This window comes from Azolla caroliniana, unplaced genomic scaffold, assembly GCF_043228905.1.
Source record: "Azolla caroliniana isolate FFs.n. ecotype wild unplaced genomic scaffold, voAzoCaro1.0.p SCAF_12, whole genome shotgun sequence".
Taxonomy (NCBI): domain Eukaryota; kingdom Viridiplantae; phylum Streptophyta; class Polypodiopsida; order Salviniales; family Salviniaceae; genus Azolla; species Azolla caroliniana.
This window is the reverse complement of record NW_028230447.1, coordinates 11,323,234-11,395,322: the sequence shown is the minus strand read 5'-3', so window position 1 is coordinate 11,395,322 and position 72,089 is coordinate 11,323,234. Positions and strand designations below refer to the sequence as shown.

The 72,089-nt window shown below is 39.6% G+C and overlaps 2 protein-coding genes across 2 annotated transcripts; one reads left to right on the top strand and one right to left on the bottom strand.

Moving 5' to 3' along the window:
• Positions 1–16,339: 16,339 nt before the first annotated feature.
• LOC147857133 (uncharacterized) lies at positions 16,340–44,210 on the bottom strand. Its single transcript, XM_087328949.1, has 16 exons — positions 43,890–44,210; positions 40,263–40,341; positions 40,117–40,152; positions 33,507–33,640; positions 33,367–33,411; positions 33,224–33,275; positions 30,213–30,397; positions 28,674–28,832; positions 27,979–28,053; positions 25,895–26,105; positions 25,768–25,815; positions 22,871–23,025; positions 20,262–20,421; positions 19,977–20,176; positions 18,692–18,799; positions 16,340–18,574 (listed from the first exon to the last, which is right to left on the bottom strand). The coding sequence occupies exons 1-16, from the start codon at positions 44,202–44,204 to the stop codon at positions 18,419–18,421; spliced, it is 2,118 nt and encodes a 705-aa protein (XP_087185075.1). The 5' UTR covers positions 44,205–44,210; the 3' UTR covers positions 16,340–18,418.
• On the top strand, positions 23,793–25,427 carry LOC147857134 (uncharacterized). The gene is given in 2 exon segments (XM_087328531.1): positions 23,793–24,864; positions 25,357–25,427. Coding segments are annotated over 2 exon segments (1,143 nt in total).
• Positions 44,211–72,089: the final 27,879 nt, after the last annotated feature.

The following is a 72,089-nucleotide window of genomic DNA, read 5'->3' as shown; positions in this document are numbered from 1 at the left end:
GCAACGAACTCGGTGGCTCAAATGGTGAATGCCATGAACAAGGTCTTGAAGGATTGCATCCCGGATATCACGATGCCATTCTTAGATGATATTCTGATAAAAGGATGTTCGGATGAAGAGAAGGATGAATCAAAAGATAAGGATGGATGTAGAAAGTTCGTCGTGGATCATATGAAAGATTGCAAGAAGGTGCTCCAAAGGCTCGAAGATGCGAATTTGACATTTTCGGGAGAAAAATCTGCATTCGGGCAACCGGAGATCCTGGTGGTAGGTCACTTGTGTGGAGCATATGGTCGGAAGCCTTCGCCATCCAAGGTGAATGCAATCCAAGACATGAAAGAAGAATGTGTAACCCAAACGGAGGTTCGAAGGTTCCTTGGAGCATGCACGTTTTATCATATTTGGATTCCACACTACGCCCACATTGCTGAGCCATTATATGGTCTACTAAAGAAGAAGCGGATGTTCGAATGGACAAGCGAGCATACAATCGCCATCCGAAGGCTGAAGAAATTATTGATGGAGGCACCTGCATTACGGAAAGCGGACTATTCATACGGCAAGCCGATTTTCATGACTGTGGATACTAGTCCAATGGGAATTGGATGTGTTATCAACCAAGAAGATGAAGATTGCAACCGATATGCAATTCGGTTTGGCGCAAAAGTGTTAAGTGACAGGCAAAGAAGGTATGCCCAAGTGAAGAGGGAGCTATGGGGAATCATCTCGGCAATCAAATATGATCGTGATTACCTTATTGGAGCAGAAGTCATAATTGAGACAGATTTCCTACCAATTTTGGGTATGATATCTAGTTGTAACACACCGGATATTGCCATGTTGCGTTGGATTGCATATATCAAATCACTCAACCCGGAGATCCATCATGTAGCTGGGAAGCGTAATGTCGTTGCAGACATGCTATCACGAGTGAGATACGACAGAGAAGAAGATCGACATTCTAATGAAGATGATGTTGGCTTGGATTTCTTTGCAAGTTCCTACGCTCGGGTGTTGACTACTTTCATAGAAGAGGACTACGAAGGCAAATTCGTGGAGATCGGGAAATACTTGAGTTCTCTCCAAAAAGATGAATCATGGTCGACGGAAGACTTCCATCGAATTCGGAAGAAGGCATACAAGTATTTCCTTAAGGATGGAGCTCTTTGGAGGCATGCAAAAAAGAAGAATGGGACTCCGATGAGAGTTGTCTGCAAGCTAGAAGACCAACAAAAACTAATGTCTGAATTTCATGATAGTGTTTTTGCAGGCCATCGAGGAATATGGGCTACGTTTGCCTAGCTTAAGGAGAAATATTGGTGGCCGAACATCTACAAAGATGTAGCAGCTTATGTGGAAATATGTAAGGAATGTCAGATGTTTTCGAATATTCGCCATCGAGATGGACTTCATCCGACTTACCCATTGGCTATGCATTACAAGTGGATGGTGGACATCGTGATGATGCCAATGGGGCGATGGCAGATGAAGTATCTTGTGCTCGCGAGAGAGGATCTTACCAATCAAGTTGAAGGGCGAGCATTAAGAACTAAGGAGACATCATCGGTATGCCGATTCCTTCTTGAAGATGTTATTTGCAGATATGGATGCGTCGGCAAGATAGTGGCTGATTGAGGCGAGTTGGACGCCAATGAAGCTAGAGAATTCTTCTCGAGGATGGGAATAAAATTATCTCTTACCATGGCGTATAATCCGGAAGCAAATGGGAAGGTGGAACGTGGACATGGACCGATTGTGAAGGCTCTAGTAAAAGCTTGCCACGGGAAAATAGGAGAATGGTCGCGTCTATTGCCATTTGCACTATGGGCTGACAGGACTACTCATAGCACAGTGACGGGATACATGCCGACAGAGCTCATATTCAGACAAAAGCCAATAATGCCTGTAGAACAAAGTATTATGTCATGGTTTCCATTGCCATGGCAAGATGAGATAAGTAGAGAAGATCTTCTAGCATTGAGGATTCGACAATTAGAGCGAATTTTGGAATATATGGAGGAGGCTAAAGCGCGGCTAAAGAATGCAAGGCTAAAGAACAAGAACAACTTCGATAAACGACATCGACTTCGGCCGAGGAAAATCGTTGAAGGAGATTGGGTGCTAGTCTATGACAGTAGCCTAGATAACCAACATAGTACGACTCAAAAATTCTCACAATGATGGTTTGGGCCATATGTGGTGAAGAAAGTGGAAGATAATGCAACATATCATTTAGTAGAACTGGATGGTACACCACTTGCATTGCCAATTGCCGGTAAAAGAATCAAGATCATCAAGAGAAGAGATAGAATAGAAATTGGATTCGAAGCTTTTGACAATTCAGTCTTAAGCATCGATGAAAAAGTATAGTAAACAAAATTGAATCCTCACCAAAATTGGCACATACCGGTGGATGTGCAGGTTTGGTGGGGGCGAATGTCGTGTGAATCTTCACACACTATGTAAAAAATAATGAAATAATTATTATAGATTAGATTAGTAGCTTACTATAGAAAGATGGATATGCTCAAGAGCTTCAAAATGTATTTTACTATATACAAAATGGAGAAATACATATCAAGTTATATGAAAATAAAATTTAAGAAGATAGGGAAATTAGAACTATCCCACATAGATAGGAAAGTTATGGCCCTGGCTATATAAGCACCTTGAGCTCCCTCATTTTTCATTTGTGCTAAGAGCACTTTGGCCACTTTGTCTTGATGGATGTGTTGTCAGAACTCTCACTCCCTCTCTGTGTGTCTCTCTAGCTCTGAGTTGTTTCTCGATCCAATATTCCTCTTCCATAGCTCGAAAGCCTCTTCTACAACCCATGCTTCTTGTTAGGATCAAGACCAGCTACAACCGGTTCCATGTATGTGTTCGGGTGCAAAGAAACGAGCACAGTAATGCACAGACAGAAATGAGGCGCAAAAAACTAGAAACAAAGACATAGTGTTTAACATGGAAAACCCAAATCAAGAAAAACCATGTGGAGTCCCCGAACTCCGAATTAGATCACTATGATAAGGAGTACAATAAGATACTCAGACGCAATGACCTCGAGATCTTCTTCATCTCACAGACGGCGGCTGAGTTCCAACTCACACTCACTCTCACAATTACAGAGGTAACTATACTCACTATAAGTTGTTCAACTATAATGATTCTCCCTTACCAACATAAAGTTTGCCCTAGTTGTATTTATACATATACAACTTTTTGGCTATTTACATACATAGCCCACAAGGGGCACATTCAGACTATTTACATATATGGTCTCCTGATTTCGGTTTCGGTTTTCTATCTCGGCCTTGGCTTATTGGCCTCGACCAAAATACTTATTTACTCCATCCGACTCGGTCCGTTCTCTTCCCATACGGAGGGACCTGTTTCCCAACACTTCCCCACTGAGAACTCCATTGATCCTTTGTTGGGCTATCCCCCTACTTTTGCAAGTCGCTACTCTCACTCCAAGTTGTCTCTTTTATCCTCCCACTCTTCCTTCTTTCCTTACTATGAAGTCAATTTCTGTTCGTAAGAAAAGACCATGGCAAATACATCAAATGCTAAGGTGTATAATAATAAAGCACAATATGAAAGGTCAAGAGTTAAAAGACGAATGAGATTGAAGGGATATGAAGTTAGAGGCGTTTTCCAAAAGTAGAAAAAACAAGAAAATAGAATAAAGGAAAAAACGCGTGCAAAGGCAGAGAAAGCAAGGTAGAGAAAAAAGCTCATAACTTCTTCATCTCATGTCCAAATTTCAAAAGAAAAGATTCATAAGAAAGCTAACAAAAAAAGAGAGCTTTCTTGTATAATAAATTTAGATGACAAACCATAAATAATGATATGAAAAACACATCCATCACACAAACTCGCGGGATATAAGAAAAAAGCAAGAATAACGCAACTAAAAACCTATAAATATGAGGGTATTCTTAGCAATAGAGGAAGGAAGAATAGAATATCGACAAGAGAAGGAAGAATAAAGAATAGAATATCTACAAGAGAAGGAGGGAGTAAGAAGAGAATATCTACAAGAAGAAGTGAGGAAGAATAAGAAGGCTAGAAGAAGTGAGAAGAAGCTTAGTTGAAGAAAGTGTGAAGAAGAAAAGACTATTTTGGTTAATAGTATATTTAAGTAGTTATTTGGGGTTGATACTTTTGGAGTCTAAGAGGATTGTATTGTTTTCTTAATAATATATTGAAGTATTCTTTTCTCTTCCTCTTCTCTTCTCTATCATTTTTCTCTCTCTCCTCATCATTTTGGCGCTCCAAGGAGGGTCAATTCTTTCCGTATTAGAGGGAAGGCATGTTTTGTTTGTAGCCAATATGGCTTTTCAATTTGCTTTTGCAAGTGATGGGGTTCAAGATGCGGGACCATTCTTGGCTGCCTTCGAACATCATGCAATATCAATAGGGAAGATGAAGGATTTTGAGAAACTTCCTCTATTGGTGGCTACTTTTTATGGACGAGCAAAGGATTGGTATGAATCCTTGCTACTAACCAACAATTGAATTATCAACTATTGGTAAAACACTTTAAAGCTAAGTATATTTGATGCTGAAATGCGATGGAAGTGCAAGAGGAACTCTTTCGTTTACGAATGTCATCAACAATTGAGTATATGGATTATGAGAGGGAATTTATTGACCTCTGGACTACGTGGATTCGACTATGTGGTGGAACGGAGGATGAATGGTTTAAGATGGACCGTTTCAAAGCAAGATTAAGTCCACACTTTGCGTTGGAAGCAAATCTAAAGGATCCTACAAATTTCCAAGCGCTTATCCAAACTTGCCAAGCCTATAATATACAAATCCAACTTCTACAACCGAGAGTGGATTCAAATGGTTGGAATATTTAAATCTCTTATTCTTCAACAATCACCAATTGTGTATGGAGATAGAGTATTCCCTAATGTTTTTACGACATATCAACCTAATGTTCTGGTGATGCAAGAAGCTACTCAACCTAAGGTGGAAGGAAGTTTTTCGGAGCAAGTTAATCAACTTCTTGATGAAATTACTCCACAAATCCAAAACATGCAAGCAAATTTTAATCAAACTCGAGATGCTCTAAGGAGAAGGAGAGTGATCATGTGTTGTGGTGTTGAGGGACATATATCTACACGATGTCCTTCATGAAGACAAGGTGACTGGGATCGAGGCATGGATCAATTTCAGAACAATCAAAACAACACTAGTAACAACTTTCACCAACTCAACAACCATATTGGAGGGGAAAGTACTTTAGCGCAAATTCCAACAAGTCCCCCGAAGGTAAATCTGCTTGATTTTGTGTACATGATATAGTTGAAGATTGTGATGTTGCATGCAGTAAAACAACTACTACATCACATAAAAATAAAGAGTTGGAAGGAGAGGCTAGTAACTCTCAACAAAAGGAGAATTCTAAGGAGACTAACTTGGAGGATGGGCCTAGAAAGAAGTATCTGCAAAGAAAGATTAAAATTGATGATATGCCAATGGGAAAAGGTGCGAACTGTTCGATCTCAAGCCAAAGATAATCTCTACTAGACCTCACATCACTTGGCCACAACCTCTTCAACTTTCTCCATCACTAAAAAAGGAGTGGGGACACATATCGAGTATACAACAAAGTATAAAAATATTACATGGGGTGAATATTGTGCAAGTGGAAGATCGAAAGGATATTCGACCCACTATTTTGGTAACCATAAGAAGTCTTTTAATTAAGGATTCCTTAGTAGATAGTGGTATTAGAATTGATCCTACATCTAATGTCGTAGTGAGTAAGATTGGAAAACCTATTTATCAAAAGTCCTCTATCAAGGTAGACATAGTCGATGGATGTTTGACCTCTCATTTTGGAGTTATAGACGATGTTGAGTGTTTTGGTATATCTATTTCCATGGATTTACATCTGATACTCCTTAAAGGGTCATCTTGTTCCTTAGTGCTAGTAAGACCTTGGATGCAAGAATTATATGTAATACAGGATTGGAGTAGGATGAACTTATCACCATCGAAGAGATTTAACATCTTCTATGAGAAGGAAACATCTATCGACAATGGAAAGCAAGAGGAGAAAATCATAACAAGTGATGAATCTTCATGGGATAGAGAAAAGAAATTGTTCCACGTGGTGTCTACGGGTGAAGGAGAAGTCATTGAAGAATGTATTATCACCTTAAAGGGAAAAAAGAGGAAGATTTCAAACAATGTCCACGGAGGAGAGGATCTAAGGTTTATTTCTCCTCTTTCTAAGTTTCCAAATTTTTTCATAAATGACTATTCACAGATAAGAGGAGAAGGCATCAAGCACCACATCAAGTTGAAGGAAAGCATATCGATTTGCCCAAAAGCTTCGACGATTGGAGATTGTGCAAAAGGAAGACATTATAACGGAGTTCAAAGCATTGTCTCAAGAAAGTTTCATTTATCATATGGAGGATTTGAAGTGTGTCTCACCTGTTGTTGTGGTGCCAAAGAAGAATGACATTGACTTCAAACCCTTGAATGACTCAACCAAACGAGATCAACTTTCAGTTCATTTTCGAGATGAGATTCTAGATGAAATAGTCATATATACAAGACAAGGTAATGTGGAGAATGTGGTGTGCCAAGAAGGAATTCATGTTGATGCAGCAAAGATCGAAGTAATTCAAAAGGTGACAACTCCAACAAATTTCAAAATATTGAAGGTATTTTTGCAAAAAGTTCGCTCGCTTGAAAGGTTTATTCATATGTTGACGTGTCGTGCCTACTTCTATCGAGAACTATGTATCACGTGGCCCTACTTGTGTTTGGAGAGTTGACAAAAACGTAATAATTGTGGTAACCTCTTTCTTGTGTTGACAAGGAGAAAGATGGTAATGGAGATTGTCAATGTGTGTGTGTGTGTGTGTGTGTGTGTGTGTGTGTGTGTGTGTCTAGGAGTGAGATTTTTTTCCTACCGCTTAACGGGGTTTTTTCTCACACCATAATTTGTTACATTTTTAGTATTTATATTCCTTCGTTGTCTATAGCCTACCATAAGGTGAAGGAGTTTTTTCATTTTCTTTTCAAGCTCACCATAAATGGTTCACACAACAAGCAAGGAGGGCTAAATGTAAAGTCAATTTTTTCTCATAAGAAAACACCATGGTAAATACATCGGATGCTAAGGTGTATAAGAAGAAAGCACAATGTGAAAAGTTCAAAAATTAAAAGAAGAATGAAATTGAAGGAATATGAAGTTAGGGGCGTTTTCCAAAAGTAGAAAAACCAAGAGAAAAGAGAAAAGAAGAAAACCCAAGAAAAAGGTAGAAAAAGCAAGGTAAAGAAAAAAGCTCATAACTTCTTCATCTCTTATCCAAATTTCAAAAGAAAAGATTAATAAGAAAGCTAACAAAGAGAGCTTTCTTTTGTGATAAATTTGGAAACATAAAGCAGAAATAATGATATGAAAAAAGGCATCGCATAAACTTGAGCATATGTAGAAAGAAAAGAAAAGAAAAAAGCAAGAATAACGCAACTAAAAACCTATAAATATAAGGGTATTCTTAGCAATTGGGAGAGAAAAAGGGGAAGAATAGAATATATACAAGAAGAAGTGAGGAAGAATAAGAAGATTAGTCGAAGAAAGAGAGAAGAAGGAAAGACTATTTTGGCTAATAGTATATTGAAGTAGTTATTTGGGGTTTTTACTTTTGGAGTCTAAGAGGATTGTATTGTTTTCCTAATAGTATATTGAAGTATTCTTTTCTGTTCCTCTTCTCCTCTCTATCTTTTTTCTCTCTCATCATCATTTTGGCGATAAGGAGAGAGAGAAAAATGAAAGAGAAGAGAAGAGGAAGAGAAAAGAATACTTCAATATATTATTAAGAAAATAATACAATCCTCTTAGACTCCAAAAGTATCAACCCCAAATAACTACTTAAATATACTATTAACTAAAATAGTCTTTTCTTCTTCACACTTTCTTCGACTAAGCTTCTTCTCACTTCTTCTAGCCTTCTTATTCTTCCTCACTTCTTCTTGTAGATATTCTCTTCTTACTCCCTCCTTCTCTTGTAGATATTCTATTCTTCCTTCCTCTATTGCGAAGAATACCCTCATATTTATAGGTTTTTAGTTGCGTTATTCTTGGTTTTTTCTTATATCCTCGAGTTTGTGTGATGTGTTTTTCATATCATTATTTTTGGTTTGTCATCTAAATTTATCATACAAGAAAGCTCTCTTTGTCAGCTTTCTTACGAATCTTTTCTTTTAAAATTTGGACATGCGATGAAGAAGTTATGAGCTTTTTTCTCTACCTTGCTTTCTCTGCCTTTGTACGCGTTTTTTCCTTTATTCTATTTTCTTGTTTTTTCTACTTTTGGAAAACGCCTCTAACTTCATATCCCTTCAATCTCATTCGTCTTTTAACCCTTGAACCTTTCATATTGTGCTTTATTCTTATACACCTTAGCATCTGATGTATCTGCCATGGTCTTTTCTCACGAGTAAAAATTGACTTCACATTTAGTCCCCCTCCTTGCTTGTGTGAACCATTTATGGTGAGCCTAAAAACGAAAATGAGAAAACTCCTTCGTCTTATGGTAGGCTATAGACAAAGGAGTATAAAAAACTAAAAATGTTACAAATTATTGTGTGAGAAAAAACCCCCTGTTAAGCGGTAGGAAAAAAATATCACACTCCTAGACACACACCCTCATTGACAATCTCCATTACCATCTTTCTCCTTGTCAACACAAAGAAAGAGGTTACCATAATTATTATGTTTTTGTCAACTCTCCAAACACAAGTAGGGCCATGTGATACATAGTTCTCGATAGAAGTAGGCACGTCAACATATGAACAAACCTTTCAAGTGAGCGAACTTTTTGCACAAATACCTTCAATATTTTGAAACTTGTTGGAGTTGTCACCTTTTGAATTACTTCAATCTTTGTTGCATCAACATGAATTCCTTCTTGGCACACCACATTCTCCACATTACCTTGTCTTGTATATATGACTATTTCACCTAGAATCTCATCTCGAAAATGAACTGAAAGTTGATCTCGTTTGGTTGAGTCATTCAAGGGTTTGAAGTCAATGTCATTCTTCTTTGGAACCACAACAACGGGTGAGACACACTTCAAATCCTCCATATGATAAATGAAACTTTCTTGAGACAATGCTTTGGACTCCATTATAATGTCTTCCTTTTGCACAATCTCCAATCGTCGAAGCTTTTGGACAAATCGGTATGCTTTCCTTCAACTTGATGTGGTGCTTGATGCCTTCTCCTCTTATCTGTGAATAGTCATTTATGAAAAAATTTGGAAACTTAGAAAGAGGAGAAATAAACCTTAGATCCTCTCCTCCGTGGACATTGTTTGAAATCTTCCTCTTTTTTCCCTTTAAGGTGATAATACATTCTTCAATGACTTCTCCTTCACCCGTAGACACCACGTGGAACAATTTCTTTTCCTTGTCCCATGAAGATCCATCACTTGTTATGGTTTTCTCTTCTATAACATCTCAGCTTTATATCGTTCCTTGAAGCAAGTCCGTTCACCACAATATGCTAATACTTGCATGCTAACTCATACTAGTATTTATATAGAGGACCTAGTATAAAGTTTTGCCTAGGAGAAACATATATGTACCAAGACCTAGGTTGAGTTTGAGTCGATGTTCATGACAATTTTTGCACATTTGGCGGCTCATCATTATGGGGAATGGTTGGCAAAAAACATTTCTAACACATTTTCTATATTGGAGATACATTTACTAGAAGTATTTGTTGTTGTATAACATGCACATTTTATTATCCAAATAGTAATTCTTTTGGAATAAGACCCTACAAACTTCCTCAATCTTTATGGGTTGTTTGTTCATGTGATTTCCTTGAAAGATAAAATGTTGTGTACTACCCTTTTTACTAGATCCTACAATCTATACCCCATTTCACCCTCATCACTATACGCTAGAAAAATATGTTTATAGGACTTTGGCTGAAGTTTGTTGCATTCTTCTATAATATTAATGTTTACAAAATTCTCCCAACCAAACGCTTTTCAGGTGAGCATATGAATCTGGCTTCCCTAATTACACTTCCTAAGGGATTCCTCACCTAAAAGACTTGTTCAGTGATTGATTAATCCAGTGAACCAATTTAATAATAACCTCTACCCAAAAACCATTGGGTAATGCAAAATGAGAAAACAAATTACAAACCATGCTCTATATAATCTTATTCATACCATTTGCAACTCCATTTTGTAAGAATCCTTAGCAAGAACTCTAGATCCCTTACAAATCTTTTATTTCCAATCATCAAAGGTGGTGTGAAATTCATCTCCATGTAGTTTTCATGTGCTAATCAAGCTCTTCTTGAGTTGAGGTAAATGTCATACATTCGGAAGTGTGAAGACAAACCATACTCAAACTGCAATTGCACAGTGAGTGCAAACACTTGCAATGTCACATTCATAGTTGTGCGCAAGATGGACAACATCATTTCAACCCCCTATTTATTGAAAAAAACACTCATGATTAGGGATGATGTGTAAAGAAGCACTTGAGTCGAGAATGCAAGTGTGCATGTCACCATTTGTATTTGCATGTAAAGCATGTTCATTAAAGTATTTAGAGATGAGGAGAATATCATTCTCACTATTTGTTGTCAACAAACCATCTTAGGTTTTATCAGCTCTTCAATTTCAATACTACTCATCGTAGGTTGACTCTTTCATCTCTTGTTTGATATGATCTATGTTCTTGCCCTTTCCTTTCTCTTTCTTCCAATTGTAGCACTCACATTTAAAGTGACCCTTCTTGTAACAAAGATGACATTTTACTTCTTTAGCACATGATTTACAACAGCCTTTACTATTAGATTTTCCTCTTTGTTGTGACATGCCCCTTGTATGTAAAGCACTAGAGGACTTACTAAATGCATTGTTCTATAAATTCATCTCTTCCATGAATAGAGAAATATAAATATCAACATATAAAAGCATCGCATTTGAATTGCTCATGATAGTCCTAAAGATATCCCAACTCTCTACCAAAGTGCAAAGCCAAAATGCAGTCTTAAACACATCATCAATGACAAATTTTGAAGGCAAGCAACTATTTGAAAATAGAACTAAATTCAAGTAAGTTGACATGGTGTGCCCTCTTTCATGCACAAATCCATAACTTTTTTTGCCAATGAAATTACTTGGTGCACTCTTACATACAATTCCTATAGTCTAGTCTAGATTACGTTGTTAGAGTCCAAACCTTAAACATTAAGCAACAAGGCATTTGAGATTGATAGCTCAATGGTCCAACATGCAAGCTCGTTCAACACCTTCAAGTCATCCTAATCGATATCTATGGACGTTACCCCTCTAACCTTGATTGACTTTGCTTGATTCTTCTACAACATGATATTGTAGCACTACTTTTTCCACAACAAAGTAGTGCCTCCCTTAAGCTTCTTAATGTTCATGAGATAATTGTTATCACTAATGCCACCCATAATTTTTAGCCAAAGGAAAAGGACCAAAAAAGGTAATAAATATAGGCCCAAACCTTGCAAACTGATGTGAGTGTGCAAGGGGCTTGTTTTGCAAAGAACCTACATAGTAGAAGAGCGACATTGCCTCTCTTGCCTATGCTAACTTGTAGCAAGTTGTAGCCCCTATCCTATCTCCTACCTGCACTAATTTCTAATGAGTTGTGCTAAATTGTTGCATACTCTGAAAATGTGATATACCATGCATATCATTGCTTGCATTGAAAACATGTGACCTATTGTGTTGATTGTCACCTACTCTGTGACCTATCATAGTAATTGTCATTGCATACATCGAAAATGTGAACTACCATGCTTAATATTGCCTACTCTAACACCAATTTGAAGGGCGTTTTGAGCAAATCAAGGCACCATTGGATTACACACGCACAAAAGACAAATTTAAACACAAATAGTTGTAGAGGCACTAATATAAGGCATGATTGCCCTTCATTCCCAACAATATAATATGTACAGCCATAGGTTGACCCATGCATGATATTCGACATTCGTAATATTGGTAACATAGATTGACATATTCGCATTCGTGGGGGTTTCCATACGAATTCATACGAATACGCATAAGAATGGATGAAAAAATATTCGTTAAAAAAAAAAGAAAAAAAAAATACAGTTCATACTTTTTAGTTTCTAATATATATAGGAATGTGCTATTTGCCCCCCCCTAAAAAAAAGAAAAACTTTTTGGCTATTTTGGCCCCCCTATTTTTGTTTTTTTCGGGGGGAGGTGTGTGTGGTGATGGTTTAGACAAAATAGGGGGGCCAAAATAGCCAAAAAGTTTTTTATTTATTTAGGGGGGGCAAATAGCCAAAATGGGGGAGGCAAATAGCGCATTCCTATATATATCATATAACAAAAAGACTTTCACATTAAATAGGCTATATTTAACTTCACATTAAAAAGGAAACTTAAACTAAATAATATTTTTATATAATAGATGAAAAACTTAAAATTTAAAAGTATTTATTTATTATTAATAAATATAATAAATAATAAATAAAAGGTTCATTAATTCCATACTTTTTACTCTCCCACAAAAATTGATATTTTTATCTATCATTAAAAGGGCACCTCATACTAATAATATTTTTATAATATATATAAAACTAAAATATATTTGTTTTACTTTTTAATAAAACAATAAATATATATATATATATATAATAAACGGTTCCCATAAATTTGCTATTTTTATCTCACATTAAAAAGGGTAACTCAAACTAATAATATTTTTATAATATATATAAAACTTAAATGAAAATATTTTATTTTTTAATAAATAAATAAAATATATGTAAAATAAATAGAATATGTAAAGAAAAGGTTCTCATAAAATTTTATACTATTATCTCACATTAAAAAGGGAACCTCCCACTAATAATACTGTCATAATATTGGAAAACTTAAGAGTATTTGTTTTATTTTTTAATAAATAAATAAATAAAAAGTTAATTAGTTCCCCACTTTTTACTATCTTGTCATTTAAAAGGGACCTTAGACTAGTAATATTTTTATATATAAGATGTAAAAATATTTTTTTTAAATAATAAATAAATAAACGAATGGTTCTATAATATTCTTGGGGTCATTTTGTATTCTCGAATTTTACGAATGTCGAATACTACGAATTTCACGCATGGATCAATCTATGATTGGTAATATTCGAGAATACAAAATGACCCCAAGAATATTATAGAACTATATGTTTATTTACTATTTATTATTTTAAAAAAAATAATTTACATCTATTATATAAAAATATTATTAGTGTGAGGTCCCCTATTTTAATGTCAAGACAGTAAATAGTGGGGAATTAATGAACCTTTTTTTTTTTTTATTAAAAATAAAACAAATACTTTTAAGTTTTTCATCTATTATAAGAATATTATTAGTGTGAGGTCCCCTTTATAATGTGAGATAAAAATAGGAAATTTGATGGAACCTTTTATTTATTTACATATTTTTATTTATTTATTATTTTATTAAAAAATAAAACAATACATTTAAGTTTTATATCTATTATAAAAATATTATTAGTGTGAGGTCCCCTTTTTAATGTGAAATAAAAATATGAAATTTGATGCGAACCTTTTATTTATTTTATTTATTTACATTTTGTTTTTTATTAAAAAATAAAACAAATACATTTAAGTTTTATATCTATTATAAAAATATTATTAGTGCGAGGTGCCCTTTTTAATGTGAGATACAAATATGAAATTTGATGGGAACATTTTATTTATTTTTTGTTTTATAAATAATAAAACAAATACATTTAAGTTTTATATCTAGGAATGGGCTATTTGCCCCCCCCCCCCCCTCCAAAAAAAAAAAAAAACCTTTTTGGCCTCCTAAAAAAAAACTTTTAGCCCCCCTATTTTGGCTAAACTTACAACACTTCTTTCCCAATAACACTTACAACAATACCTTGTTGGAACAAATATTCTTGTCAAGTGATTTGGTTGTTGTTGTGAAGTACCAAATAGCTAAAATGAGTTATATTAATGGAAGTCAAATACAACCTTCTTGGTATTACAAAAATAAAAATAAAAATTTGATAGTTCTCACCTCAACCAAAATGTTTTTGTGATATATATCAACTATTACACTTTACAACCTCATAAAAAGGTTTATCAACTATTACATAAAAAGGAATCGTCGTCAATAACATTCTTAGTATTGTAGGAGCAAATAGCCAAAATGGGGGGGCAAATGCATATCGCAAGTGCGTGCATTGTGACCAGCTTGATCACATTTGGAACATTTGCGACCGGTAGAGTACTCAAATAGTGACTTCTCCCTTTGGTTGGCCTTTTTGTTCTTCGACCCTGCAGGGCGACCTCGCTTCCTAGTTACCACCACTGGATTGGAGAGAGACTGCAGTGGTGCTTGACTTGCTTCATCCAATCGTGTCATGAGAACAGCAACCTGGTCATCGTCAGTTTCATACAATCTTTGCTTGATTTTCCTCATCAAACGCTTTCTGGGAGACAAACATGGCTTAGCTATAGAGGCGTGTTGAACCGTTGAACACGCAATCAAGTGCCATTGACAGTGAATATCTTCAAGATGGAATCTTTCATTTCTTTGGATGCATCTCAAAATGTCATGACAACATGGGACACCAAAACTTGATCGAAACAACCTCGTACATTCATCACCATAATTGTTGTCAATAACTTTCTTGTACTGCTCCAATAACTTGTCTAATGCGTGTTTGGATATCTTCTTTACTAGCGGCCTCATGAACTCGAGTGCATGTCGATGTGCCTGTGTAGACTTGTCATACTCCGTTTCGGTGTTCAATTCTGTCAGTTGTGTGTCCAGTAGTAAACGGATTTTCTTGAATACAGTGAGCAGATCGTTATTAACAATGCCTAAAACCCTCTTGACAACATAATGGTTGCCTTCAATGCGAGAGGTGCTGGTCATTCCAAAGTGAGGGAAGCGACCAGTCCAATAACGTACAATCTTGTCTTTGTGAATCAACCATTCCTATATCTATTATAAAAATAGCCCATTCCTATATCTATTATAAAAATATTATTAATGTGAGGTCCCCTTTTAATGACATAAAAATATCAATTTTTGTGGGAGAGTAAAAAGTGGGGAATTAATGAATCTTTTATTTATAATTTATTAAAAATAAAACAAATACTTTTAAGTTTTCCATCTATTATATAAAAATATTATTTAGTGTAAGTCTCCTTATTAATGTGAAGTTAAATATCCCCTTTTCAATGTGAAAGTCTCTTTGTTATTCGTTTGGTAACCAATGAATGCAAAAAATGTCAATCTGTGTGTACAGCTATTATCTAGACTATGTGCATGCATTCCTTGATTGTTGCATTTTATTCATTGATTGTGAATTCAAGATTACACCAAGATGTCTAACAAGGTGTAATCAAATGCACCAACACATCTAATAAGTTGTCACACCAACTTCTCTTATCCAAAATAAATAAGCTATCCACAATTCACAACCCAAAGATGAGAGATGGACACAAATTGATTTTGTTGACATCCTTCAATTCATAGTTGCTCTATTGCTCTAACTGAATACCTAACAAACAATAATATTTTTTTGTATTTACACATGTACTAGAAATTTACTCATAAAGAATCATTTATGGTACAGATGAATTCAACAATACATTCACAAATTACAAGTGGAATTTATATTGCATATCCATTTTAATGTATTCTAAACATAAAATACAAGCTTTTGAACAAGAAGATGATAGAAATGTTCATCGCAAACGGAATATATATGAATCTTCCTATGAAGTCAAATTACATAAATGTTGATACTATTACTAAAAACCTAATAGAACTTTATATTCATGTAGTAAAACGTACACAAAAAATACAAAATCTGATAATGATGTCCATTAATCTTTTGGCCATACGGAGGGCCTTCCTCAAATCCTCTTAGTACAAAAATTTCTTATCGTCTAATACAAATCTATACGTTTACATAAACTGATTTCAAGTAAAACATTGAAGAATTAGGATGGCATGCCGATTAGTCAACAAAACATAATGTGACGATTAGTTTATATTTAAAAAATGTTTTTTACATCATCTGTAGTACACATGGATATATATATTTATGTTTTTTACATCATCTGTAGTTTGCACAACCTTGAGGATGCATTTACCTATGTCTTTCATTTCAGCAGGCTATGAAATGACACTGAAGTTCGCTTTCGATTGCTAGTTGGCCTTGAAATAAACCTCTTAAAAGCTTGAATATGCTGGTATCAGAATAGAATGGCATAAATGGACTGAAACATGGTCAAGCCCTTATTGATTGAGAAACAAAAGCATGTTTACATCCAACCAAAATGATTTCTGAAATAATGTAGAGCATTTAGCATTTTATTTGCTGTCAAATTTTAGAAAACCAACAGTAGGATGTCCTAAATGTTGCATGCATGTTAAGCTCATTTCGTATTCCCAATGCCTGTTGGGGGGGGAGCCCTATAGCTAAAAGGCTTAGCAGCCAAAGTAGTACACAACTAACCCGTGCAAGGCCAAGTAGGTGCTCTTTCTTGCACAGCATTGGTAGGAAGGTCTGTGCAAACCGAAACATTTGTATCTGGTCTACATCGCCACAAGGCTTGACTCTTAGATCAATTCAGATACATGTATTGCCGAGGTTTGAGTCATAATATGTGATATCATGATGACAAGTGGTTGTTCCTAAGTTAGTGGTAGTCTTTTTCATCATCCTGTCTACCTTTGGCACTATGCTCTAGGATATCCTGATCTATACATGTGTTCAATGCACTACCATGTTTCTTGAACCCATCTCGCCTGTCTCCATTTATCAATCAAGCTGGGTTCCCATGTATGTCCACAATGAGGTAGCGCAGGTGTGACCATTGTTAAAAAACCAAAGTTTGTTCCTAGGCATTTGAAATTGAATCTTCTTTCCATGCATCAAGACCTTGATCATAAGAAAAATCTCGTAATGTATCAAGATGGCGCAGGCGTCCTTGAAAGCCTGATATACGCATAATGTTTGAACTAGTACAATTTATCTCCTAACCATGAGACAAGGTAGACAGGGCAATATTGCTTCTTACTAATGGTGCTGATAGTCCTTCCTAAAAAGCCTTATGATGCTGACCATCCCTGTTGATCATGCAGGCAATCACTGATGTGTTTCCTATCGTACACATGGTGGAGGGTCAAGCCACCATACTTGCTTGGTACATGGTTCTTAGAACTGCACGGCAGGACATTGTCTCACAATGTCTCACGTTAAAAGCTGCACAACCTCTAGAGAGTTGGACTGTAGATACCTCTTCCAAGAAAAAAATGAGGTCCTACTAAAACGACCACCAAACATTGATTATTACAAATTGATGATCACCTTTCACCCATGCCATCGCTGTGTGTTAAAACACCATAAGCTTTAACGTAATAAAGATCAGACATTTCCTTCTTCGGGAAGTGCATAGTTCTAGACATCTTGTCTGATACTCATCTTTGGTGCTTGAACCTTCCCTGACACTGATTCATAGAGTGCAAAAATTTGCCACCATGTATCTCTGTTACCTTAATAGTTTGCAGTTTATGCATGAGTTTGTTAACTACTAAGCAGACCTCTACAAAGCACGAAAATATAATCTTTCCATAAGCTCTACCCTCCTCGGCAAGAACTGGTAGCATCAATACATAGTCTACGTAGGGAACCTCCTCCTGAGACCTAGTTTCCTAGATGCTGTCCCTCACTCAATTATAACTCTAAAATCAATCCATAATACTTGGTACCAAAGAGTATCCCGTGATAATTGTACTGATACTTATCTGGCATCAAAGACCCTGTATCTCAAAGATTCCAAATCTGAGGTCTCTCAATTGCATTAATGACCATCAAGCTAGCAAAACACAGAGCGAATTTGGCCATGTGGCATATGGAATCTTGGATCCCCAACAGTATTTCCAATGCCTTTGTATCCTTTCGTGGGTTTCTCTTTTGATGTTGTCTAAGAACTCTCATATTAAGTGTATGCAGCTTCTTATATTGCATTCATCAGTTGCAACTTGACCATGAGTGAGCATCTTTCTATTTCTTAACTACTCTATTTAAGGCAAATTTCTTCAGTCCTTTCTTTCACATTCTTAGCCCTGTCTGCCCATCCTAGAATTTTCAACCGTCATAATCGATTGACTTATTTCAATTGAAAAAGCGTACTCTCTCAAATTCTATCTTCTGAAGAGCATGTACTTCAGCTTTTTTTGTTCTCCCACTCCAAAGCCACGCTTTGCACATGCACATTTTTAAATGAGCTTCTCTCTTAGTGCGTTATTGTTCATTTGGTTTGAATCTCATTCCACAGCACTTTTTATGCCCTTCTTCATTATATCCTTCCTTTCCCATTGTCGACATATCCTTGGGGTTTGAATGTGCAACCCTTCTCAATGACCCCATAGAGCATTCCATTCAGGTAGAGAAAATGCTTTTCGGCTTCCACAGGGAGGATTAAAACAACATTAACACTGGAGTTTTTAGGCAGCTGAGATTCACATAGCAAAGATTGGGACATTAGTAATCCGTAATGCAGTAAAAATTATGTGAATATATTCTGAATTGAACGGATATATATGTTATATTATTTAGAGAAATAAATCACCCTCTGATTCTTGAAATTCCGCAGTGCCCCCTCTTTTCCATCCAAAGATTGTTTATCCTTGTCAGGTTCTTGCCTTAGCTTCTGTATGATCTCCTTAAGATTTGCATTCTGATCAATAACAGTTGGATAAATGTTTAAGTCACTACATAAAAAAATCAATTATGAGTTCCTTCACAAAAAGTACCAGTAGGAGGCCAGATTATTTCCATTTGTATACATGTACTACACGCAATTGTTTGAATGATTATATGCTTCACATCACAGCAGACAATATATATTTACTGGGTTTTTAGATATCCAGTTAAGCTATTGAATAGACACGTGAAGGTTCTCCCAAATAGAGATGTGAAGGAGTATTTTAGACAGCAAAGCAGTTATCCATTCACAAGCAACAGTGAGAATTGAGAGGCTTGAAATCAAAGGAAGAAACCTTAATGAAAGACAATTACCAACATTCCACAAATTTAAAGATATCTTAAGAAAACATCCTCTCAGGTTCAATAAAACTTCCCTGATGCACAATTTATTCTTAACTTGTTTCAAATACGTGGGACTCAATGAGGGCTATTCCTTTTGGTTAGTATTATTCAAACGATTATCCAACAAACATCCCTCTCAGGACATTGAGATGAAAACTGGAGCGTGTACAGATCGAGAAAAGCTGCTGTGAAAATCTCACTTCTTTACTATATAGCATTGGAAGTGCCAGAAGAGGATCACCTGCAGGGGAGAGAATCTCAAACCTCTCCATAATGAGCAAAAGAGTATGGACTAAGATCTCATCACCCTAGTCATTGACGAATGAAGGCCATTATCTCCTCCAATCACAGGTGTTCCCCTTGCATCAGAGACCTCTCCATCTTGTGAAGAGAAAAATTACAATATATCTGATTTGAGAATCTTACATCTATAGATAATGAGATTCTTCAGTCACGGCTTAGTCTATTTCAATTTACATTTTTGTTTCGTTTTTATATATTTTGGTTTGTTGTTTCTCAAAGATGAGACAATCTTTTAAGATATAATCTCCTGTTTTGTTTTTAGGCCATTTTGTCCTATTAAAAGACATTAATATACCCTTCCTGTTATAGAGTCTGACTTAAGAGCCATGTAAGCTCCATATACGAGGAATATTGATGCTTCCTCTCATGATATATTTCCAAAAATTCCAAATATGTATGCTAGCATACTAGTGGTAGAATGCCATGATGATTATCCATATGAGCTCATGAATGAAGATAAAGAATAAATAATATTATTTTAATTAATGATAGATTACCATTACCTCATTCTCCAACGATACAAGATACTGTTTGGATTCATCTCTTTCACGTGTCACATCAGAAACCTCTACAGAAATAGATTTCTTCTCCTTTGTGAGATTTTCTATTTCCAATTTTAATGTTTGGGTTAGATTCTTGAGTTGAGATATCTGGGATTGCAATGTTCTTAAATTCCTGACCGGCCCATTAGATTCAGCTTTTCCTGGAAAGATAGGTCATTACTTAGCTCTTTACCTAGAATCCTTCGGAGTTGTATCAAAATCAAAGAAAGCCAAAAAATGGCTTACCATTCGTTTTCTCTGGTGTTCTTGATTCTACAACCATAGAATCATCAGAAGTGTGCATTTTCTCATCATCGGGAGCATTTATATCTCTTGCTGCCCTCTTACGTGAGGCACAGAAAGTATCGTCTTTCCTTTGCTTTTGCAAATTACTTGCATTTAAACCCTTCAGATATCAAGCAGCATGGGAGATATTAAGTTTTTTTTATGTTAAAAAAGCCAAAAATAAGAGCAGGAAAACATTAGCATAACATTTATGGACTTGCTTACAAGCCAAGAATGCATTTCATTTTTTGAGAAAACAATGTTTCCTGACTCAGTATGTATGAGCTTACAATATGGAGTAAACTGTCCTTCTAAAAAGTAAAGTATGCTAGAGCCATCACAATGTCTGTCTAAAAATTTAAAGAAAAGAGACATCTGACCAAAACAGGAAAACAAATGATGTTTCTGATTCTGCAACTTGGGAAGCCATGGTTGAAGAGATATCTGATCCTGATCACCATGAGAGGCCATCATCTATCACTAATCCATTTAACTCTCTTAGTTCTTTCGCCATTCTTTGCATCTTATGATTTTCTAGAAGAGAAGTTGGGCATAAGACTAGACAATCAGCAGCAGATACAAGTTACATCACACTATTATTCATTCCTTCATCCTATATGTAGGTAGGCTCTGTGACAACGTTTCAAGACAATATTCAAGTTTCTCCTTCATTCATGTTGTATTCCTTTAAAACCAACCCACAATAACAATGAACTTTCTCTGAAATACGAAAGTTTGAGCGCACTCTAATTTCAAACAAGCATATAACCATTACCTTGTATACAGTGCCAAATCCTTGGTTAAAGAGGCAATGGTATCTCCCTCTTATTTCAAAAAGAGCAGTACAAGGGCAAACATAGTGTTACTCAGATTACATTCCTTGATAACAAGATTGGTGGACTCTTTCCTCAACAATGCCAGAGATCAACACAATATGATCAGCATATAGTAATTGATATATGGCGATACCCAATAGGCATACTCCCGAACTGCCAAAAACCTCTCTGTGTGATGTGACACCTCATCTATGTAAAGAATTAGCAGAAACTTTGTAGTTATAAAATAAAGAAAGAAAGATATGTTAACATCTTTTAAGAGGCCAAAATGTCCTATAAGACCAACCAAGCGATTACATCTGAAGTGTTGTCTCGTCTTTGAGAACAACAAACGAAAATAAAATAAATATTACTAAGTAAATATAAAATAAATAAGATAAAATGAGACCACAGAATTTATGTATGGCTATATCATCAGCATATAGTACTTTATGTATGGCTATACCCGCTAGCCATACTCCTGAACTGCCAAAAACTTCTCTATGTGATGATATACCTCATCTATGTAAAGAATTAGAGGAAAAATATGTAGTTATAAAAAGAAAGAAAGATGAATTAACGTCTTTAAAGAGGCCAAAATGGCCTATAAAACCAAACAGGAGATTACATCCTAAATGTTATCTCATCTTTGAGAAACGAATCAAAATAAAATAAATATTACAAAGTAAATAAGATAAAAAGAGACTAAAGAATCTAGTTTTCGGCACATGTAAGATTCTCAACTTAGATATATATAACTTTTGTCTTCGAAAGATCTCTAGCATAGGTCAATCCAGAATGGAGAGATTTCCGAAGCCAAGGAAGTACCTGTGATGGCAGGAGATAATGGCCTTTATCTGTCGATGACAAGGGTGCTAAGGTTGTGGTCCGTGGGGCCAGGGCCTAAGTGCACAACAAATTTTTACCGCCCGATCTATTGTAACCCCTTCATTATGTCTTGGTCAAGAACCCATTTGTGTGTCCCTTGACTGACTTGTAGCATTTCTAGGAGTGATGGAGCTAAAGAAAGTTGTGATTGTTCTTTGTGGATGAGCTTGTGTGGCTGTATTCTTCAACAACTTTTCCCTATGTCTCTTGAGTTCTAGCAAGAAAAGTCCTAGGCACCGTTGGTCCTCATATTCCATTACCTTGTGTAGTGGGTCAAAGCCTTTTTTAAAGACACAATGGTGTCTCCCTCTTAGTTCATAAAAGACACTGCAATGACAGTGTTCTTTGGATTCCACTTCTTGATAAAACAATTGGCAAGTTCTTTCTTCTAGAGCTATTCCTGCATATCTGCCTACCTACATCTATAACTGCCTACCTATATAGAAACCAACAAGAGTGAGTGATAGTGTTCTGATTTTGTTAGCCACAGCCATTGGGAGATTACGCTTCTCCTGACATGAATCTATACAGTACATAGGTTCCCCATTGCATATGTATGGGGACACCAAGAGTGCATCGTACAATGTTGAAGGCTCTCTGGAAATCCACAAATTAGCAAAATAAATCCTTAATAAGGATCAGAGGGTCAATATGTGATCCAAAGCTATAAACCCAAAAAGGGTGCTTGTTCAGCTGAACAGCAGTGATTCCTCTCTGCCTAAAAAATATCCATACAACGAGTCCTCCAAAACATTTAATAAAAACAGCGACCAGGTTCAAGAAATCAAGCAATTAAAACATTAAAATCAGCGTAAGAATGTGGGATTTGAAACTTATTTCATTCAATGTGTCAAATAAAGTACTAACCTCCAAAGCTCGGTCAAGGCGCATGTACATTGATTTAAGAGCATCCATCTTACGCATCAATGAATGCATTTCTCGTGCTGTCTTTCTCTCCCCTGCTAATGCCTGCTTCGTTGATTGAGCTACAATGTATTCCAATCTTCTCACCTGGTTAGTCGCTGCAAAGCAAAGGCATGAAAGTTACTGAGCTGATCAAGCGATATGTATTAATTGGGAAATACTGTGATTTTCTATCAGTAAAAGACCAAAAATAATTTCATAATATTATAACTTTCAGGCATTTTGTGTAGCTTACCTTCTATCTTTCTACGTATTTCTCTGTAATTTATTACATGGAAGTAAACTTGCCAAACATCTGAATCTCTACATTTAGACAGAAAAGCAGGAATAAACTCTGCTAGGTGTCTAAGTTAATCTGTTTTAGCTCATATACATGCTTGTTTGACAAAGTTTGCCTATGTGATTTGTCTCATGGCAACAACGGGAAAACTACACAGCGATGGCCTCAAAAAACTCTTGTCACACCTTGGTAACTGCCTCTACTTTAAATATTGACATGCAACAGCTTCCTCGTATAAAAGACTAAATTCATTCTGACCTCAGTTTATATTGCATAATGGACTATATTAGTTTGAAAACAAGAAAATAGAAGCTCTAAGAAATGAAATTGGAAGCCCCATAGGGCAATGTACTATAGAGTTTAAAAAGAAATTGCAAAATATTTAAAAGCTGAAATACAATCAAGTCCGCTCAAACTAGCCTCAATGAGCTACGGTCTGAAAATAGATCTAAAAACAGCCCAGAGACCAGTGGAAGAATGCAAAAGGAGGCAATGTAGAGAAGCAAAAAGGAGAATCCTAGGATAAGTTGGATGTAATGAATACATATTAATTGTTCGGCGTCTGAAAAGGAACCCCACAAGAAGATGCTGAACAAGGCAAATCATTGGAAAGATTTAGAGAGACCTTTAGTGTCAATGATTGCTCGCCTGATAAGGAGCAAAGCATCGGTGGCCCACGATAAAATCCGGGCAGAGATGGGAGCAGCACCTACAATAACCGAGGCATTGTTCCGATCAGTGACATTTATCAAATGTCTTTGGGAGCTACCTAAACGAAGATACCCAAGGTTGACACTTATGTCATCAAGACAACTAGCTGAAAATGGAGACATTCATTGTTGGTGTGCTAAAATGCAGCAATGGTTCGAGTCACATGGCATGAGTATAAATGCACTACCGCCATTCCAATATAGCTTGAACTGTCCCCACCTAAATATAACCAAAGTGGAAAAGAATAGAGTGATCCGAACTGATATTATTAACTTGGAAAACAAGATAACATGGATCAGCCCCAAAATACCACTTGGTACAAAGATGGCCCACTATAAGACACACTTCTTACATACATCGGAGGATGGATTCGTCATCAGGCCAACTTATATGGACATACATCTATCCTATGTGATGCGTAGTGTGATAGGGCAGCTAAGAACTTCATCACATCAGTTATAGATTGAGGTAGGAAAATATACATGACTACCTCTAGAAGAGAGAATTTGCCAATTGTGTCATCAAGGAGTGGAATCTGAAGAACAATATGTTTGTCATTGTAGTGTCTTTTATGAAATCAGAGGGAAATACCATTGCTTCTTTAAACAAGGCTTTGACCCACTACGCAATGTAATGGAATATGAGGACCAACGATGCCTAGGACTTTTCTTGCTAGAGCTCAAGAGACATCGGAAAAAGTTGTTGAAGAATACAGCCACACAAGCTCATCCACAAAGAACAATCACAACTTTCTTTAGCCCCATCACTCCTACTAATGCTACAAGTCAATCACGGGATACACAAATGGGCTCCAGACCAGGATATAACAAAGGGGTTACAATTAATCGAGCAATAGCAATTTGCCGTGCACATAGGCCCTGGCCCCATGAACCACAACGTCGACACCCTTGCCATCGACAAATAAAAGCCATTATCTCCCGCCATTGTAGGTGCTTCCTTCGCTTCAAAGACATTTCCATCCTGGATCGACCTATGATAGAGATCTTTCGAAGACAAAAGCTACAATATATGTAACTTGAGAATCTCACATGTGCCAAAAACCAAATTCCCTTGTTTCTTTTCTCTTCATCTTATTTACTTTTATATTTACTGTGTAATATTTATTTTATTTTGATTTGTTCTCAAAGACGAGACAACACTTATGATATAATCTCTTGTTTGGCCTTATAGGCCATTTTGGCCTCTTAGAAAACGTTAATATATCTTTCTTTCTCCTCACACAACAGCCCACTCCCTTAGTATTTTGGATTTGACCACGCCATGATATCTCTTTCATGTTATTCCATTATCCGATTTTATCGGTTCGGATCAGTCTACTCTTTTCCACTTTCCTCCCTTGAGAGACTGATTTGTGGTTGTTTGATACACTTGCAACATCAACTCTTCTCTAACAAGATTGTCTAGAATTTGGATGTAGGTTTACATACATCAGTTCCAAAGTCAGAAAAATATGCATGCAAATCTATGCCAATTGTTCCATCAGGATGAGGAATTTGTGGAACACTATTTGCCATTGTCCTAACACTTTATGAAATAAGGAGAATACTCCATTGCCTCTTAAGAAAGAGTTTGGCTAAGCAAACAATTACTCAAATATCTTCAAGTGTGGAAGTGCATCCTCTAACTAGATCAATTCTCCTAGTCTATATGCCAAAGGTCTAATACTTTTTGACAATTTTCTATGTTTTAAATACTAGCAAATTGTAGGAAATGTTGATTTCATAAATGACAGACATGTATAAAACCATAAAAACAATCATGAATCCAGTTTTTGGGCCAACTTAACTCCACACTTTATTTTATAGTCCCTTGACAAAATAATGCTTACAAGTATGATCATTCCATGACGCAGTCTGATCCCTAACTCCTATCTTTGCTGTCATGGTCAATAAAACACAGGTTAATGGAATCTTTACTCCTTTACCATAAGCCAGCATTGATGTTAAGTTTCTTACTCCTTAAAGTTGCAACTTCAAGTCGAAGTTTTTTAACTTCTTCTGCAGAGGCAACACCATTTCCTACAATATCTTCATTTATAGTAGCTACATTCTTTATCAATTTGGCCCGTTGAGCAAACTTCAAAGTAGACAGTGTTTCCTCCACATTTAACATAGAGGGACTAATATTTGCTATAAGCGTACATTTTGAATTACCTCCCAGAGCATCCTACATATATAAAGACAATTTGTAAAACACTGAATAAGAATGACCATTACAAATATAATACTCCTAAAAAGTTCAAAATTACCCTTCTACACATGCTCATTTATGAGAGTTGTAATCCAAAGGAGAATTAAGAAAGAAATAAGCTTATGCTAATGTATGTTGAAGGTCAACACAATCTGTGGAACAAGCACCATCAATATTGTCAACATTCTATGTTCCATTAACAGAACACAATTACATTACTAACTAATTTGGGTAATAGCTATGGTCGAAGTGATATCATCATGCAGGAAAGAAGGGCGACTCTACATTGAACTTTGGTTATATGTTATGTGAATTACATTCACATAGCTCAAGGGTATTCAATCATATACACAGTAGCGAGTGGCTTTTCAATTGTAATAGCTATAGTGGAAGTGATATCATCATGCACGAGGGAAGGGCAACTCGATATAGAACTTGGGTTGTATGCTACGTGAATTACATTTGCAGACCTCAATTCTCAATATTATTCTCAGGGTTTCTTCTTATTAATATTATTTCCACTTGGTCTTAGGGTTTAGGGTTTAGGGTTTAAGGTCTAGGGAGCCCCCAATTCTAAGGAATCTTGATTCAAACGAGCCTCCGAGCCCTCGATTCAGAGAGCCTTCCAGGCAAGTGAGCCTCCGGGAGCACTCGACTCAAATAAACTTCTCGATCTCACAGAGATATTTCACATGAAAGGAATTTACAGGAGGCAACCTATGAAGGGGTTTTAAGTCTTCTCTCACAATGTCAAACTCTCCTTGGTTCAGGTCCCCACAGTCCCACTCGAATAGCACATGCATGTGTGTTTTTACAGGACACAGTTATACATAATGCTCCTTTCTGCTAAAGGAATGTCTGTCATTTGGGTTGTATAGAGCCCTATTACTAGGGCAGGATACTTTGAGCTAAATAGTTACCATTTATGCGCAATTAAGGCACACATGCCCATATATTTAAGTCCTTATATCTATTCTCTCAAAGACATTTGACGCGTTATTCCAACCAATGACCAATATCCAACAGCTTTGGGAGCTCACTAAATGAAGGTACTCAAGGTTGGCATTTCTATCATCAAAAACAACTTGCTGAACATGGGGTTATTCATTGTTGATATGCTAAAAACCAACAATGGTTTATCTCTTTGGCCATTTTGGCCTCTTAAAAGACATTTATATATCTTTCTTTAGCTCCATCATTCTTCATTCTACAAGTCAATCAATGACTACACAATTGGAGTCTTGACCTGGACACTCGAAAGGACTTACAATAGATGACGCAATAGCAATGTGCAATGAATGCGTGCAACAACCATCTGGGCCATGGCCATGTCATCCTTGTGATCGATTAATAGAGACCCTTATACCTTGGCACCAAAAGTGTTTACACACTTCAAAGATCTCTCACCATGGAGCAGCTCATGTTGGAGATTTTTCGAAGGCAGAAGTTTAAGGCTATCTAAGTTCAGAAACTTATGTTCTTAGATATCTAGATTCTTTACTGGCCTATGTTTACAATAATTTGATAGTAATTTGTCATGCATGATGCCACATCCATCTAGACCATGGTCCCCCCACTCCTATTATCAACTAAGGCCATTATCGTCAGACACAAAAGGTACTTGCCTTGCTTTTGATACCTCTCTAACTTGGATTGGTACATGCCACAGATCTTTCTGTTGGTAGAATTTACAATCTATGAATGTTTACCAAAACTAGAATATGTGATGCTTTTGGTTTCTTATTCCCAAAGACATGATCATCATTTTAAAATGTATTGCTTGGTCGCACAGGTCATTTTGAACTCTGAGAAGACCATAATATTTCTTTCTTTCTTTTAAACATCATACCTTGAGCAGATAAGTTAATTTTGAGTCCCGGTAAGGTATATGACGAATTTTTCCTTCTGATGTTTCGAGCAAAGCCTATAAATATAATAGAATTGCATGATTTTCAGAACACCTAATATTTAAAACTGCATTCACAAGTCTTAACAACAGAATTTTTGGTTGCACAAGATCTTCCGCTAGTTTGCAATGCAATTACAAATTGCAGATGCAAAAAATAAATCAGATCTAAAAAGGATCGACAAAAATAGCACATTGATGGAAAATAATGGATGAAATAATACCAAGTACATAATGAACATATGTCAAACATTAAAAAAACAGGGTTTGCCCTAGAAGTGGGCCACCATGTAGTAATTTATTCATCTTAATTCTATAATGATTGGTTTTCTGGCCAAGACTCAAGTGTCTAAAAAGGAAAGGTTGCAACAGCATGGAATTACTTTTTCACTACATACAGGCTATCACATGCAGGAACACAGTTATAGTGGAATTTCATCTAGCCCATATTACCCACAAATGCCATGCATATTTTTGGATATATGCAAGCTACATATATTGGTACAACTTTGGGAAATCAACTGCATACAATTTCATTTGATCAAAGGCCCCTAAAGTACACCATTAAATAATGTGCACCCCTGATGTCAAAATCTAGAAATTTATACTTAAAATCTGCTTGTAAGTGGAAGTACCACCTTGATGACATTACCAAGAGCAGAAAGTGATCTATTAATGCTGCCTGATTCTTTAAGACGTAAACCAACTGCTTCCGTTTGCTTTTGCCTCTCAGAACCGGCTAGATCAACCATGTAAAATCTTGAAATTCTTCTATTAAGAACACCTAGGTCTTGGCGCTGTTGCATTTCAAATCTCTCAGTGCATTAACATATCAGCTGAGTAGCTAAATTGCAAGTAATTGCTAAATGAGTTTTGATATTAATAAAGCAACACAATATTAATATTTGAATTTCCAAAAATGTTCTTCATAGGAAATTTGACCCTTTTTTGAATTAGAAGAGAAACAAATCAGGTTTTGGAGAAAGTGATTAAATTTTCTTAAACTAGTGCTCTATGTTCTCACTACCTTCATTTCTTCCTAACATTCACATTCTAGGAACCCATGTCTTTGCATGATATTTATCTCACTTCTGCTAGCTTTTGTTGAACCAGAATGGAGAGGCCTCCGAAGCGAGGGAAACACTTGTGATGGCGGGAGATAATTGCCTTTATTTGTCGATGACAAGGGTGATGAGGTCATGGTTTTGTGGGGTTGGGGCCTACGTGCACGACAAATTGCTATTGCCCAATTGTAATCCCTTTCTTATGTCCTGGTCAGGAGCGTATTTGTGTATCCCTTGATTGATTAGTAGCATTAGTAGGCTGTTGTTATTGGTACATGTAAGATTTCCAAGTCAGATATATTGTAACATTTTGTCTTCGAAAGATCTCTAGCATAGATTGATCCAGAATGGAGAGGTCTCAAAGTGAGGGAAGCACCTGTGTACCTGCAATGGAGGGAGAGAATGGCCTTTATCTGTCGATAAAGATAAGAGTGGTGGGATGGGAGTCCATGAGGCTGAAGCCTACATGCACAGAAAATGGCTAAAGAAAGTCATGATGGTCCTATGTTGATGAGCTATTGTGGTTATATTTTTGTCCAAAAGTCTCTCTATATCTCTTGAGTTCTATTGGAGTATTGTTGGTTTTTGTGTTCCATTACCTTGTTTAGTGGGCCAAAGCCTAGTTTGGAGAGGCCGTGATATCTCCCTATTATTTCTTAAAAAGAACACAATGCAGAACAGTGTTCTTCCATAGATTTGCATGCAAATCTGCCTAAGCCTTATTGGAAGAGGCACTAGTATTTCTCTCTTATTTCATAAAAAAGCACAATTGCAAACGTAGTCTTCTTCCATAAGAGCATGCACAGTGGTTTGGTCTTATAGGCCATTTTGGATTCTTCCATAAGAGTTGCATGCACAGTGATTTGGTCTTATAGGCCATTTTAACATATCTTTCTTGCTTGTTTGCTTGAGTTCTACTTAGAACAATCCCAAGCACCATTGGACTTTGTTCTCCATGATCTTGCACAGTGGACCAAATCCTTGTTTGAAGAGGAGCTAGTATCTCTCTCTTATTTCATACAAAACACCACAATGGCAGACAGTGTTCTTTCAATTTCACGCCTCTGATGGCACAAGTGGCACAAACTGTTTAACAAATAATTATTTTTATACCTGGGATTCCAAACTCAAGATAAAGACTCCATGTGATCTACTGCTCTCTGAATTCATTGCTGTTGCTCCAACATTGCGGTTTAAAGAGCCTCGTTTCAGAACTTCATAAGTAGCTTCTGGTGTTTGGACCTCTACTTCTTGAAGTCCCTCCACATACATTCCAGTCTTAGGGTCTTCATGGATTGCTGATGATAAAGTGAATTAATTGGCAGCATTCTATATTGGATCATTTTATTTGCACATACGGAAGTGCACATGATTACCTCCCATTACCAACGATAATTGTTTATATAATTCCATAATGATTATGGTTATAATATTGCATACATATTAAACGTACACATTTAAATATTGTTTATATCATATATACACCTTTACAAGATGGGAATAGATGGGAATTGTGTGCACATGCAAATAAATGAAAGACAGAATCAAAAAACGAAAGATATAGTAATGTGATTCAAAAGTTACATTTGCAAAATAATGTCCCACATTGGAGAACATAAGAAATGATTAAAAAACCACCTAGTGTACATTGACTATCCCAAAATATGTTGAGGGTATGAGCATGGAGACATTCTGCGAACTTGTAGATATTCGCATGAGTTCACCATAAAATATAGTGAGGTCAGATGTACTAAAGTAATCAGCCTTCTGATGGTCTCTGATGTAGGACAGTCCTATTCCAAGATGGAGATACGTCCAAATAAAGAAAAGGACCTTTATTCCCCAACAATGATAGGCCACAATCTAGTTCATGCCTCTTGGAATTGTATATGTGCACATTGTATTTCAAGAGAACCAAGGGCTGCCTCCCATAAGGAGAACCGAGGCACTGCAAATGTTACTCCTACGTATGTTTATTAATGTCTATGTGCCACCTTTTCCTCTCCCAAGAAGAATCCTGGTTCTGATCTTGTTGCCCAGGCTTGAGTGGTATAAACACCATCAATTTAGGTTTATTGAAGCTTACCAAAAAACCCTTGCCTGTGCAAAGAGATTTTAAAGAGTTTGGATGTCTTTGTCATCCATACAGAGAGTCAGAGATCAGCACAATGTTATCAACATATACTAATATTTATATGGTTATCCCTGTTAAGCATGCTCCTAAACCACCAAATCTCTCTATATAATGCAACAACTTATCTATAAAAAGACTGAGGAGAATGGGTGATAGTGGTTTGTTGTCTTCCAATTGTGCTGGCCATAACCTCCACAACACAGTACGATATTGCATTTTTCCCAACGTAGATTCATCCGTTGCATAGATTCCCCATTGCATATCTACATGGCTTCTACCCACGCATCAGCTGAGGATGTGATACCACTTCAAAGGCTTTCCAGAAAACCAAAAAACAGAAAAAAAAATTGTATAGGCTCTTGGCTACTCAATATAGACTCAGATGTATCATGTTCAAAGGTCATATCTTCTCCTCGAGAGGAGCTGCATATGCTCAACTTACTACGGAGTATACAGCAATAGGAAAACTACAGAAGATGTGCTCACAGACTCGGTTACAAAAGGCAATATACTAAGTCAGGACCCCTATGATTCTCTTGTTACCCCTACAATTCTTTAAGGAAAACATACTTAGGGGCCTAGTCAGGACCATCATTGTAAATCTGGAAGCATCTTTGATGGGTGTAGGTCAATGGAAAGACCTTCTGTATCCATTACCTCCAGAAGGGTTACAGCTAAAGAATTTGTAGAGGCTCTTGCAAGGTCAGTGTCCTTTCACATAGTAATGGAAACTTCCTCAACATAGATACACAACAACAATGTTGGCTCTGGAGTCCTCTAAACAATTGGCAAGTGAGGGTGATACTTTCTCAAGACAGTTATGTGAGAAACAAATGGTATCACATAACTACCTCTCTCCCAGTTATGTAATAACTACCTCTCTCCCAGTGCAGGGATATTAAGGAGTTATTGGTTGCATTGGTTGACCATGGTTCGACATTAATCATATGTCCACCAAATTCTACTACAAGGGATTGTGGTTGCTCAGAAAACCAATCACAGGTGGAACATACAAGTGGCTCATAAAGCCACAAAAGAGCTGTTTGAACCTTACCAAAATGTTCAGGCACGACCTCACTCAGCTTAAAGCCAGATAGACATAGTGGGAACATATAGGAGTTAGGTATGAAGATGTCCTAGCTAGACATGCCCTGGATATAAGGATAGCCATATCCTCATGGATTGAGATGCAACACTGGACAGGTTCACACTTCATCACATCAGTTGGAGATAGAGACAAGTAGGTATAGGGTTATACCTCCCAAGCAGAGGATATTCTGTGCCATGCAAAGCCAGAGTTTGGGGGTCATTACCTATGCCCCTGCATGGTTTATTATGAGATCCAAGGGCATTTCAACTGCCTCTTTAGGAAGAGATTTGAACCATTCTCCCAAGTCATGAGATCCTCAAAAACCTAATCTGAACCCAAAAAACGCATTGATCAAGCAGTATCCCTTTATGAGCTGGTGCTTAATTCCCAGGCAGTTCACTCCAGAGGACATTGATGCCATATGGCATTATCCTATGAGACTGTTCAAGGGGTGATCCACTAACAATCTACCTCACCTAGATATGTTTTTATTTATTTTGTAAGATGAATCCCCAACAATACTTGTACCCATGGTTCCTATATCGTTGCGTTTTGAGCACAGCCTAGTTACATTTATTTTGCCCTGTGAGTAACTTTTGGTCCCATAGATCACTTTCGTCTTCCAAAGATGCCAATACAACATTTCATTTCTCAAAAACATATACACAATATGTACAAGCATATAGCTCACTAATAATGTACAAACATACTGTAATAATGAATCCGGTTAGAATAATCAAAGAAACATTCAAAACTTTTCAACCTATATAACGAGTAGTTGGCATGCACGCATTCTCAGTTCACTGGAAGCATATTATTGTTTGCAAGAACAGAACATTGTAATCATATATGACTCCAGTCTAATACTAAAAGGACTATGCAGATTGGATAAGAGGATACTCAGGTTTGTTGAACCAGGGCATAGCAAATCTTCCACTTGCTCATTATATATCTGTGGAAATAAAAACAGGAATACATGTTTGTATAATCCAGATTCACAAGCTTACAAACATTCCAATAATACAAAAACAAAATGTTCATACCTGTAAGCTAGAGCACCTTACAGAGAATTCCACAGCTGTATCACTCTAAGATGGCATTCAGAACAAAACAGATATCAAAACTCCAAAAAACATGCATTTACTCATATATTTCAAGTTTAAACTCGAAAAAGACTAAATACCTGCTCTTTTTCAGCATCTAATATCAGAAAAATAGTCTCCAGAATGCGAGGAATCAAGCCACACTCTTGAGTTACATTTGAGTAACTCGGGTCTTCCAGCTTACTTATATGCGCGCTTAAGAGTTGAACCTGTCCTGGCATTAATTGAATTGTAAAATATGCATAATGTCAATTGTAGTCTTCACAATTGACATAAACATTGTTTTAAGCAAGACTTCGCATTTCTACAATAAAATTTGCAGTAGCAACCAACCAGGAAAAGCTTTTCAGTCTCTGGATTGAACATATATTTTCTTCTGTTCAGAGTCAATATATATAAGGATTTTATGTTTCGTATAGGAAAGTGGTGGAATTGCCTTTAAATAGAGAACAGTGTAGTTTGGACTATATGACCTCTTAATCCATAGTTAAGGAGATGGTCGAAATTGAGTTCTTGCATAATTTCATTTAAAGGTTTTTCTTTTCGAATAGATTACATTTTCTCTGAAAGGTAACCATAAGTGTTTCCATAAATATTTAGCAAACTGTAGCCATAGGTACATAGGTGTGCATTCTATGGTTTTTTGTATGTGTTTTTATAGCAATATGAATGCTCTTAAATCAAAGGATCAGGAGGCTGGACCCAAAAGCTAGTGGTGATGGGCTGGATGTAGCTGTAATATCTACCTCTAAATTCCATCCCAAAAGTACATTGTAAAACAAAATATGATCAATAACAGTATTGTCAGGTCAGGTTTAGCTCTAGTTGACAGTACAGGTATGAAGCTAAAGAAAGTTGTAACTGTTCTTTAATGATGAGTTGTATCCGCATTGTTGTCCTTCAACTTCTCTTTATGTCTCTTGATTTCTAGCAAGAACTATCCGACACACCGGTGTCCTTTATATTCCATTTACCTTGCATAGTGAGCCAAAGCTTTGTTTCAAGCGGCAATGATCTCTCCTTATTTCATATAAAACAGCACAATGGCAGACAGCCTTCCTTTTTATTACACTTACCTAATGGCACAATTGGCAAATCTGTTCTTCCATAGATTTGCATGCAGTTTTACATATCTCAATTTCAAACTGATGTGAAGAGAGCCTGAGCTGTTCCATCATGCTACATAACACATGATATAGATGTGTATCCATATATGTGTGAGAAAAGCTGTTAATAGCAGCAGCGGAAGAGTTAGAACAAAATAGACACAGCCAAGCTATGAGAAAGCTGTTAGACAGCAGTAGAAAAATGGTTGCAAAGAGTAAAGACACAGCCAAAGAGTTGTGCTTGTTTGTAAGTAGCAGCAGAAAATAATCTGATTACAAAACAGGTTGGTATAAGCCTATTTATACAAAATTGGGAATGGTTGTTTGGTAGTTAAGAGACTCTTGTACTACCAAACAGGTACAATAAACTAGGAATAAATGGGGAATATCTTGGAAAAATTGGAAGAGACAAACGGCATTTAAAGCATTGCAGATTCTAGAGAGAGAAGGCATTTAAAGAGTTGCGGATTCTAGAAAGAAAGATATATTAACGTCTTTTAAGAGGCCAAAATGGCCTATAAGACCAAATAAGAGATTACATCTTAAGTGTTGTCTCGTCTTTGAGAACAAATCAAAATAAACTAAATATTACACAATAAATATAAAAGTAAATAACATGAAAAGAAAAGAAATGAGGGAATCTGGTTTTTGGCACATAGGTATATTGTAGCTTTTGTCTTCGAAAGATCTCTAGCATAGGTCGATCCAGAATGGAAATGTCTCCGAAGCAAGGGAAGCACCTACCATGGCGGGAGATAATGGCTTTTATCTGTCGATGACAAGAGAGAGAAGAATTTGGGAAGAGAAAGAATGTAGTACAGAGATAATAAAGATGAAAGAGAGTGCAGGTCTAGAGCTGCCACCCTCCAACACCTCCTCTCAGCTCTAGAACGGCCATCAAACATTGAGTCGACCGAGGAGCTGATTAATGACATGCCTTGGAAGTGGGAAAAAAAAACATAGAGATTGTTGTTAGCATAACAGTTTTGAAACCCAAGAGAGAGAAAGAAGGTGTCAATTTTGTCATGCCAAGCTTTGGGAACTTGCTTTAAGCCATACAAGGCTTTGTGGAACCTATAGACCATGTTTTCTGCTCTGAAATCTCAAAACCTAGAGGCTGTTCAACATCAACCTCCTCTTTCAAGTCACAATTAAGGCAGGCTGACTTGACATTCATTTGAAAGATGGACCATTTGTTGTGAGCAGCAAGTGCAAGCGCACATCGAATAGAGGTGTACCTTGTTGTTGGAGCAAAAGTTTCCTCGTAATCCACTCCTTTGACTTGTGAGTAGCCTTTTGCAACTAAACGTGCCTTGTGCTTATCCAAAGTACCATCAGCATGGTACTTGGACTTGAAATTCCATTTCAGTCCAATGACTTGTTGATGTTGAGGCCGTGGAACCAGCTCCCATGTATGATTCCGCTCAACGGAATCAAGTTCAACTTCCATTGTTGCTTTCCACTTTGGAAGAACAAAGGCCTCTTTTGCAGTTGTGGGTTCTTGTGATTGCACAACAGTGCACAATAAGGCAAAGTTGCATGAGTGAGTAGGCCGTTGTGACTTACGTGTTCGAGAACCAGATGTATACTCATGAAGTTCAGCATCGGAGAGATGAGAATCATGAATGGTGGCTTGAAGCCACTTGGGAAGTGGTGGCAGCTGGTTTGGAGAGGGGAAACAAGTGGAGTTGAGGGAGAGGATTGAATTGTTGGCGAAGTTAGAGATTGAGTAGGAGGAGATGGGGAGCTTGAAGATGAGACATCTTCGTCTAAAATAGGAGATTCCAGAGGAGCTGGGATTTCAACCATGAACTCAGGTGAAATCCTAGAATCATCCAGCTGAGACTCCACAAAATGAATATCCCTAGAGATGACTAGGAACTTTGACTCTAAATCCCATAACCTGTACGCTTTAGATTGTGTGCTGTTGGACTCAAATTTCGTCCTTTTATGATCTGAAATGTGAACATAAGCATTACAACCAAAGACTTTAAAATGAGATACTGAGGGCTTTACACCTGTAAATGCTTCTGCAGGCGTCATTCCAGCAACTGCTTTTGTTGGGCAGCAGTTGATGATGTAGACTGTTGTGTTGACAACTTCACCCCAAAACGAGAGAGGAGAATCAAATTGAGATAGCATCGTACGAGCCATCTCTTGGACTATCCAATTCTTCCTTTCCACAACTCCATTTTGTTGAGGAGTATTGGGTGTAGAAAATTGGCGAGCAATGCCTTGTTGAGAGCAAAAATGGTGGAAAGCTTGGGAGATGAACTCTCCACCATTGTCCGACTTGATCTTTCGAACTTTCTTCGATGTCTCGTTCTCCACAAGAGCTACCCATTCTTGAAATTTTTTGAAGGCTTGCGATTTTTCTACAAGAAAATAAACCCAAACCTTGCGAGAGAAATCATCAATGATGAGCATGAAGTAGCGTGCACCACCAAGAGTAGTGGTTTTCATGGGACCACAAAGATCCATGTGCACTAACTCCAAGATAGATGTTGCACGGTGAGTGGTTTCATGAGGGAAAGGCTCTCGATGTTGCTTGCCATGAAGACGAGCAACACATGGGGTATTGGGAGTTTTGAAAATAGGAAGACCCTCAACTAGTTGGGAAGAGGAGAGCTTTTGAAGAGAATCATAGTTGAGATGACCAAACCTAGCATGCCACAACGTGGGATTTTCTTGTGCCACCAACGCATGAGAGCCTTGAAGAAGATGAAGAAGATGAGATTTGGACTTTTCCAAGGGGCTATGGGAACTTTTCAGGCAGTATAAACCCCCTTCTTGTGTGCGACTAGCTACAATTTGTAGGTTGGTGTCAATGACTTCCAAAACTGAGCTATCAAAGTAGACTCCATAACCTTGTTTAGTGATTTGGTAGACTGAAAGTAGGTTGGCAGAGATGCGAGGCACATGTAACACATCTTGAAGAATGACAGGTTCTTCATTTGAAGAATTGTTAAGAAACACATTACCCACACATGAAGCCTCAATGCTTGAGGCATCTCCTATGGAGATTTGGGAGGAGCTAGGTTTCACATCATGCAAAATGGATTTGTCATAGGTCATGTGTGAGGTAGCACCACTATCTACTAACCACTCATCAATGGTTGAGGTAGTTGGTCCAGCCATATGTGAAGTATGTTCCTCAATGCCAAGGAAAACTGTTTCTTTGGCTGAGTGGGCCGAGTTGGATTTCGGTGTAGGTTGATTTTCGGTAGAAGAAGAGTTCTTAGCATTATCCCTTTTCTTTTTCCGACAATCCGGCTGAATGTGACCTTTGTAGCACAATAATGACAAGTGAGCTCCTTGTAGGCTGGGTTGTTTGGTGGTCTTGGATTGGGTTTGTTGTAGGAGTTACCATTTTGCTTCCACTTGCCTTTACTTGTCGCATGTAGAAGCCTCTCATTGGAATTTTGAGCACTTTTCTTCCTTGTTGCCCTATCTTGTAGCATACCAAGAAATGTATTCATATCAAGTATGTTGGGAAGAAGAGAAATTGTGTCACAAAATGCTGAGAATGACTCAGGCAACTTTATCATTAGACGATGCACAAACTCAACTTCAGATGACTTGCTTCCCAAAGAAACTAGTTCCTTTTGGCGAGTAACAAATTGCGTTATTTGATCCATGATGTTGGGAGTGTCATGAACCTTGAGATTAGCTAGTTGATTTGAGCATGATTAGCTCAATGGTACCTCTTTTTGATGGATGTCCATAGTTCATTGGTTGTCTCTTCGTCTGTATCTTGAAATTGACGAGCGATGCTCGGTTTAATATTAAACATGAGGAAAGCATGGGCGCGAGAATCCTTATCTAGCCACGCTTCAATCTCAGCATTAGATGAGGCAGCAACTGATTTGGTTGAAGAGGATGAAGTTACTGGTGATTTCTTGTCACTACCATTGACTACATTCCATAAACGATGGTATTGTAGCAAGGTCTTTTTTTGTAGCTCCCAATCCAAGTAATTGTTACCATCCAAGATGGACTGTTTGGGGAGTTGGGGAATGGTTGATGAAACAATCGTGGCATGTGAGGCCATGGATATCCTCCTCTTGAGCTACAACTGGACAATTTACAGCAGTTGTAAGTAGATGCTCAGGGTCTTTCTACTTCTCCCTAGATGCTAGGTGAGGCTCATATGAGGGGAGAAGAAAAAAAAAGAACCTCCTCTGTAGGTTGGGAGGGTGGCTGCTAAGAGAACCTCCTCTATAGGGTTGGGAGGGAGGGATAAAAGAAGAGAGGTCTGTGTGCTCTTTGGTAAAAAAAATCAGGCCGAGGATATGGATACCTCACTGCTATGATACCATGTGAGAAAAGCTGTTAATAGCAGCAGCGGAAGAGTTAGAACAAAATAGACACAGCCAAGCTATGAGAAAGCTGTTAGACAGCAGTAGAAAAAATGGTTGCAAAGAGTAGAGACACAGCCAAAGAGTTGTGCTTGTTTGTAAGTAGCAGCAGAAAATAATCTTATTACAAAAGAGGCTGGTATAAGCCTATTTATACAAAATTGGGAATGGTTGTTTGGTAGTTAAGAGACTCTTGTACTACCAAACAGGTACAATAAACTAGGAATAAAAAGGGAATATCTTGGAAAAATTGGAAGAGACAAACGGCATTTAAAGCATTGCAGATTCTAGAGAGAGAAGAATCTGGGAAGAGAGAGAATGTAGTACAGAGATAATAAAGATGAAAGAGAGTGCAGGTCTAGAGCTGCCACCCTCCAACAATATGAAGGCCTAACTATGAATTCATCCTGCAACATGTGTAAAAAGAGTGCCTTATAATGAGGCATCTTCCTACCAAGAGATGTTTTGTGGGGTTGATCCATGTTCTTACACTATCAAATTTAATGATATCAGCTCAAATCACTCTGGTAAGAAGGCCAAACAATAAATCCATCCTGCGATGTGTGTAAAAGAGTGCCTTACAGTGGGCTATGTTCCTGCCAAGAGATGTTGTGGGGCAGATCCATGTTCTTTCATTGTACAATTTAATGATATCGGCTCAAATCATTCTGTTCTAGTCCAGTAAAACTAAATGGCCTGAAATACAGTCATGAATCACCAGCACTCAGGTTTGTTGTCTGATCATTCGAACTGAAATAGCTGGCCTTTAAAAACATACATCAAGGGGTGAAAAAATATGGAACAGCATGTGGAACAATGGGAGCATCTCAAATTTCATGTGATGATAGCTTTGATTTCATTAAGATAAGCACATCAGATTTATGGTTCAGGTTGGCGTCAACTAGGCCCATGAAAAAGAACATTTGCTCCCTACAAATTGGGGTGGCATAGTGCACATGCCAAATCTATATTTCTAAAGACATCCTCAAAATATCCTACATCAGTTCTAAGAGATCAGTTGAAACGGCAAGGTCTAATTAGGCCAATCACCATCATCAAAGCCTTCTCTGTGGTAATCACCCTTCTATCTCATAAATAAAATAAAGATAAAAATACTCTTGAGGATCATAAAGAATACAATGCATAAATAAATCCCCATCCATCAAGCTTCATCACATGATATTGCAAATGTTGCCGCAAGCACAGAAAAGGAAATGGAAGGTTACCTTCCATTGTGTAAGTCTTTCCAGCACCAGTTTGACCTATAAAGACATTCTTCCTCTATTTTATTTGTTACCATGGACAAAAAAACAGGATTTTTGTATTTATATGAATAATATCATATAATTTCATGATTTATACACAGGTATACCATAAGCAATGAGACAACAATGATATCCTTGCAAACAAGCATGAGCCATTGGCCTCCCAACTGATACAAACATTTCCTCCTGCATGTGAATCATAGAACAATTAAAAGGTGAATAAATGATTTAGAGAACTTTGTTCATGTAGTAAAAAATACTCAAAAAAATATTAAAAATATAATTATCGACATGCATAAGAAAGTTCAATCAAATAAAAAGTTTACATTAACCTACAAGATCATGGACTTTAAGGCAGGATAAAAGGTTTTAAAAATCCAAATCTTATTAGCTAAATTGAAGAAACAATAGCTTCCCTCATCAAATAAGAAATCTTTCTCCACTCTTCAATGCATTCTCAAGATTTACAACAATAAAATTCCGAAATCCTTGTCCCACATATCAAGATAAGTAGTAATAAACGCTTTGAATTAATAGAATGAATATGTTTTAAACCGCAAATCTTCATGACTGATGCCTTCGAGGAATTCAATGATTTATCATTGGGTGGTATCTCCATGGGTGTGGTGTATCCATCTCTCATGATGAGTCTCTTATTTTACAACAGGCCATTTTGACCTCAGACTTCTATCCATTTATAGTCATATTAAACTCTGCATTAATATTTGCTTAATCTTTGCATTAATCCTGCTTAATATTCAATATTACTCTCTACTTAATCTCTGCATTGATCTGTGCTTAATCTCTGCAATAATGTCTACTTAATATGCGTGTTAAGGTATGTTAATCTTTGTGTTATTGACTGCTTAATCTTCGCACTAATGTTTGTTGTTCATTCCCCATCATAGAGATGTTCCTGTTTAAGAAAATCAGGAGTAATGTTTTACACAAGTATTTCAGAGGAATAGACATAACCTTACTAGTTCCTCTATTTCGACAAGAATATACTTACCTAATCGTTGAACACTCAATTCCTTTCTCATTGTGTAGATCTAAATGATCTTCATTAGGTGTATGCCCCCTTATAAACTAGCAGAACTCCAGAAAACTAGCAGAATCCTTTCAGAACCAAGAAAGTAATAACTGAAAGTGATGCTTAACATCTTATGCAGACTTAATCATAATGTTGTAGTTCATGAGAGCCTGCGCCATGATAGGAAGGCAAATTTTGTAGCTTAGAAGAGCATTATCCAACCAATATTGAAGGCTTGCACTTGTTTGTAGATGCATTACGAGCTGAAAAGTGCATTGAATCTTGTGTGGAATAGACTGCTAGAAGACATTGCTTAAACCGAATATAAAACAGTAGTGGGTAGCTAGAAATACCAAATCCAATTTCAGAAATTGGTTTTTCGTAGAACTCGACCTTTTGACAATTTCCTCAAGTGCTTCTCCAACTGTTCTGGAAAATTTTCTATTCGAGAAAAATTATGAGTATTGTTGGTGTGCCTAGTAAACGCTTGTTATTTCGTAATTTTAATTTTAGGAGGATTCAGTTTTCTAAGAATTCTCTTCTAGTGTTCGTCCCCCATCATAGAAACATTTTTGAAAGAAACATATATAAACGTCTTATAATAGGCCAAAATGGCCTATAAGACCAAACAAGAGATTACATCTTAAGTGTTGTCTCGTCTTTGAGAACAATCAAATAAATAGAGACTAAAGAATTTTGTTATTGGTACATGTAAGATTCACAAGTTAGATATATTATAACTTTTGTCTTCAAAAGATGTCTAACATAGCTCGATCCAGAATGGAGAGGTCTCCGATGCGCGGGAAGCACACACGATGGCAGGAGATAATGGCCTTTACATGTCAATAACAAGGGTGTGAGATCGTGGTCCATGGAGTCAAGGCCTATGTGCACAACAATCTATAATAATCCCTTTGTTAGGTCCTGGTGAAGAGCCCATTTGTGTAGACCTTGATTGACGTGTATCATGAGTAGGAGCGATGTGGCTAAAAGAAGTTGTGATTGTTCTTTGTTGATAAGATTGTGTGGTTGTATTGTTGTCCTACAACTTTTCCCTGTCTCTTGATTTCTAGCAAGAAAAGTCCCAAGCATTGTTGGTCCTTATATTCCATTAGCTTGCGTAGTGGGCCAAGCCTTGTTTAAATATGCAATGGTATCTCCCTCTTATTTCATAAGAACACTACAGTGATAAATATAGTGTTGTTCAAATTCCCCTCCCCCTGATGACACAACTGGCAAATTCTTCATTCTAGAGGTATTCATTCATATATGCCTAACTCAATCTCTAATTGATGTGATGAAGTTCGCAGCTTCCCTATCACACTGTGCAGCGCATAGGATAGATGTATTATTTTACAAGGATAAATCGAAGGAAAAGATATTAAACTTATTAATAGCTCCATTATAGAAGCGCCTACTTATCTAATTGTTGAGCACTCAATTCTTTTATAATTGTGTACATCTAAATGACGAGCACAGGCACTCTGTTTTCAACAATCTTCCTCGGTGTGTGTCCCCCCTTTATAATTTTTGTATTCCAGAAAATTATGAGCCTTCATTCATAACCAAGAAGTTATACGTAAAACGTGATGCTAATTGTCTTGTTAAGATTTAATGATAACACCATAGTTCAAGGGCGCCTGCAGCTCAAAAGCAAGGAGAATTATCTGACCAATGTCTTTTCTATGCTCAACTCAACAAAGAATCCAGAGTCACAATGATGTGACCAAACTCTGATCTGGAGAAACCTGGATCAGCAATTCCTCTTTTGACTTTAGATCGTTCAAACCAATTTTGAAGTCATGTGGTTGTTCGTCTTAAATTTCAAGCTGAGAATTCTCTGGCTACAAGAAAAAGTTTCGGAGGTGTAATTGAAGATAATTTTGAAACTACTCCGGGCGGGGCAAGACGCATGTGACATGAGTCACATGCATAACATTCACTTTAAACCAGTACAATTCTGCAATTAAGCTTGAAGGAGACAGCGAGGGAGTTACTGGAAACCATTCATGGTAGGTCTTCAACCAGAAGACTTATTCATTTGCAAGCCAAATTTAGCCTCGGTTTCCAGAAAGTGATCCAATTTGAGAGAATGTCGCTGAATTATGGGAAGGATAAAATCTCAGCTATTGGAAATGCAATTTCAAAAAGAGAGCTTCATCTACATCATAGACTAGAAATCCATTTAAATCTTTGAATGTTCTACTTGACATCCATTGCTTGTCCATTCCATGTTTACATCTTTCCTGTTGCAATGGATTCATGTGTGCTCTATTGCACATATAAAAGCTCAGAGATACACAGATGCAGAAACACATGATTTGTTTCGAGTTCTAAGGTATCCTGTTTTACTCTGTTGATTGTAGATAATCTCAGAAAACTTCATTGATGCTTTCATATATATGAAGTAAAACCACAAAATTGTTTGAACGCAAGATATTTATTGTTCCACAGTCTGTAACTGAAAATGCAAGGTTATCCATGGCACATGCAAAAACCATTTTTTGCATGTGCCATGGATAACCTTGTATTTTCATTTAACTAAACAAGGTATGTTCAATCGAGAAAAGAAGGCAATGAATTAGTGGCCATGTAATCACTCAAAACATCGTGCATGCACATACTCAGAAAAGAGGTTCCAAAGGAGATGTAGGGGGCTACCCCTTCCAAACGACAGAGAGACATTAAAGCACCAACCAACCTGATTGACGGATTGGTCAGCCACGTAATCGAAGGTGAAGGTGCGAGGGATAAGATGAGGTGGAGACAGAGGTTGTTTGGCAGAATTGGTAGCAGAAGGAGAAAGGGGTTGAAACAGGGTAAGGGAGCGCCCGAGGGCCTCAACAGACACGCATTTATGGTATTCCAACTGTTTCTCTCTCTGCAACGGCGGCCTCACCCTGACCACCACGTTTACCCTCCTCTCACTCCTGCCCCCCCTTTCCTCCGCTGCCTCCTCCTCTGACTCCTCTGACTCCTCCTGCAATGTCACCTGCTGCGCCGCCATCGCCGTCATCGTCTTCTGCTTCTTCGTCGTCGCTGCTGTCGTGGTGCTGCTTTGGTCTGCGTAACCTCTGCTGCATCGCCATTCATTGATCTACGCCATGGAAACCTACCCTTCTTCCATTACATAAATGTATACTGTTGTTATACATATATATATATATGTACATTCATAGATAAAGAGGCGAGCGATCCAAAACGGAGGACAGACAGAGAGACAGAGACAGAGACAGAGACAGAGAGAGAGGCCTTTTTTTTCTTTTTTGAATGAAATAAGACAGACTTTTTGGAAGAAACGTTCTGTTCGCGCTCCCTCTCTCTCTCTCTCTCTCTCTCTCTCGAAGACGAAAGACGAAAGACGAGAGAGACGAGGGGCAACACCACCACCCTACTTAATTAATTAAGTAAAAAGCAGTAAAAATTTGTATCTTCTTGTCTTTTGTGTTTGGTGAGCGTGGGCATGGGCATGGGCATGGGCGTGGGCGTGTAAATATACATACATATCATATAGGGAGAGCCATTTTGGCATGTTGAAAAAGACTATGATAACATGTATCTTTCTTTCTCGTTCCCTCCCTCCCTCTTGTCATCCCATCCCATCCGCCCTTCAACACTTGTCCGTCGACACATAGGAGTCGGCAACAGCTCGACTCAAGCCTAAACCCAAGACGTTAATCCCCCAATTTAAAAGATTGCACTATTGTAATGACTATTTGACGGAATTGTGTTTTGATGTGCTTTGCCAACTAAAAGATCGATCGATTATGCAAATAAACCAATATGTTTGAAAACTATGAAAGGTATACAAACTTACTCGTAGACAAAGTCTTAGACTTTAAAATTAGACATAAACACACCATCTATCTAGTGTTACAAACATATGCCAAACTCCAAACTTGTAATTTAAACCCATGACTTATTCAAAGTAGATGTCTAACCCCAACCAGTAGGATAGCTTATATCTTCTTCTTGTTTATATATATACTTCTATTAAATCATTGGGATAAATGTCACCACCTTGCATAGCCGAACGCATGATCACTAAGTGTCATGCTTGCATGAATGCCAAGTGGTGATCATGTGTGCCTATGAGGTGGCGTGCATGCACGTATCCAAACCATGTTACATAAACATGTATTAGAATATTGATGAACTATTCCGATTCAAACTATTAGGGTCATAGCCAAGGACAACTTTAAAGTGAATAAGAGAATGAGAAGAGGAAATTAACAATGAGAACAAGGGTTACAAGAATATGTCAAAGAATGAATTGGAGACATAATTGAAGAGTCTGAGTCAATTAATGTAGTTCTCGATGATTTGGCTTGTGTCATTTCATTCAATATCATCCATAGTCCTAAACTATTACCTCTTATTGTCCTTTATCTACCACAACCAACAAATTGACTAGAGGAAACGAGTTATCCTAGAATCCTAGAAAAACCACAAATCAAATTTCCCTATTTTTTATAACTCAAATTCAAAGTGCCATAAGATCTCAACAATATCTCTAAAAAGTTGATGCAAAGAGGGACAAAAAGAACAAATGTTTATTTTTGCAATAATAACAATGCCAACACCAACTCTACAAAAGTTGAGTACCTTACATTCAACCAAGTATCAAGAATTCCAAGATGTCTTTGATAAGGACAAGGTTGTTAGTCTCCCAGAATATCGACCTTACGATTGTCCTATCGATCTTCAACCAAGGAAAGATTTGTTATGGGGACCAATTTATGATTTATCGCCAATAGAGCTCAAGGTTCTTCGTGATTATATCGATGAAAATTTAGCAATTGGATTTATTCATCATCCCAATTCTCTTGTTGGTGCACCAATATTTTTTGTCAAGAAGAAAGATTGATCACTTCCCTTGGTGGTAGATTATCGAGGCTTAAACAAAATCACAATTTGGAAACGGTATGCCTTACCTTTAATCTCAACACTTTTTGAGTGCTTGAGTAGAGTCAAATACTCTACAAAACTCAATCTTCGAGGTGCTTATAATCTAGTTCGAATTCATCTGGTGATGAATGGAAAATTGCATTTCGCACTTGATATGGGCATTTTGAGTCTACATTTATTCCATTCGATCTCACAAATGCTCCTATGGTGTCGTGATGTGGGGTGCACATAGGAGAAAATAAGTTAAACTACAAACATAATAAAGGTTGAATGATAAAGCTAAGACATGGTATGAAGGACAAGTAACGTGTCGTATCTAAAAATAGTAATAAAGTTTTAGCTCAATTGCTAAGAGCTTGTAATACGAGAAGTGAAGAAGCTAGGGTAGCGAATCAAGAGGGTGTGTAAGACCAACATTGACAAGAGGTGAAGTGGTTGTCAATCGTTGGGACGTTGCATCGAAACTCGAGGATTTCCCCCTTAAGCTTCATTCATGAACAAATCTTCTTTGATTATTCTTTTCCTCTTCATCCTTATCTTCTTCTCCACAACATACTTGATGTCTCAAGGTTTTATTTACATCTTCTTCATGAAATTTAGGGTTCTTAGTTATGTTTTATTTACAAAACATTACCGCCATCATAATCGTTTACCCCAAAAACTTGTAATCCTTATTTTATAATAGGATTTTCTTTCTTAATCTATCGATTTTGGACTTAATATTGTAAAATTCATTCGTAACCTCATGGTCTTTAGGGTAATTATGTATTTCAATCTTAAACTCACGTATAATTTGTTGTTCGGCTTCTCGCTACTTTCGAGTCTCAAGAGCCCTCCACTTTGAAGAATATTCAATTATGACCTGCCTTTGACTCTAAAGAATCTTCGACTCTAACTTACTTTGACTCTACAACGCCTTCGACTTTGCAAAGCCTTCGACTCTAATAATCTTTTGACTTTGACGATCTTCTGACTCTAACGAGCCTTCAAGTCACCCATCCTTTCTAGTTCAAATCCTCGGTGGTCCTACTCAAGTAGCACAAGTACACGCGTAACTTCACGATAACGGTTTTTCAACATATGGCCAATTATATTTTTGGGGACTTCTTGAATATATTCACCATCATTTATTTGGACGACATCTCAATATTTTCCAAGACTCAAGAGGAGCATGATGAGCATGTACGCCAAGTTCTACGACTATTACAAGGATATGGTCTTTATGCCAAACGCGAGAAATGTAGTTTTGATCTCAACCAAGTGGGATTCCTCGGGTACATACATAGTCTAAGTGGAAGGAATCTCTATGTATTCGAGGAATGTGCCTCTTACACAAATTTGATCGATGTTGGCTAAGCTAAACCTTTTAGTTTGGAAGTTAATGCATTAGATTTCTCACTCGAAAGTGTCCTCTCACAACCCAAAGATAAGGGGCAATTATATCCCATTGCTTTTCATTCATAGAAATTTGAAGTTGGGAAAATTAATTATGAGATTCATGACAAGGAGCTTTGGGCAATCATGGACTCTTTTGAGCATTGAAACCATGTTAATCGGCTAATTACTAACTACTACCGATACAGAAGAGTGAACGTCGCTACTCAACGTTCTAACAAGGAATTGTGTTTTACGAACGGAATTATACTATATTAATCGGTAATTACCGTGATCGTTATTTAGTTATAAATTAGGAAGCTTGCACTTAAGATCATAGACAATAGAAGGAACACAGAATTCGTACAAGATATTCCTAACTTAAACTTATATTACTAAATAGAACGACCTTTCTTACAATGCCTTCGGTTCCCTTTTATAGGTATACCGAAGGTCTTTTCTCATCAAGAACTATTCCTACTTACTATCAAGATTTACAAAATTATCTAACTAACTTAGTTCTCTTCGTTTACTGCTGAGTCATTGATCCGAACAGTCGATCCGAACCGACTCTGTTTTCGACGCTTTCCCACTTGTTCGGTAAAACTGACTGTCCGGGTCCGGGTAACACTTGGCACGTCCGTGGGCCAGGACCTTGTCCAGCGAACCCACGCCTATTCCTGTAGCTCTTCATCCGAATCGTTCAGAATATCAAAAATCGAAGGCTCATCTGGCCTTGGATGTATTCCACCTATATCTTCCTCTTCATCTTCATCTGTGTCACAGTCGTCCTTCGGAGCAGGTTGTGATTCGGTTGGCTGCTCTGGTTCGCTTCTTCCGGAAGCGTGAATACTAGGAATCTTGCTGGTTCTTTCGGCTTCGATTTTATCCAACTGGACGGAAGTGCCTATATCATTTTTGTCGAATTCTTGCATAATACATTGAATTTCTTCTCTGTAAAATGCCGCAATTTCGTCCATATCTTTCATGATATCCTCTTGGATATTGTCAATATCCTTTTGTGCCATTTTAAAAAAACCTGCACCTTGGACCTGCCGGTTATTTTTGTCGGCACGCAATAACTGTAATTCCGCCGCTTGTGCTGTCCATAACTTCCATCCTTGCGCAAGGGATTCATCGATCATTTTCTTTGCTAGGTTTCGATGTTTCCCTATGATGTGCTGCACTTTGTCCCTAGTGATGCTTGCGACGTATTGGGCGGTCTGCAACTCTTTCTGTAAATCCGTAATAGTGGTTCGGTTCTCACTTTCAGCTCGCATTAGTTTGGATTCGACTACATATATATCCAGCCGTCTTTGTTCCGATATCTTCCGAATTTCTTCCAGTTGTTGTTCGAATGCCGATTTCTCTTTACTCCATTCCTCCTGCTGTTCCGTCATTCTTCTGTTGACTTCTTCAAGACTCCGCTCTTTTTCTGTCAATTGACTTTCCTGTGACACTATATACCTTTCGAATTCTTCAATTTGTTCAGTATATGTATGATTGGCCGTCTTAGCTTCTTCTAGATTTTTCTGTAATTCGTTTATTACTTGATTTTTTTCTTCGAGAATTTTGTATTGACCATTCTGAATGGTTTCTATTTGTTTTTCTAATTCTGTAGTTCGAAATACAACATTGTTGGCCCTTGTTGTTTCTGCTTGACGTGCTTTCTCAGCGTCCTCCAATTTCTGCTGCCATTCTGACTCCGACACCATAAGCCGTGCCTGTGTTTCCCATTTGTTTAGACTTTCCTTTAGTTCTTTATTTTCTGCCTGTATGTTACAAAACTGATGTTTCAGCACCTCCGCCGATGCGGATACACTTTTGTATCTTTCAGCCATATCACTGGCTTCTTTGCGTACCGTTTCATATTCTTTATGAATTTCGACCAGTGCTCCATGTAATGGTGGCATTTCAATAGCCTCCCCTTTATTCTGTGCACTTCTTTTCCGGCCTATTTTTTCTATCTCTGCTTTTTCTTGAGGTTCCAACACTCCTCGTAAGGCTTTCTGTATCATTATTCGGTCATTATGTTCTTGAGCCAGCCGTTCTGATACTTCTGTCAGTCTTTTAGCCAACCATTCAACCAGTTCGTATGAAGTTCCGAACTGTAAAATGGCAGCTAATTCATGTGCTGCTGGTGGGATATCCAAGTACCCATGTGCTTCCCGAATTGCTACTTTTGAAGATTGTCCTTGGTGAGGTTGTGTCGAAACGCTCTCATTCCCTGGTTTTAGTACTTCTGTTACCACAGGCGTATTCGAATTTTCATTTGTGCGTTGCCTTTTCGGTGCTGATCCCTCACTGTTTTCTGGTTGGAATTGCCGATTAGCCTTTTGTTTAATCCTTGTTCTTTGTCGCATCTTCTCTGCTTGTTGTCGATTTTCTGTCGGCTGTTGCTTGTTTATCAAATTGTCAACTGTTTCTTGTTCTGCTGCTGGTTGCCTGTTTTCGGAATTCTCTGGTCTTGGTGGTTCAGACTGAGGCATATTTGTTTGTATATTATCGGCATGTGCCGATTCTTCTTCTATCCATTCTTCATGTACTACCTGTCGGTGTCTTCGTGGTGCTTGTACTATCGGTGGTCTTCTTGACTGAACAGGAGTTTCCGATTCTTGAATCGGAAACAATACTGATAACCAACGACCAAAAATTTGCTTCATCGGTTTTCCTGTTTTTACCCCTTGTAGCTGCTCTCTCAGAGCTTCCCCCGACAATAGTGGCCAGTTGAAATCCTCTTTTTCGTATGCGACTATGATAAACCCAGCCCTTTTTTTCGGCATACAAAAAAAACGAGGACTGACAAATCCCACCTCTAATAAAAATCTAGCCACTTCATGAAAAAACTCATCCCGACCTCCATAAGTCTGATATGCTTTTGCCGAGGGTGAGTATTCCCCGAAATACGATTGGAGTGCTTCTGATGAAGGTTTTTTAACTGCCTCAAAGCCTCCTCTTGGCATCTGTAATGCATTTCGTATTTTCTTTGTGGTGATTTTGGTGATGTCCATTTGTTGTACCAATTCTTCCGCCTGCGGATGAGGTTCCGCTTCTGCTACTTTGATGAAACCTTGTAAGTTTCTCTCATGAAGCCACAATCGCAGTTCTTTAGATACAGGAATCGGCATGACTTCTGTGTTTCCTTGTTCTGAATCACTTGTCGATGACAGTTGCAGATCTCTTCCGTTTGAATAAACGGATTTACCGGCATATCTCCCAAATACGGTTTAAGCCGAAATCCATTTACCCATTTCGGTAAAACCTCTCTGGTTAATGATCCCAGTTGGTACGTACCATTTTTACTATTAATTATCCATACTGGACCTGTCCATTTATACCGGAGTTTCCCAGGCATAAGTCCCATTCTCGTCTGGAATACCAATACCGGTTTCCCAATTTCGAATTGCTCTTCCGATTTCCTTCGATGTCGATTTACGAATGCCTTGATTTGTCTCTGCTTGTGTTCTAGTGCTGACATTGATTGAATCCGTTCTTCTTCTAATACTAATAAAGCCTCTTTGCGTATCTGCTCCGATTCTATTTCATTTAACTTATTCGTTGCTTGGATACGAAGTGTCGGAATTTGAAATTCGATCGGCATAACGGCTTCGAGTCCGAATGCCATTCGGAAAGATGTTGATTTAATGGATGTTTTGTACGAAGTACGATATGCCCATAATGCACTATTTAACTTTTGATCCCAATCAGTACGATTTTCATTCACTATCTTCTTTAAAATTGTTTGAATTGTTTTATTTGTCGATTCTGCCAATCCATTAGCTTGGGGATAGTAAGGCGTACTTTTCTTATGAACTACGACATAGTAATTGGTTAATTCGTTAATTAACTTGTTAATAAAATGAGTGCCTTGATCGCTTACCAATTCTATTGGGCAACCGAATCGACACCATATATTCTCATACAGGAATTTTGTTGTGGATGCTGCTGTATTGTCCCTGAGAGCTTTTGCTTCAACCCATTTTGTGCAATAGTCAGTCGCAATTATGATATATCGATTACCGGTTCTTGCAGCTGCTGGTTTGAATGGGCCAACAAAATCTAAGCCCCATTTCTGAAATGGCTCAAGAGGTAAAACCGGTTGAAAAGGCATTCGATCCTTTTCGGTTGGTTGCCCCATTCTTTGACACAAATCGCATTTCTTACAGTATTCGTTAGCATCTTTCATCACCGTTGGCCACCATAACCCGCTATTCCATATTTTTCTGGCTGTTGCTTCTCCTGCGTAATGACCGCCAGCAATTCCACAATGTGACTCTGTTAATATGGCTGATTTTTCAAATTTTCGTACTGCCCTTCGCCATATTCCATCCGCTCCTTTATGATACAACATGTCATTAAATAAACAAAAATTCCGACTTCGTACTGCAATTCTTTTTCTTTCATCTGTCGACATGTGTTCGGCCGGAATTCCTGTTGATAGAAATATCGTCATTTCGGAAATCCATTCATCCTCTTTTTCCTCATTCACTTCATGTGCTTTTACTGCCTCAACCCGAAATAATTGAGTATCTGGAAAATCATCTTTAACCCCAACCGCTTCTTCTCCAGACTCAAGCCGACTGAGATAGTCAGCAATCGCGTGCTATGCTCCTGGTCGATGTATAATGTCGAATTCAAACTCTTGAAGCAATAACGTCCATCGGGCTAACTTGCCTGTCAATTCTTGTTTGGAAACTAGATACAGTAAAGCCGAATGATCCACATGAAATGTAAATTTCTTACCCAAAAGGTAATGTCGAAATTTGTTCACACTATATATCATTCCCAAAGCTTCTCTTTCGGTTGTTGAATAGTTTCTTTCGGCCGACGAAAGTTTCCTACTGGCATAGTATACCGGCCTATACCAGTTTGGTTCGGATAATTGCATTAACGCACTGCCTATGGCAATGTCCGACGCATCGACGAAAACATGAAATGGTTTGTTCCAGTCCGGTGGTTGAACTACCGGAACCTTCGTCAGCATCTTCTTGAGACATTCGTACGCATCTTGTTCTATACTTGTCCATATAAAAGGAACTTTGTGTACTGCTGTGTGTAACGGAATAGCAATGTCTGCTAGATATCTCATCATTCTACTGTGCCACCGAATTTGACCCAAAAATCTACTTAGAGCTTTAGCATTTGTTGGTGGTGTTGCCTCAATAATTGCTTTAACTTTGTCTGGGTCCACTGCAATCCCTTCTTGACTGACAATATGCCCAAGTAATGTACCACTCATTACTCCGAATGCGCATTTGGCTGGATTTAAACTAAGACGCCCTTTTCGACATTTTTCTAAACATAGCCGTAAATGCTCAAAATGATCAGCTTTCCGACTATATACTGCAAAATCATCTAAAAACACCTGCATGAAAGCTGGAATATATTCCCCGAATATTTCCTGTATTACTCGCTGAAATGTAGCTGGAGCTGTTTTTAAACCGAACATCATGACTACTGCCACAAAGACACCCCATTCTGTGACGAAAGCTGTCTTTTCCTGATCTTCGGGATTCATCCGTACTTGGTTGTACCCACTGAACCCATCCAAGAAACTATAAATTTCATGTCCCGCTACTGCATCTAATATCCCATCTGTGAATGGCAACGGAAACGCATCCGTAATTGTCGCTGCATTCAATTTTCTGTAATCCACACATACGCGAATTTTCCCATTCTTTTTCGGGACTACTACTATCGGACTTAGCCATGTTGATTTTTTGACGGGTCGAATAAATCCTACTTTTAAGAGTTTATCGATTTCTTCTTTTACTTTGATAGCATAATTCGGATTCAACCTGTACCTGCGTTGTTGTACTGGCTTTGCATCTTTATGCAAATTGATTTGATGTTGACAAAAAGCGGGATCCAGACCTTTCATATCGTCAAACGACCATGCAAAAACATCTTTATATTGTAATAGTAATGTTGTTAATGTCCGTTTGTCATTTACCGTCAAATCTCTAGCAATCAAGACTGTTTTTCTTTCAGCATCCTCTACTCCTGCCAAATCGATCTCCTCCAATGCTGAGGCTTGCACTCTCTGAGATACCTTCATTTCCTTATCTGTAGCTTCTTGTTGCATTCGTATTTCTTTCATTGTTTGCTCATCGATTGGCACTTCTTCGTGTGAGTCTACATATGGTGTTAATGCTTGCAAAATATCTACCTCAAATAGAGGGATGATTTTTTGATTATCATCAAAATACTGACTTTCTTCTTCCTCGTCCAATCCTTCCATCATATTAACTGCTTCTGCATGTACAGGTAAACTCTATTTGCTTGTTGTCACTTTGTTGTGCGTCGGAATCCTGACCTTATTTTTTCCTTTCCTAAATGTTAGCACATTTTGTTTCCAATTTTGTTTAATATTAGCTGTCTTTAACCATGGTCTCCCTAATAACAAGGGGTATGCTCCCTGTGTTTCTAACTGCAAAATTACTGCCGAAATCTGAAAACTGTGTCCCCCGATTATTACATCCAGTTGTCGAAGCAAACCAATCGGTCGTACCGTACTTGTATCTGCCATTCGTAACCAAAACGGACATGCTTCCCATTCCGTGATTCCCAGTTTTTCACATGTAGTTTTGTTAATCACATTAACACCCGAGCCTCCATCTATAATCACATTTCCGATTTCTTGCCCGTAAAGTATTACCTTAATCGACGGATTCTGTTCATCCATGATCGAAGGGTTATTACTTGGCTGATTGTAGTGTACTGCTATTTGTTCGGAACCTTTATATGCAATTAATGCTGCCACTTTTTCTGTAAACCTTGGTACTAACTTAAGTAAGCCCGTAAGTGGCAATGACACTTGGCAATCAGCCAACAGTTTCCAAGTTTCTTCCTGTTCCTTATTCCCCAATGACTGTTGTACAGCGATGTCCTGGTCAATGTTATTGTCTTGTAACATTCGATTCACATTACTTTGATTTGCTTCATCCACCCATTCTTTTGCCGCCTTCCGAACTTCTTCCTGAATTTCCCACTCTGATTGTTTGCTTTTGCTGCGTGTCGTTACTTGCTGAACTTCCGGTATTACCATATTAACTGTTGGACCCTTTCCGTTAACCGGACATTGATTAGCATAATGGCCTAGTTGTCGACAAATGTAACAAGTGGGCACAAATGTTGCACTGGTCTCTCCATGTGCAAATTGCCCGTTATTAAATTGCTGCTCTTCATTACCATTCGGGTTTTGTTGGTATTGACGTGTAGCTTTTGGTTTGTAAAATCTCTTGTTTTTATACCGATTCTGCCTAAATTGTTCAGTATTATCATTTGGTTGTGCTATATTGTGTGGTGTCTCGAACTCCTGATTTGGCGGAAAATTACTCTGTTGAAACATTTGATTATTTTGTGGAACGGTTTGAGTATTATGTTGAAAAGTCATATTACCCGGTTGAAATGCCGGATTTGGTTGAAATGTAGAATTCGGTTGCACATTCGGACAGTTCTGTTGAAACCCTTGAAATGGGGGGTTACCTTGTTGGAAACTTTGATTATTTTGTTGAAAATATTGATTCGGATTCTGTACGAATGGTGGGTTGGATTGAGCAAAACCTGGTTGAAATGCTTGAGTCACTTGAGTGGGTTGCATATTTTGTTGTGAAAAGATCTGATTTGGCTGTAGAACCGGATTCTGTTGTACATTTTGCTGATTTTGTGAAAAATTATTATTTTGATAACCATTGAACATATTAGTGTTATTTTGGTAACCATTGTCAGCAAAAATTTGTCGTACTGACGCCGTAGTCTTATTAAGCAGATTATATTCACATTGTTCTACGGAATGTAATTTTGAATGACATATTGTACAATGTGTTCTTAACGTACAGTCAATTGCTGAATGCCCCGTATTTAAACAAGTGGTGCATTGAACTGCTTGTCGAAATTGTAACTCCTCCATTGTTGGTAATGTACAGTGTAATGCCGACATGTCCATACTCTGAACATTGACCGGTGGTCGACCCATTTCTATTGCTTTATCAATGACTTGTTCGATAGTTTGATTTCGAAAATCGAACAATTTCAATGTCATCCTTAATGGTTCTTTTACAGCTTCTAGAAAGACTTCTTTTAATTCCTTATCCGGAATCGGCCTTGAAATCTGAAGCTGTAAGTTCTGAAATCGTATCACAAATTGAGATACTGTTTCATTTTTTTCTTGATATAACGCATAAAATTGCGCAATCAAATCCTTCTGCGGAATTTGTTGATGAAATAATTGTAAAAATTTACTAGTTAATACTTCAAAGGATGGAAATCCTTGAAGACCGTTCTGCGCAAACCAATTAGCGGAATATCCGTCTAATGATAAGACGAACTCAGCGATTTTTGACTTATCTTCGGCATCTGCCGATAATCGCTGAGCTCCATGGTTAATCTCCCATGTCGTTAAGAAATCCCTAACATGTGCTTCCGCATCTGTTCCTTCCCGGAACTTAGAATAAGTATAAGGCATATCGTCCCAAATGTCGTAAAACGATACCTCTTCCGTCTGTTTTTCGTCTGAAGGTAATTGATCGGATAAGTCAGGAAGTTTCGACCACTTTGTGCTTGATTCCGGCTGTTCTTGCGCAATGAACGCTTGCTGCACTACCTTCGTAACTGACCTTGTACGAGGCCGCTTACAACTGACCGGTGCCTCCTCTTCATACGACATCCATTCGAATTGTTCTCTGCTTAATTGCAGATGTAACCGGGCGTGCCAAAATTCTTCTGTGTTAATCGGCTAATTACTAACTACTACCGATACAGAAGAGTGAACGTCGCTACTCAACGTTCTAACAAGGAATTGTGTTTTACGAACGGAATTATACTATATTAATCGGTAATTACCGTGATCGTTATTTAGTTATAAATTAGGAAGCTTGCACTTAAGATCATAGACAATAGAAGGAACACAGAATTCGTACAAGATATTCCTAACTTAAACTTATATTACTAAATAGAACGACCTTTCTTACAATGCCTTCGGTTCCCTTTTATAGGTATACCGAAGGTCTTTTCTCATCAAGAACTATTCCTACTTACTATCAAGATTTACAAAATTATCTAACTAACTTAGTTCTCTTCGTTTACTGCTGAGTCATTGATCCGAACAGTCGATCCGAACCGACTCTGTTTTCGACGCTTTCCCACTTGTTCGGTAAAACTGACTGTCCGGGTCCGGGTAACAAACCACTTCTTGGAAGGTTCTCCCCATCAAATCATTTTCTACAATGATCACAAGAACCTAACATATATCTAGAATGCTCGAGTCTTGATTCATCGATAGGCTCGTTGGGCACAATTTCTTATGTGCTTCAATTTCGTGACCGTGTATCACCTTGAAATACATTGTTGAGATATCAAGCTCAACTTACTTTAGCCATTTAGTTAACCACATAACTTAGTAGTTACCTAGATAGAATCTAGTTAGTGTGTTGACCTTAAAGCCTTAAATAGGATTTTGTACTTGAGTGAGATACATTCTAGATCCTCCACTCACATGTTCATTTAATATAGGACTTACACCTTTGTACCTATATTCTCCTCACACATGTGCACCCTTGCACATGAGATGTATATATACCTCATTGAGGATCTCATTGTATTTTTATGCTTATTAATATAGAGGAAATGTCTTTAGCTACACTCATGTTAATCATCCCCCATTTATAATATTGTTCATAAGTGTAACTTCCTCTCTCTCTTCCTCTCACACACATACACACTCATATCACATAATCTTCCGCTTATTAACTACTCACATAATTAGACACTAATTAACCCTAGTTAATTACCTAATTATTAACATACACCAAGGAAGGGCATATGCTCGATCTCGATATTCCTACATGGCATCTTGATTAGGGGAATCTGCTTTTGATCATCGAAAGTTGATCCTCTTTGGTCCTGATTGTTTACATGTTACGGGCATGACCATATAATATCCCGTGGTAAGATTACATCCCGTAGTATTCAATACACGTGGATAAAGTGTGAGGGTTAACCGAGAGTGTAATGAACTATTAGAGCTTAATCCTAATGTAAGCATATCATAATGAATTAATAGATAGATAGATGAGAGAGGAGAGAGAAAGAAGGATATCGATCCACCTGACCACCCTCGAGCGAACGGATTGAGACGGACTTGAGGCGCGATTGGCGTCTCATACCACCGTCGGGGCATCAAGTCGTACCTAGTGCTGGAGTGCTTGCTATAAGAGTTGATCACCACAAGATCAGAGTCTCGACGTAGTCGATAATGTATCCAATGCGGGTAGCGAAGCCTCATATTTATAGCCAGACCTAAGCCCCCCATGTGCCATCTTTCTCTATAAAGCATCCTTCGTTGTTGAAACGAACTTGCATGCCTCGCTCCACGATTTGCTCGATCCTTGAAAGACTTTGTAACTGGTGTTGTTCACCTTAACTATAATCTAGGTGAACACACATATTTATACAAGTTCTAAGATTGAATATCTCTAGAATATACCTAAGAAATATCTATAGAATATACCCGAGAAATATCTCTAGAATATACCCGTCTAGAATATGCCACAGAATATTTCTAGAATATACTAAAGACTAGAATATTTTGAATGTACTATATGCTAGACTATACAATATTAAACCATATACAATTTACATGCAACTTAAGGGTTTCCAAATGGTTTATCTAATACTAAGTATTGGGTGTCTTATAGGTAAGAGGTTCAAGGCTAGATGTGACATTATACCCCCTCATACGCCCGCCTCCCAAACCTATCGCCGGTTTGTGGGGATACCAGAGATGAAAATCTTGGACCACCTCGGGGGCATTTTGTAAATTCTGAGTTGGTTCCCACGTGGCTTCAAACAGGGGGTAACCCTTCCACAAGATGAGGTCTTGCTAGTGTCGGCAGTGCAAATGTGAGTCAAGTATTTGGTCGACCTCGTATTCCTCCCCTGTCGTCAACTACACATGTGGTGGTGGTGGGGGGGGGGGGGGGGGGGGCTGACGTCCTGGGAGTTGTGAAACATAATGGGGTTTGAGGAGGGAGACATGAAAAACATCATGAATCCGGAAGTGGGATGGAAGGGCCAGCCGGAAGATGACGAGATTGATACGCTCAACTATATGGAATGGTCCTAACTTCTTGTAATCAAGTTTCACACATGGAGGGATGGTAGAGATGTGTCGTCGTAACAACTAGAACATGTTGCCGACGACAAAGGGTGGAGTGGTAGAGCGATGGCAATCAATGTGCTTCTTGTATTGTTCGCCAGCGAGACTAAGCTCTAAGGATAAGTCATGATGTAGCTCTTCTAAAACGCGGGCTTGACCCTCTACCGAAGGGTTCACAGAAGTGGTAGGGAGGGAAATGTTGAACCGAGGATGTAAACCATAGTTTGCAAAGAAGGGAGTGACACCAATCGATGCATGGAGAGAATTATTGTTGGTGAATTCTGCTAGTGAAAGTAAGTTGACCCAATCATCTTGCTGGTAACTAACCAAGCACCGAAGATACTGCTCAAGGATTTGGTTGACGTGCTCCATCTAACCGTCAGTTTGGGGGTGATAGGCGGAGGAAAACTTGACGGACATGCCTAAAGTGTGCAACAGGCACTACTAGAAGTGAGAGAGACAAACTGGGGTCCATGATTGGAGATGGCATCGTCGGGGAGTCCATGCAAACAGACCACATTGTTGAGGAGTAGATGCGCCATTCCTTCACAGGAAATGGTTTTTGAGCATGGAGTGAAGTGAACCATCTTTGTAAATCGATCAACAATGATCAACACCGAGTCGTAGCTATTGACCAAGGGTAGATTGGTGATAAGGTCCATAGAGATAGAGGCATAGGGACGACTAGGGCATGGAAGTGGCTGGAGTAAACCGTATGGCCGATGATGAGCAACTTTGGAGCGAGTGCAAACCTCACAAGTCTTCATGCATTCTTTGACCAACTTCCATGGTTATGGCCACCAGTACCCCCGAGAGATTTGTTTGAGGGTTTTTGCAACCCCGAAATAACCCGTAAGGGGGTTATCGTGGCATTCCCACAACACCTAAACGTACAAGAGATGATCTCGGAATAGCAAACCATCTTGTATGGTGAAATTGTCAAGGTCCGTCCATTTGGGTGTCGTGGAAGGGTTTTGCAGACTATCTCAAATCTCGTTGGCGAATCATCGGTCGTGGATGCATCGGTGATTTGTTGGAGTAACGAATCATCCTACAACATACGGTGGCAAAAATATGCAATTGGTCGGGTTTCAACAAACAACGAGATTTTTGAGCATGAGTTGCATCCCTAGGGCGGATTGCAAGTTCGGGGTATCGGCCTTCCCATGTTGGCCACCAAGTCGAAATACGATTTCAAAATCATAGTCAACGAGAAATGTTGACCAACGGGCCTACCTTCGATTCAAATTATGAGTGGTGGAAAAATAAACTAAATTCTTATGATCAGTTACTGTCTGGATACAGTGTTGCGTGCCGGCCAAGTAGGGGCGCCATTCTTCAAAGGCAGCAGTGATAGCAGTAAGCTCCTTGTCATATATTCGATAATTGATTTCAAACGCCGTGAATTTGTGGGAGTAGTAAGCCACTGGGCGCATTATGTTGGTGTCATCGGCCTAGGATAAGATGGCACCAATTGCGAAGTCAGAGGCATCGTTTTCGACTTGGAAGGGTCTTGTGGGGTCGGCATGTAGAAGCATGGGGACAGTGATGAGTCGAATGCATTTTTTGCCGCCAAGGTCCATAAAAAGGGAGTACCTTTGTGGGTAAGGGCGATAAGAGATTGGGCTATGGTGGAAAACCCCTTGATGAAGGGATGGTAAAAATTTGCGAAACCGAGTGTCATGACACAGTGACATCAAATATGCAGTTCGTGAGTATTGAACCTGCAACCTCACATCTACAAGACATCATGCTCAACAATCTAGATACGAGCATGTACTTATATATAATAGTTTAGTATTGTTATTCTAGCATATAATACATTCCAGAATATTCTAGATATATTCTATGCTGTATTCTAGATGGGTATATTCTAGAGATATTTGTCGGGTATATTCTTGAGTATATTTCTTGTATAAATACTTGTAACCTCCTTGGTCCCTTTCAGGGGATTCAACACCAGTCATTGACACATCAATCTAGTGTTCTTGTTTCTCCCCATCTTGTCTCCTTGATCTTTATCTCTCTCTTCATGCTCCGTTGGTGTGTCTGTGACAATTTGAATCCCTTCCAACTAGAAGCATCGCCCTTGCTTCTAGAGTTACCATCATCACAATCCTTGCTTCCAGAGTTATTGTCATCAACATCTTTGTTTTTAGAGATGCTTCCTCATCATCATTGTCTTCGTTGCCGTGTCTTCGACATCATCATTTTCAACACCACTTGTTGTCTTTATCAAATAGATTGATTTTGATTGCTCACTTCATAGCTCCGTTGGGGGTTACAACCGCTCACTTTCTTGGTGGTGATCAAATCATTGCTCGTTTGTACTCATTTTCATTTCGGTTCAAGTTTCACTCCATTTTCCTTTGGCAAGGATCAATTTTGATCGCTAACCTTCCCTGTTCTGGTGGGGGTTACAACCGCTCACTTTCATGGTGGGGATCAAATCATTGCTCGCTTCCACTCCATTTTCATTTTGGTCTACATTTCCCTTCACTTTCTTTTGATGAGGATCTATTTCGATTGCTCACCTTCTAGTTCTGGTGGGGGTCACAACCACTCACTTTCTTGGTGGGGCTCGATGTTAACCATTTATGGGGAAACACCTTCGATGAGCCCACAAGCTATCGGTATCAAGGGATTGGGTTACGTGGAAGCCTCTTCTACACAGAGAAGACGATAGGAGTACGAGGAGCGTACACGGGCTACAACCCATTAGGCATAAACGTAGCTCGGTTTACGAGTACGGGGAGAATACATAGATAAAAGAATAGTAAGAGCGAAACTTATATTAAATGATAAAGCTCACAATGATTACAGTACACGGCTCTCGGCCGGAAACAGTTCGTGTAGAGCTCGGTACTACGATATTAATCACGCTAAAAATGATCTAGATAATCCCCCCTTGAGGTATGCATATCTTGGGTTATATAATTTTCCTCTTGAGACATAGTCGAGCCATCGGCTGATTGTGAGGGCTAAAAACTCGACTATTTCTAGTTTACCTATTTCCTCACCTACTCTTCTACCTAATGGCGAGTTTACATAATGTATTTATATTTTTGGCCTATGGACAATGCCTGGCACGCCCGTGGGACAAGACTTTGTCCGTCAGACCCACAGTTCACAATGTGAAGGGGTAACCATGGATATGGCAAAAACAAAACAAATTACAAAAATTGCCCGTTTATACAAGGGCTTATAGGTTTGTTTTACTCCTCTTTTAATATGCCGAGGATATCCTCGAGGGCGTGGGGTTGGTCTGGCTGCTCGGAAGGTGGGGTTGGTGATGGAGGTTTTGTTGCCGAGTCGGTGATGGCTGTGTCGTCGCGTGCACGACCCTCTGTTGGTACCGATTCAGGCAGGGTCGTGGTTGTAGTTTGTGGCTCGGGTGGGATGTGGGGATTTGTAGGAGTAGGTTCTTCCTGTCTAGCTTCTGTGGTGGGTGTCTCGGGTTCTTGCTCGTTGGTCGTGGGAGCTCTATTAATCCTAGTAGCTAGGCGTTCGTCCTCGTAAGCTTCGGCTTCTAAGCGAAACACCATTAGATCGTCGTTGAATTCCTCTAAAAGTTGCTCAATGGCCACAGCATGGGATGTTGCTAAGGTATGATATTCCTCAGTCAAGTCTTCACGGAGGGTCTGGATGTTGGTGCCATCCATCTTGTAAAACCCTCGACCCTCCTTCCGTTGGTTCTCGGCGTCCGCGCGTAGTATGTGTAGTTCCGTGGCCTGGGCTGACCACTCCTGCCAGACACGGTCAAGCGTTTCCTCGATCTTCTTGGTGAATTGCTGGTGATACTTGTTGATTAGGATCTTGATTTTAGTATCGTCCATGTCAATGCTAGCTTGGTGAACTTCCACTTCCTCCCTTGCGGCCTTGGCGTCTTCTTGGCTTTTGCGGATGAGGAGCGCTAAAGTAGCTTGGTTATCTTTTGCTTTTTCGGTTATGAGCGCGATTGTTTGCTCGTAACGTTTGGTGAGCTGAGCTACAGTTTCGTCCCTGTCCTGCCTCCAAGTGTCCCGATGTCGTTCTCCGGCGGCGATGTGCTCTGTTTACAACTGATGATATGCATCAGAAATTTTTGCCCTTTGCTCTACAGAGATCCTCCACTTTTGCATGTGCTCGTTTGCTAATTCTTGTAATGCCCTTTGTTGACGACGTAATTCCTGGTTGTCTGCGAATAGCTCATGTTCCCGTTGGCTATTCTGCTCTGCCTCTTTAAGGAATCGTTCTCTGCCCTCGGTGATAGAGACTTGAAGGGTCATCACCTCTCTTTCTTGTGCTTTGAGTGCGGCTGAGCTTTCAGCAAGTAGTTGCTTGAGGCTAGCTTCACGGCCCGCGGCTTGTTCCCGTAGTTGGCAAATCATGTGGTTGTGGTTTTGTTCTGCTAACTCGGTCAGAGCGATCTGGGCCTTAAGCTCCTTTTGGTAGTCACGGAGGGGAGGTCCGGTCTGGGTTGTAGCTTGCTGGATCCGGGGAGTAGGTTCCTTGTCCGTTTGTGTAGATCTCTCCATGACGAGAGGTGGTGGTGGCGTTTGCGTGGAAACGTGGCTAGTTTGGTGTTGCGGGCTTATATCTGCCCATGACGATGGCTCACTTGTTTGTACCAACTACGTCATTGTGCTTGCATCGATCGTGGCTACCCTGGGGTGAGCTGTGTCATCTTTGTGTGCTTTAGTAACAACAACACTCAGGCTCGGGTTCGGAAGAGGGGCTGGTGAGACATCGTTACTCGGCGCAAGGAGGCTTAAGGGCGGTTGTTCTTGATGTTGTTGCTTCAATGACGCCAGTTTTTCCTCGGCGGCTGGCCATAGCTCGGTAGCCCATTTGGCTTGCTGATGCGTCATTTTGATACGTTGGGCCATGTCCTTGGCCGCCCGAGTAGTGTGGTGCAGATTTCGATATGCCTCGACTAAGGTCATGTTAAGATCTGGTAGCTCCATGAGGAGAGAAGCATTCTGTGCTTGCTTCTTCCGCCCTATCTTCTGTAAGGCTCGATCCTCCTGAGGTTCGATTTCTCCCTGTAAAGAATCAAGAGATGGATTCTTGTGAAGCGGAATAGGTGTGAACTGACAGGAACTGCACGCTCCCTATGCGCAACGCTCGGCCACAACCGAGCTTAGAATCATACACAGAAAAAAGGGAAATGAAAGCACAACACAATGGAGAGAGGAGTACACAACATGTTAGCGTGGAAAACCCAAACTAAGGAAAAACCACGGCAGCCCACACACTACGAACTATCACTATATCAGAATGTACAATAGTGAGCTCACGGAGGCAACGACCTCGTGCTCACGATCTTCGCCACAAGCAGCGGTTACAACAGAGGCAACGACCTCTTCCTCTCTCTCTCTCTCTCTCTATACACTGTTACACGCTCTCAAGTCTTGCACCAACAAGAATGACAACAACATCACACACACATCATAAACAATAGTTTGCCCTAAGTCATATTTATACTAATATGACTTTCCGGCTATTTACAAATATATCCCCGATGGACTCTTAGAAACATATTTACGAATATGTCCCTTCATCCGGTGATCACTCTTCACCGGGCCTGCATCATCTGGCGCTTGCCGGGCACTCATCATCCGGTTCTCACCGGGTCATTCGTAGCCGGGTACTCCTCATCTGGTTCTCACCGGGTCATCCGTAGCTAGGTACTCCTCATCCGGTTCTAACCGGGTCTTCATCATCCGGTTCTCACCGGGTCATCCGTAGCCAGGTACTCCTCATTCGGAGGGACCTGTTTTCTAACATGAACTGTGTGTGTGTGTGTATGAGATAGATAGATAGATAGATAGATTATATTATCGTCTTCGGAGATCAAATATGACCTATGAGACCAAAAATATTACATTTCACGTGATACGTGTGAAAGTGAGTAGTGACTCTCGATGTTCAAGAACTTTACCAATGAATGTTGCAATCGAGAGTGCACATTGTGGTTGTGAGAGGAATTCATGCAAAGATTGGGCTCGATCGAAGAGATGTGGAAAGCATGGTCGAATATGATCAAAGGCAGAGCATTGTATCAAAGTGTGATACTCAGACTCGCGAACTTGTTTAGGGCAAAGTGTGCATAACCGACCACTCTCATCACTTGTACCCCAACGCCCTGTTTCACATCGCAATGCATGTGAGCTAAGTCGCATGGAAGCAATGGTTCGAATGGCAGATAACGGTATGGGCTCTAACATGTATGGATGTGTACGATTTCCCCGTTCCGCAAAGAATATGGTTTTGTAGTTAGGTGCAACATGTGTAGTATAATGTGTGAAGCGTGAGCCTCCACATTTGTAGAGATAGATAGAGAGAGAGAGAGAGAGAGAGAGAGAGAGAGAGAGAGAGAGAGAGAGAGAGAGAGAGAGGCAGAGTATACGCAAGGTTAAGTATATTAACAAAGGAGAAAGACTCAACTAAATACAAGGTGGGAGGAGGGTGCTTTATATAGTCACCCTCTCTCTTCATTAACTACAAGACTCATGGAGCATGGGGAATGTGAAAGCTCATAAGTTATGTGTTATAGAATATGATTCTAGGACTCATACTAAATGCTAGAATACAAAGAGGTGACATAATGGTGACTCTTGACTGTTGGAGTGTCTATTCACTCTCAAGGTGAGTTCACACACTAGACCAAGTTGAGCTTGATTCTCAACACACCCCCTCAAGCTCAAGTCGGGTCGGTTTCAGACGGTATCCGAAATCCGCTTCGACTCGCGTTCCGGAGTCCGTGTCGACTCGCGTCGACTCGCATTTATGCGGAGTTGTGGAATCCGTGCTCCAGCTTGCGTTATGCGTAGTTGCGAAGTCTATGCTTCGGCTTGCATGTTTCTTCGCGGTAGATCGGCTCTTCGCGGCTTCGTTGCGTGGTTGCGTAATCCACGTGTTCTTGCGTAGTGTGCACGGCTTGCGGAATCCACACATTATTGCGTAATGTCTTCAGTACTCCCCCTCAAGCTTGGCAGGTCAGGGATCGTCAATTCGAGATCGGTCATGAATTGCCACAACTTGTCGGCTCCTAATGCTTTAGTGAAGATGTCGGCCGTTTGAAGATTTGTGCTAATGTGTTGTAGGTCGACATCGCCAGCTAGAACGCGCTCTCGAATGAAGTGATAGTGCACTTCGATGTGCTTTGTCCGCGCGTGGAACACCGGGTTCCGAGCCAGATAGATACTGCTCATATTGTCGCAGTACAGGGAAGTCAGATCCTTGATGGGTACGCCAAGATCCTTCAAAATCCTCCTGAGCCATACAACTTCACACGTAGCTACGACTGCACCCTTGTATTCCGCCTCCGTACTCGAAAGAGCGACGATAGGTTGCTTCTTGCTACTCCAGGATATTGCTCCTCTGCCGAGGGAGAAAACAAAACCGGAGGTTGATCGTCTATCGGCTTTGTAGCCAACCCAATCGGCGCCTGTGTACCCCTCGAGTCGTATTGGCATCGCGGTCTTGTAGAGGATGCCGCAATCCATTGTGCCGCTCACGTATCGTAGAACTCGCTTAGCGCAATCCAAGTGAGTATCACGCGGTGTTTGCATGAATTGACTAAGGAGACCGACCGGATAATTGAGATCGGGTCGATCGTGAGGTAGATGAGACTCCCGATGAGTTGTCGATACTGAGTCTGCTCACACGCTTTGGTGCCGGAGTTCGCATCTACTTTGAGATTACGATCGAGCGGGGTTACCACGGATTTGCACTTAGCCATACCGAACTTGTATAACAAGTTTGACAGGAACTACACGCTCCGTTTAGAACAACGCTCGTCCACAACCGAGCCTAGAATAAAACACAGAAAACAGGGAATGAAATACAACACGATAGAGAGAAGAGTACACAGGATGTTGACGTGGAAAACCCAAACTCGGGAAAAACCACGACAGCCCACAGACCGCAAACTATCACTATGTCAGAATGTACAATAAGAAAGCACCGAGGCCACGACCTCGAGCTTGTTGTCTTCGCCACAGGCGGCAGTTACAATAAGAGGCAACGACCTCTTCCTCTCTCTCACTCTCTCTGTACACAGTTGCGTGCTCTAATCTTGCGCCAACAAGAATGACAACAACACCACTCATAAGTTTGCCCTAAGTCATATTTATACTAATATGACTTTTCGGCTATTTATAAATATAGCCACGATGGACTCTCAGAAACATATTTACAAATATGTCTCTTCATCCGGTTCTCACCGGGCTTGCATCATCTGGCACTTGTCGGGTACTCGTCATCAGGTTCTCACCAGGTCTGCACCATCCATCTCTCCGTAGCTGGGTACTCGTCATCCGGTTCTCACCGGGTCTGCACCATCCGGCTCTCCGTAGCCGGGTACTCATCATCCGGTTCTCACCGGGTCTGCACCATCCGACTCTCTGTAGCCGGGTACTCGTCATCCGGTTCTCACCGGGTCTGCGGCTCTCCGTAGCCAGGTACTCATCATCCGGTTTCGGCCTATCGGCCTCGGTTGAGTTTGCTCATCAGTACTATTCTTCTCACTTCCCATCCAGAGGGACCTGTTTCCTAACACCGATGAGTTGTCGATACTGAGTCTGCTCACACGCTTTGGTGCCGGAGTTCGGACTTGCGGAATCGCTTCGTATGTAGAGGGAGTTGTCCGATTTTGACATACGGAAGCCGATTTGATGAAGATATTGCGTTATCTTCGAATGCCAAGCACACGGTGCTTGCTTGAGGCCGTAGAGTGGCTTCTTGAGTTGGCATATGGCTTTTGGATGAATGCGCGATTCGAAGCCGGGTGGTTGTATCATGTACACCTCTTCTAATTCGCCTTGTAGAAAGGCGTTCTTGACGTCCATTTGATGGAGGTGCCACCCTCTCGCCACGGCAATCGCAATTACGGTCCGCACCGTCGTCATCTTTGCCACCGGGGCAAATGTCTCTTCGTAGTCGAGGCCATGCGTCTGAGCGTATCCTTTCGCTACGAGTCGAGCTTTGTAGCGGTTTACGGAGCCATCATTGTTATACTTCACCTTGTAAATCCATCTAGATTCGATCGCCTTTTTTTGTGGTGAGGTGGGAACGAGATCCCACGTCTCGTTCTTGTGTAGTGCCTGCATCTCCTTGTTCATGGCTTCGATCCATCGCGGATCCTTGGCTGCTTCGGAGAATGTTTCCGGCTCGTGTACTGTCGCCACCTTCATCATAAAGGCATAGTGATATGCCATGTAGTCATTGTAGCTGAATCGGCTAACTGGATTCTTTTCACGGGTGGAGCAGTAGAGCTTTTCATTTGCACAGATGAGGGCTTTCTTAGCTTCGATTGGTACATCGAAGCCGCCGAACTCACTGTCAAGTGAGTGAGTTGATTCATTGTCGTCGAAGCGATCGTCTTCGTATTCCGCCATTTTCGCCTTGCCTTTGTCCATCTTCGGGCTAGGCCGTGATGTGCTTTGATCGCTCGGAGGCTCTTGTGGTCCGCTCAGTCGGGTCGTGATCGGACTTTCTTCGAACATGCGCGTAAAATGATCTTCATCCTCTATCTCTTGTTCGGCAGATCCTGGGTCGAGCGGAGTCAGAGTCGAAGTTGTCTCTGGTGCGTACTAGGATGCGGACTCGTAAAAAACGACGGCTCGACTTACTCGAGATTTTCGAGTTGAGGGGTTGTAGCACTTGTACCCCTTTTGCTCTAGTGAGTATCCTACGAGGATACATTTCTCCGACTTTGGGTCGAGCTTTTGACGCTTCTCGTCGGGGATGTGAACGTACGCAATGGAGCCGAATATCCGAACATGTGATAGGTTCGGCTTCTTTCCGAAGAATCTTTCGTGCGGAGTGACCTCGTGCACGCCGGATGTTGCGCACCGGTTGATTAGATAGACGACTGTATTTGCAGCTTCGGCCCAATAAGACTTGGGCATATGCTTCTCATTCATCATTGCCCACGCTACTTCGAGGATGTGCTGATTTTTGCGCTCGGCTACTACGTTTTGTTGCGAAGTGTGTCGGCAAGTGAATTCTCGCCGAATTCCTTCCTTTCGGAGATACGCCGTGAAATCGTCCGAGAAGTACTCCTTGCCGCCATCCGATCGAAGACAACGTACATGTCGGCTCGTGGATTTCTCGACTTCATTCTTGAATGTTTGGAAGTGTTCAAACACTTCGCTCTTTTGCCGCATCGGGTAGATCCAAGTGTGCCTGGAGAAGTCGTTGATGAAGAGCACGTAATATCGGCATCCGCCGAATGTAGCCGTCTGCGCCGGTCCCCATACGTCGGAATGGACTACGTCGAGTAGACCTTTGCTCACGTTCCGCTCTTTCGGGAATGGGTGTTGGTGTTGCTTGCCGAATTGGCATGCTTCGCATACACCTTCAATCTCCTTCTCTTTGAATGTCGGGAGTCCGATGACTACTCCTTTCGATTTCATTGCTTTGAGTTTGTTGAGATTGATGTGGCTGATTCGCTTGTGCCATAGCTCTATGTCGGAGTCGGTTTTCGTGCTTTTCGAGAACATGGTGGATTTCATCTCGCGTGAATCGAGAATGAACATCCGGCCCTCTCTTCTTCCGCATGCAATGATTTGGCCTTCTTTTTCGATGAAGCACCCTTCTTGGTCGAATTGTACTTGCATCCCTTGCTCGACCATTTGGCCGACCGAGACCAAATTCTTCGTGATGGTGGGAACATGCAGAATTTTTTTAATGTATGTTTGCTTACCTCTTTCGTCGAACGGAACATTGCCGATGTGCCGAATCAAGTGCGTAGTGTCATCTCCGGTTTCGACATAACCGGGTTGCTCCGGCTCTCGAAGTTCGAGAAACCATTCTTTGTGGGATGTCATATGGTTTGAGGCTCCGAAGTCTACAAACCATATGTCCTCCGGATTGAGGGCACGAGTTGAGGTAGAGGCCGACATAGAGTTTGCTCTATGTTTCATCATGAACATTCCACCACGATCGGAGTTGCGTGCATACATTCCGCCACGATCTTCATAGTCGGAGTTGTTCCCATACATTCCGCTATACTCTTCATAGTCGGAATTGTACACGTAATTCGTGAGTTGTCGGCTTGTGGAAGCTGATTCACGCATCTTCTTTCAGCACTCTTCTTCGTGGTGGCCGAGCTTTCCGCAATATCTGCATTCGGTTGCGTTTTGACGGCTCGGGCCGGAGTGGAAGCTCCCCCTTCTTGCAAAGGTTCCTCGTTGGCTTCCGCTTTGCGGCCGAAATTGGGAGTTGTTATCGTAGGTCGGACCTCGTCTGCCTTGTCCTTGGCCGAATTGGCCTCTCGACCGTCCGCGTCCTCTTCCTCCGTTCGAGTGCGTGTAGAGCATGTGGCCTTCCGACTCATTGCTCCTTGTACGCACGTGATTTTCTTCGACCAATAGCATTGATTGGAGCTCGAAGAAGGAGGGAGATTTCTCCCGTGCTAGAACGGCGGTTCGCATCACGCCGTACCGTGGTGCGAGGCCGTTGAGGCATATTTGAACCATCTCATCATCATCGATATTTACGCTTATTGAGCCGAGCGAATCGCAAACCTCCTTGATCTTCGAGGTGTATGTCCTGATGGACATGTCCCTTTGTTGAATGTTGTTCAACTCTTGGTGGAGTTGAAGCTTCCTCGCGGTCGTGTTTGCCGCGAAAATCTTTTGTAGATTTTCCCATGCCTCCTTCGGCGTCTTGGCTTCGCGAATGTAGCCGAGCATGTGATCGTGAACACATGTCTCCAAGAAATACATCACGCAGCTTGCAGCTTGCTCCCATGTCGCATATCCGGGAGCCGCTTCGGCGGGTCGGTCTTCATGCGCTCCTTTGATGTAGCTCCAATAGCCTTGTCTGACAAGGTATTGGTGCATCTTGTACTCCCAAGATGCGAAGTTGTTTCGATCCAACTTCTCGGTACGGAGAGCGCTCCCCATTTGAGTATTCATTATGTCAATTCTTCTTCTTATTCTTCTCTCTTCGAATGCGAGCTATGTAGGGAAGCTACGATAGCGATGAGCCGGTTGTTGGTCGTCGGGGTGGAGCATAACACATGATCACGATGAGGTGAATGGGCTAGATCAAGCTACCAACCTCGCTCTGATACCATGTAAAGAATCAAGAGATGGATTCTTGTGAAGCGGGATAGGTGTGAACTGTGTGTGTGTGTGAGATAGAGAGAGAGAGAGAGAGAGAGAGGCAGAGTATACGCAAGGTTAAGTATATTAACAAAGGAGAAAGACTCAACTAAATACAAGGTGGGAGGAGGGTGCTTTATATAGTCACCCTGTCTCTTCATTAACTACAAGACTCATGGAGCATGGGGAATGTGAAAGCTCATAAGTTATGTGTCATAGAATATGATTCTATGACTCATACTAAATGCCAGAATACAAAGAGGTGACATAATGGTGACTCTTGACCGTTGGAGTGTCTATTCACTCTCAAGTTGAGTTCACACATGTTGAGAACTCAACGTTCCTTATGTCCGACGCTCGGCCACAACCGAGATTCTTTACATACACAGAAAAACAGGTAATGAAAATGCGACACAAAAGAGGAGAAATGGTACACAGGAGGTATACGTGGAAAACCCCAAAATAGGGGAAAAACCACGGCAGCCCACAAGCTGCAAACTGTCACTATGTAGAAATATACAACAGTGAGATCACTGAGGCAACGACCTCGTGCTCTCAGATCTTCGCCACAGGCGGCGGTTACAGCAGAGGCAACGACCTCGTCTCTCTCTCTCTCTCTCTCTGTACAGTTACACGCTCTAATTTCTTCTTGCACCAACAAGAATGATAACTACTTTTAAAAGTTTGCCCTAAGTCATATTTATACTAATATGACTTTTTGGCTATTTACAAATGTAGCCTCGATGGGCTCCATCCGGCTCTCCGCAGTCGGGTACTCCTCATCCGGTTCTCCGTCTCGGCCTCGGCCGAGTTTGTTCGTCGGCACTGTTCTTCTCTCTTCCCATCCGGAGGGACCTGTCTTCCAACAAACTCCCCCTTCACTCCGGCATGGGGTGTCTTTCCAGCCCGATCCTCTTCCGGCATGCGTCCAGCTTGTCGGGTGTCAGCACTTTGGTCAGCATATCTGACCCGTTCTCGGCTGTGTGGATCTTCGCCAAAGCGAACTCCTGGTCATCTACCCTTTCCCGGATCCAGTGATACCTCCGCTGGATATGCTTCGTCCGGGAATGGTAGGCCGCATTCTTAGCAAGGTGGATGGCACTTTGAATGTCGCAGTAGAGTCGGTATTCCTCTTGCCGGATACCGAGCTCCCCGATGAAGTCCTTCATCCATAATATTTCCTTGCCAGCTTCCACAGCCGCCATGTACTCCGCCTCTGTGGTTGACAATGCAACCGTCTTCTGCACCCTCGACTGCCACGAAACAGCTCCCCCCGCATATGTCATCACATATCCGGATGTAGACCGGCTGGTATCCACATCAGCCGATATATCCGAATCGGTGAAACCGTCCAGTTGAGGTT

What these genes read in the sequence shown, in the direction of transcription:
- LOC147857133 (XM_087328949.1), bottom strand. Translation starts at nt 44,204, where the DNA reads ATGACGGCGATGGCGGCGCAGCAGGTGACATTGCAGGAGGAGTCAGAG. An exon ending in AACACCAGAGAAAACGAATG is followed by an intron (nt 20,177 to 20,261) that starts GTAAGCCATTTT and finishes CTATCTTTCCAG; the next exon opens with GAAAAGCTGAATCTAATGGG. An exon ending in GGAATTTCAAGAATCAGAGG is followed by an intron (nt 18,575 to 18,691) that starts GTGATTTATTTC and finishes TGTGAATCTCAG; the next exon opens with CTGCCTAAAAACTCCAGTGT.